We start from the raw sequence: 72089 nt of genomic DNA, 5'->3' as shown, positions 1-72089 counted from the left end.
ATACTACATGTCAAAAGGTATACCACAAACTGCTTACTAATAATTCTGTCACAGGCAAGTGCCCCTCGAGCAACCAGGGAGAGGGAACTCTTTGCCATTTTGCCTTGGTTTGCAGTGCTTCATTTCGACAAAGTGGGAAATAGCTTAAGCCATAATGCAAGCTTTTGGGCTTCAGGCAGTATGCCACTGCACTCAGAGCTTTGCATACAGACACTAAGGATGTAGTTGCCATTGCAGTATCCAGATATATACATGCAGCGTGGTACAAACGGAAATGGAGGTGAGCATTTGGATGCTGACATGGCACCCTGATTCTATCTCCGACTTATATTAATCTGTGTGTAATATGGAAGCTTAGCATTATGCATACACTATTATGGGGGCGTGTTATGGGGTTACCCTATGGAGGTTTTGCATAAAAGGATATCACCCGAGACCAGAGGCCATGATCCCTGCTCCCGCGGCTGTAACACTGCACCCCTATACGTCCGATCAGTTAAGAAAATTTTGTGGCACACAACAATGTCATCACTCTTTGGGCCCCCCCCCTTTGACCAGACTCACTGCACTCCATGCAATTTCCTCCTGAACCCAGAGAATCAGGCAGGGAAGAAATGTCCTGTAATCTCGGACTTCTAAATGAAGCTGGTAAACTTCCGCTCACTACCAAAACATTCGCTTGAAATAAGACTGCTCTTAGAAGATACCAGCCCAGATATAATGTTTCTTACTGAAACTTGGCTGACGGACTGGTCTAATTCAGCGGTTGTTCAGGCACTCCCCCCAGGTTACACTATCCAAAGACAAGATCGCTCCCTTACCAGGGGGGGAGGGCTTGCTATTATCCATAGGGATTCCTTTAGCTGCAGGATTTCTGACGGGCTCATCCGAGATTGTGAAAGCTGCTCTTTTTCTATTAAATTTACACCCACATGCACCTTCTCAGGTATGTTAATATACCGACCCCCAGGTGCGATTGGATCTTTTCTTGGAGACTTGGTGGATAATACTGCTATACTGGTTAGCTCCCTGCCAAACTTCACTGTTCTGGGAGACCTTAACCTACACCTCGAATCCCGCACGGCCACGTATGTGGAAGAAGTATCTGACGCCTTAGAAGTGCTACTCCTTTCTCAGAAAGTGACGGGTCCAACTCACGTCAAAGGTCACCTGTTGGATCCGATCTTTACCAACACCCTCATTCAGGTAGATGACCCACAGCCCCTCCCCTGGACTGACCATTATCTTATCTCATTTTCCTGGTCAGCCTCCACGAGTAGGAAAGTTGGAAACCATTCCAAAATTATGAACCGGAATTGGTCTAATATTTCTGTGGAAGAATGGGCTGCCATTCTCAAAGAAACCCGGCCCTGTCTAGACCCTGACCCTGAGAAGGCAAATTTACAATTCAATCTCTGGATTAAAAATTCACTGGACGTATTAGCCCCCATAAAACTCAGGGATATCAAAAAGGGCCCAAAAAAAGTTGCGTGGTTCACTACGGAGCTGAGAGATCTTAAACGGAATAGTAAGCATCTCGAGAGGCAGTGGAGGAAAGACTTTTCACGTGAAAAAAAGAAAGTCTATCGTGATGCACTAAAATTGTATAAAACCGAGATTAGGAAAGCACAATCTAAGTTTTATGAAGCAAAGATTTTACCAGCACCTAACTCTCCTAAAGAATTTTTTTTAATTTTTAAATCTTTGACTACCCCTCCATGCACCTCGATGACCTCTACGGATGTACAAGGTCGCTGTAACAAGTTAGCAGAATATTTCCACGATAAGGTACAGGCGATCTACTCAGCTTTTTCGACAGTCACCACTTCTGACCTTAATGCCTCGTTGCAAGAAATTAGAGATCGCCGAGACCAGATTCTGGAATCCTTTCCGCCCCTGGATTCAGATACAGTGATGTCCGTACTTAACAAACTTAAATCAGGCTCCCCTAAAGACCAGGCGCCCCCCACAGTGTTGCACAAGGTGGCCCCAGAAGTATCCCCTGTTATTGCAACCCTTATTAACTCCTCACTGTCAACAGGCAAAGTTCCTTCACTATGGAAGGAAGCGATGGTAAAGGCCCTGCTAAAAAACCTGGATCAGATCCGGAGGTAATGGCCAACTATCGCCCTATCTCCCTGCTCCCAGGAATAGCAAAAATAGCAGAGAAGTACGTTAATACTACCCTTTCCACTTATTTGGAGGAACATGACTGTTTGCACTCAACACAGACTGGCTTTAGATCTCGACAGGGCACGGAAACCGCCCTGATTGCCGTTGTAGAGGAGGCAAGGAAAATTATGGACTCAGGAGGATCAGCTGCATTAATCCTCCTTGATCTCAGTGCGGCTTTTGATACCGTCAACCATCAAATTCTCCTTACAAGATGTCACGAGATGGGGATAAACGGTACCGCACTGAGATGGATAGCCTCCTTTCTGGAAGGTCGCACATTCCAGCTCTTTGAGGAGAATGTGACTTCTAGGAATGTGCCTCTGAAGAGTGGAGTGCCTCAGGGCTCATCACTTAGCCCCACTCTTTTTAATATTTATATGTGCCCCTTGGCTAAAATAGTGGAGGCATTCGGCATACAAATTGTTATGTATGCCGACGATACTCAGTTGATTGTCTCCCTTAAAAACCCAGGACATCCAGGAAGTAATCTTTCCAGATGCCTGGAGGAGATATCCGTGTGGATGAAAGAGTCCTGTCTCCAGCTCAATGGATCAAAGACAGACCTTATGCTGCTGGGAAAACCCCTGCCTCCAGACACGCCGTTAGCATGGCCTAGTTGTATGGGAAACCCGCCCACTCCTAAAAAACACATCAAGAGCTTAGGAGTCTGGCTTGACGCAAGATTAGACATGAAGACACAGGCTAGCAAGGTAGCTGGGTGCTGCTTCGGGATTCTGAAGTCAGCACGAAAGATCTTGCCTCTTCTCCCATTTCATGCAAGAAGACTACTCCTCCAGGCACTAATACTGTCGCATCTGGACTACGCTAATGCCTTATACTTAGGAGCCGCCCAGTCTACAATATGCATATTACAGAAGGTCCAGAACTGTGCGGCAAGAATTCTCTTGCAAGTTTCGCGGCTAGACTCAGCAAAAAAGGCTATTAGACAATTGCACTGGCTCCCTGTTTTAGAAAGGATCAAATTCAAGGCCCTCTGTGTCACTCACAAGATCATGGCCGCGAATGGTCCTCCTATCCTTCAAAAGATAGTTTCTCTATACCATCCTAAAAGGCACCTTCGCTCTGAAAATAAGCGCCTTGCCATGGTACCGAGAGTTGTCAGGACCAGATGTGGAGGTCGTTGTTTCTCCTATGTCGCTTCTAAGACTTGGAACACCCTCCCAGACTCTATCCGTTTGGAGGAGGAATACCTGCCCTTTCGACGGCTTTTGAAGACGCATTTTTTTCCTAAGGTATAATTTAATCTGCCCCCCGCCGTCTGGTTCTCAGCGCTGGGAGGCCCTAGGGTAGCCATGCGCTCTATAAATGCCTCTTTCATTTCTCTTTCATCCAGTCTGTAGTTAAGCATCTACACTTTTGATTATTCAGAATGAAAATGTAATAGAACTAACATTCGTGTACCAAAGCTGCTATTTATCTCTTGTATTGCACATGAACCTTGGTGATGGTCTGCGTTTTAGCTGAGGCATTTTAAACATTGTTACTTCTCTTTTTCGTGTTTCTTTGATTGTTGTGCCAATATATCTTGGAAATGTATTGATTGTTTTGCTGTGGTTTTATGGATTTTTTATCCGAAATAAACTGATGATGATAAGAATCTTATTTCTTCTTAAAGGGCAGGAGTTGGTGAGATATTAGGGGGTCATTACGATGTCAGTCGGACTTTTGTCCAACCTTCATTGTTGCAGAAACGGGACTGCTGACAAAGAGTCAGTCCCGCTGCCATTATTACAATGCGACCACCTTCACGACGGTTGCAAAGTATATATTTTCTATTACGGCTTGTGCTGTGGTGCCTGCCACACAGTGCAGGGATGTTAAGGGGGGCCCCTATGGTACCCCCATAGTGGAGGGCCAGAGGGGAAGGGGGCCCTGATAGGGGCCCCCAAAATCACTTTCCACCTGCCTTTTCATGGCGGGCGAACCACCGTCAAAGGACAGGCGGAAAGGGACATTGTAATCCCTAAAGGGTTGCCACATCAGGAACCGCCTCTATTGTAGGGATTACTGTCCCTCCGACGGTCCTTGAAGCTCCTTAAGCCCATCAGAAAGTGTCCGGCGGCCCTTTCCCCTGCTGCATTGTAATGCAGTGATTGGACCGTAGTAGCAGATGCGGGTCGGACCGCAACCTACAAGTCGTCAGGCAATGTCGGTTGAAAAATGGGCAATTCTATGGAATTCTTGCAAGGTGCTCTCAGGATCTTTATTGGACCAAGTCATGAATACAATGCTAACTTTACTCATGAAGGTATTGTTGAAGGCCACTGGGGTAAAATGTTTCCAGTTCCACAAAGTATTTTTAACCTGATGCAGGGCTGCATCTTTTTTGTCGGCCTCAGTAAAATCAAAGATAACTAGGGAGTCATTGATCCAAAGCCGGTCTTGTGTTAGAAATTCAATGGACTTTGAAGAAGAGAATGTAAGCTCAATGACATGACCTGACTTATGTTTAGGGAGATTAAGTAATTGTGCTCGGCCAAGAGAGGTAAGGGAATTGAGGATTTTCTAGTTGATAGAATTATTTTTTGATTCAGTCCAAATACTAAAGTCCCCAAGAAAGACGTGCTTAGAAAAGAGAGTTTGGACATGAATGGTTTATTCTTCAAGCCAATGTGAAGTAGTCCACCAGAAAGAGGGTGGGTGGAGATGCAATCAAGTGGAGGGTTATAACTGAGTTCTGATAAATAACATAGTTTCAGTTCCTTGATATTCGGGGCAGGACTGGGGTGTAACATTCCGGGAACAATGGAAAAGTAAGCTCAACTCCACTGCCTTGCCTTTCTTTGTGGTCAAGTCTAATTAACTTATAATTATCAAGTACAAGGTGAACAAAGACGGGGCTACAATATTCTGTAAGCCAATTCTCTGTAAAAAAAAAAAAGGGTCAAATTTATAATAGGCACTTAGTGGATGGGCATGCAATTGTATACAGTTGAGCAAAAATTACAGAGCCCTGCATTCAGTTTGTTCTGGGATAGTTTTTAAGGCAGGCTGGGATTCTTGGAGTGTTTTTGTGGGCCAGAAGAGTGTAAAAAATACCCTTCCTTTCGACAGCCTTGATGACAGAACAATTTAAAGAGAATTGTTCTAAAATAAGCTTACTGTGACGAGCCTAATTTTTTTTAGCCCAAAGATTGCAGTTTGTATAAATGATCTTCTGGTGGATGGGAGGTGGTAGCAGAAAGTTAGTCGCATTCCAGTGAAGACAGCCGTAGATGGGCTTACTTGCCCGTCAGCTGCACACCTGCTGCACATGTGTTCGTTGTATCCGCCCCACATCTGGCAGTTTATGGCATCCAGTAAGGGGGAGCCTTGAATGGGAACAGAAAGAAGTCACGCAACCAAGAGGGCAAATATAATCAACTGACAAAGAGAATCATTAATATAATATAAAAAATAGAATATAAAACAGGCAAGACAACCATGAAATAATTACAATAAAAAGAATAAAGGAAGCTAAGTGAAAAAATAAAATGGGTCAGTTAGGGCAAGGTGCTCATCGGACTGAGATACAAGAAAATAAAAATGGCTTTGGGCACATTGCATGGTGTTAGACTTCTTTGCAATTTACTCCTCCTAGCCGGGAGTAAAGTGCCTGTGCACCCCCTTTAAACATAGTTGAATTGTCTTACTTCTGATTGGCACATTTAACTTGCCTAGTGTATAGTGTAGAATGTGCACCCAGGGCTTGGAGGTTAAATACCACCAGTGGACTGCAGCGCCTGTTGTGCCATGCACAACATTCGCAGTGCAAACATTTCTACAGGCCTACCTTGTGAAGCCTGGCTGCTGCAGTGCGGCCTATCAAAATAGCTCAATTTGACAGGTAAAAACCTTCCTTTTAAAAATTAATGTCACCCTTATGTAGGCGCTTAGCCCACAAGGCAGAGTGCATTTTATTCAGAAGCAGAAATGTAGAGTTAACATGCCCTTACAGTGACCATAACCCAAAAGCTATTTTCAGTGTAAGAAGGCTGGCTGACCCATAGATTAACAATGAGAAGAGATAGTAAATACTAATTTAGCTATGTCTGGGTAGGGACCAGAAAGAAAAACAATTAACCTACAATTTTAATGTTTATATAAAACCGAACTGAATGGTTGTGAGAAGCTGGCTTAGTGTATGGTGCACATGTATGTAAGTGGGCACCCTGCACGAATCCAGACAACTCTTATGGTGATTTTAGTCCTCTTAGACAACCTTAGAAAGCTCGCTAAGTGGTAGTTGTGGAGAGCAGCCTTCAGGCTTAGTCCAGAAGGAGTGTAAAGCAGCTTGTTTTACAAGAACAGAATTTTATTGGTATAGCTTAAGTGAAAAAGAACCACATAGTGTATTTATAAAAATATGTATTTATTATAAGACACTCACTAACACATACCGATATCTCCTTCCTGGAGATATACACAATGCCCACAATGCTTTGCAATAAAAACAGGTTAGTAGCACAGATACAAAGTGGTCGCCAGGGGGAGACAAAACCATATACTAAAATAGTGGTATGCGAACCACGACTCAAGTCAAGACTATACCTAGAAGACGTAGAAGTGACAGGAACCAACCAAGGTAAGTAACCAGGAATCCCGCAGGGACCATGTGCAGAGTGGCTCAATACAAGTCAATGGGCACATTGCAGTTGCAATTAGAGAAGAGGGACCATTCCCAGTGGACCCTCAGGACACCCCGTGGAAGACAGAAGGTTGGAGAGCTACCCCACCCGAGGATACCCTCAGAATCAGGATACCTACAGCCATTGTCGAGCACAATCAAGGACTTCAGGATGAGACCGCTGTTTGAAGAAGGATGAAATAGTCTCTTGGAACCCGGACGTGGGTTCATGTAAAAAAGTACCTGAAAGCAAAGGGGACAGAGTCTATGCCACACCAGAACATCCAGGAGGCACTGAAGACGAAGACCACACAAGTTAAGTGAAGCAGGTCAGTTGATGAAGAGGCTTCAAGTACTGATACACTGAATCAGCAGCTTAGCCCAAGCCACCATGATGCTGAAGACGACAGAGTCTGTCGTTCAACCAACCACGACAGCACGGGTCAGTTACATCAGGGACAGACTCGTCAACAGAACCTTTCCATGCGTCTGACTCTGCTGATATGAGTCGGTCGAGGTAACCGATGTGGTTACTGTGTGATAAAGCAATGCAATGACACGGTGCACAGGGCTTCAGTTGCAGGGCGTTCTACGAGGGATGCTGGCCTCAACTCGATGAGAGAACAACTCAGGCCTTGAGGGAATGCAGAACCATCACCTGGTGTTGCTGAGCCTTTAGGAATATGGAGAAGCCTAGGTTTGGCAGCCGGTCGATCTTGTTGTGGTGCCTGCGGATACAGGGGAGTGACTCCTTCACTCCAAGGGAGATTCCTTTGGATGTCTTTAGATGTTCACAGGCCCAGGATGGAATATGTATGGAGCACGGAAACCTATATCTGTCGTAAGTGGTGCTAGCACCAGCTTACTTTGGCTGCTATGGCTGGCCTGTAGTTACAGTTTGAGTGGCTTCCCCATGGGTGGCATACCACATGCTTCAGCCCAGGGTGGCCCCTGGCGTACCTATGCCCTGGGTACCTCAGTACCATATACTGACTGATAAGGGTACACCAGTATCCAATCTGGGATGTACCTAAGTATTTACCATAACCAATTTAGGGCAGAAAGCACAGAGACTGAGGTCTCGATTAGCAGGATCCCAGTCAGACTAGTCAGAAACAGCATAGCACACGCAAAACATGGGGGTAAGCATAAAAGCAGATCCTACTTTCCTACAATGGCGAGCTCAGATTTTTAATAAATATGAAAGAAAAGTAACTTTTTAGATCGATACGCTTTCCCTGCCCGTTGCTCTTGGTGGGTAAATTGAAATAGCTCTCCAGCAGTAACCCAATAAATGATTAGTCCTGATGAGGTGTGAAAACTGCTCCCAGAGCACAGACAAAGGCTTGGGTGTGGGGAGGTGTATTTGTTACTCTGGCAGAGAGTTTTGTTGGAGTGGGCCCAGAAGCATAATTACTTCAAATATTAGGTGACATCTGGTGAGTCCCAGCCTTTGTCCTCCCTGTCAGGCCAATTCCAAACCCAGTGCTTCTCTCTCCCCCCACCGGGTTTGGTGAACTGGATTTGAGTGACAACAGAAGAGGGGACTGCTCATTACCTTGGACACACCTCTGGGTGGAGCCACAGGCTCGACTCAAGGGAGAAGGGTTTCCTTGTCTTGGATTTCGAGAGTGAAGGTCACTGTGGAAATGTTTAAGGTAGGGAAAACTGGAGCACCTGCAAAATGTCAGTAGGGTTACCCCTGGGAACATTTACCCCATTAGTTAGGGAGGGGCCAGGATTCACACCCACCCACTAGCTAGTGCCAGGCATAAACATGGCTTCCAGGAACCCTCTCCAGAACTCTTTCTGAACCTGTGTATGAAGAGAAGGGGACTGGACCTGCTGTCTGTGATCTGAGAGGTACCCTGCAGTACTGGACCTCCTCTTCCCATTACCCAGAACAAAGAAATTAACTTCGAGGATCACTTGGCTTACCTCCTGTGTAGCTATAGGACCACAACAAGCTACAAGAGGAACAGGGTTGCCAGGAAGATGAACAACAATATGGCCAGGCCCAGGAGGACCAGCTAAAGGAGGACTATGATGAGTTTGTGTAGGAGCATAAGGACGAGGAGCAGCCTGAGGACAAGGAGCAGGAAGACCACAGCCAGGAGGATCAGGACCAGATTCAGTAATTCAGATCCAAGCCAAAATGATAAGGGGGGCAGTTTAAGCAAGGAAAATGAGGGGGTAAGTACCAGGAATACTAAGAGGACCAAAGATAGAAGGATTAGGACCAAAGCAATGAGGTTTAGAAGGTTCAGCACGAAGAGGACCAGGCACAGGCTCAGAAGCACCAGGTCAAATGGACAAAGGTCAAGAGGATCAGAAAAGAAAAGGAAGAGCTAGAGGAAGGGTAGCAAAAAGCACCAGGGTGGCAAGGAGGATCAGGGCCAAGTGGATTAGGCATTCAAAGGCCCAAACAAGAAGGACCTAAAACAAAAGGATCATGTCTAGTGTGCACAAAATAAGGAAAAGTACGCAGACTGTGAGGACTAAGAACAGAAGACCATTGCTAGGCAAACCAGCCGGGGACTGAGGAAGACTAGGAAAACAGGACCTGAAGAATCAAAAGGAAATGGTCAGGCAATTAGAGCAAGCATGACAAGAGCTAAGAGGGTCAGCACAAGGAGGACCAGTGGGACCACAACCAAGGATAAAGGAAGCTCAGGTCACAGAGGCCCAGGATTTGAGGACCTGGCATAGCAGGATAAGCAGGAAAGGGACAAGGAAGGCCAGGACAAGGAAAGCTAGGATGACAGGAGCTTGAATGACCAAGGCAGGTGACTACAACAGGATGGCTTGTACAGGGATGATCAGGACAAAGTGGGCAAGTTAGTACAGGAAGACAATGTGCAAGAGGACAAGGGCCAAAGGTATCATGATACATTGGAGGAAGGCATGGAAAGGTTGTCAGGTAAGGAGTAAGTGGACTAGAGCCATCAAGGCCTGGGACCAGGCGGAGAGGACGAGATAGACTATATGTATCAGAATGAGCAGGACCTGGAACAGGGCTAGGAGGATCAGCGAGGTGAGAACCAAAGACAACAGAAATGACAAATGGCGAAGGAACTATAAAATGGGGTATTAGGGCCAGGCTTGTGAGAATCAGGGGAACCAGGACAACCAGAGCCACAAGGACCAATAGGACCAAAATGACCAGGCCCAGCCCAAATGAACCTAATAAAGAGGACCATGACCAGTGGATACAGTATCATGTGTATCACAAGGGTCAGGGCAAGTAGAATCAGGATGACGGAACCAGGAAGACTAGGAGTCAGCCCTCAGAAAACCCGGACATCAGGGCTAGATGCATAAGGTTCAAGCAGCTTCAGGGTGAGGATCAGTAGTACCAGGATCAGGAAGTCCAGGAAGTGCTAACAGAAGGATGAACCAGGAGCAGGGCAAGGTAGACCAGGATCAGAAAGGAATATACCCAGGAGTACCAGATTCAGGAACTTACCTGTACAAGGGTGACCAGAACTTAGTTGGACCAGGTCCTGTATGTGGATCAGAAGGACCAAAACGATCTAGAAAAGTAGGAATTGGAAGAGGAATGGGTGAAGGACAAATGTTTAAAAGCACAGAAGGGCCTGGAAGAGAAGGAAGAAGAACAGGAGGAGGAAGACCCCTATGTGATTTCAGGCCGCATCTACTAGGGTATCCCTTTTGCAAATGGTTCTTATTTATGTTTTTTAAGCTGCCAGCCCCTACCCTCCCACCCGCACCACTACTTTAGCCCATGTACAGTACTGGCAAGTATCTGCTGAAAAATCATAACATGCAAAGTGAATAAAAAGCTGCAACAATCTGGCCTCTAAGTGATAGAAGACTCTGTCTGATGCTGGCACAGTAGTCTGAGGGTAGATCTGATGGCCTAGCGATGGCAACTTGGCAGGGGAATGATTTTGTGTGTATGTTAGGTGGATATGTAGAAAGTGTGTAGTAGTAAGACTCCTTGTGTGGGAAAAGTCAGTACTTGGACTAGTGGGATGCATTTTGTATGACATGAAGGAGAGTAGATACAGCTTCCCTACACATAGGCAGTGTATTGGTTGCATCCTTGTGGATGGATGGTGGAGACCCTGAACTGAAGTAAGTGAGAATGGATAAAAGGCTACCCAAAGAAATTGTGTGAGGTCCTTTTTAGCAAATGGATCCAGATTAGTTTTTCCTCTGTGAGGACGTAGTGTAGATGTTGAGGGATAAGTCAGAGATTTCTCTTATTAAAGATGACAACGTTTCTGAGCAGGGTGCCCTTGTGTCTGTGGCTGATGCCTGCTCAGGAAGGAGTAGGTGCCTGAGCTTGCTCCCCCTTGCTGTCACGCGCTGCCATGTGCTCTGCAGCTCTCCTGACTCTGCCAAACATTCCACTGCTGCCCACATTCAGCAGGGTCAGTCCATGCTCCTGCACTGCGCTTTTGCCCTTTCTACTTTTGCCTTGTTGTACTGTTGTCAATCTTGCCTCTATCTGCCTTGCTACTTTGCATCTGTCTTTTTGTCCTTTTTGCCTTGTTATACTGTTGTAAATCATGTCGCTATCTGCCTTGATACTTTGTATATGTTGGTCCAGCATTTGTACTTTTTATCTGTGTTCTACTGCTGTCACTCTTGCCCTGCTGCTAATATCTTCCTTGCTACTTTGCTTCTGTTGTCCTAGCTTTTTGTTTCCTTTCAGCCTTTCTGTATTGCTGTCAGCCTCGCTGCTCACTCTTTTCCTACTCAGGATCATGCTCGGACCCTTGTCCCCACCACATTCTTAACCTCAGAAGCTAGAAGACCAGCTGCGAGCTCACCTCTATTCTCAAGGCATTGATCACTACAGCCACCTTCCCCGAATAATGGAAGCCCGCAGAGGTCAGACCTGTTCCCAAGAAGCCATCCACTGACCCCCAACAAGCTCAATAATTACTGCCCCATCTACCTGCTCCCTTTATCCACTAAAGTCCCCAAACAGGCCATCAACCACCAACTCACAGAACACCTGGAGCACAACAGCCTGCTGGACACCTCCCAATCTGGATTGAACATGAACCACAGCATAGAAACAGCCCTCATCACCACCACAAATGACATTAGAACTCTCCTCAATCGATGAGAATCACCTGGCCTGATCTTTCTCAATCTCTTTGGAGCTTTGAACACCATGTCCTACCACAAGTCTCATCAAGAGGCTTCACCGCATTGAAATCCTAAGGGGATACCCTCAAGTGATTCACCTCCTTCCTCACTGGAAGAACACAGAACATCCACCTATCTCCTTTCACTTTGGAACCCAAGAGCATCATCGTCGGCATCCATCAAAGTTCATTCCCCAACCCCACTGTTTTTAACACTTACGTGACCCCCGACCAACATTGTCAGAACCCAGGGACTGAACATCATTTCTTACGCAGACGACACACAGCTCATTCTCTTGCTATCTGAGGACCCCTCCACTACCAGAGCAAACTTCCACAGGTGCATGATGAGAATCACTGATTGGATGAGGAACAACTGCTTGAAACTCAACACTGACAAGATTGATATGTTGATCTTCAAGAGCAACAACTCCCCATTGAATAACTCTTGGTGGGCCTCTGAACTAGGACCATCACCCACATCGAATGACCATGCCCGCAACCTTGGCATCATCCTTAATGGCAAACTCACCAAGAAAAGCCAGATCAACTCAGTCTTGTCCACCTGCTTCCTCACTCTTTGCATCCTCCTGAAAATCTTCAAATGGCTCACCATCAGGACCAGATGTACCGTCATCCAAGCCCTTATCGCCACCCGGTTGCACTGCAGCAACGCACTCTATGTTGGAATCACCAAGCACCTACTGAAGAGATTGCAGACTATTCAGGATACTGAAGCCAGCCTCATCCTTTATCTCCCTAAGTAGTCCCACACCATCCCCCACATCAAGAGCCTCCACTGGCTCCCCACCCAGAAGAAGTGCCAATTCAAGATGCTTATCCATGCCTACAAAGCCCTACACAATCAAGGACCTGTGTACATTCACCGTTGCCTCAACTTCCACCTACCCACCAGGCACAAGCGCTCTATCTCCCGCTTCCTCGCCTACACACCCACATCCGCCGAAGCACCAGTGGAGGATGCTCCTTCTCCTACCTCACTGTCACGGACCGGAATGGTCTTCCCCTGCACCTCAAGACCTCTCCCTCTCTCTCAGAGTTCAGGAAGGGACTCAAGACCTGGCCGTTCAACTGAAGATCCTGCAACATCAGACCTCAGAACCTGGACACCCTGGTGGTTGATTAGCCATGCTTTCTAAATCCTATTGATTGATTGACTTATTGAAGCCAGTCAGGTGCTCGGATCATATGGCTTCATTGCGCCCTTGTTTTGGATACTCCTGCATGGAGCCATCACTATTGCTACTGCTGTGGAAGCCATCTCCTAACACAAATGCTGTGACTTAGCTATATATTTTGAAGAGAATCACCCTATAGCAGTTCTGAAACCTCAATAGCGGATCAACATCCGGTCTGGAAAATCAGTATTAAAGTGGAACTGTGAAAGGATTGATCCGTAGGTCACAAGAATGGAGGTAACTAAATGCCTTCTGGATATTTAGTGTTTTTTTCTTACAATATTTGTCATGAAGTCAATGAATTAAAATCTCTATGAGTTTCATTTCGTGTGTCTTTGATGCTTATATGTCTTTTTCTAATTTACTGGGGAAATGCATTCATATTCCAATGACATTCAGTTCAATTAATTATTTGAATATGGCTCCTAGAAGGAATACTTCCTCTGATGGCCCAACATAGTAGGGACCATCAAAGGAAGGACTTTATACCATCTACCCTTTTAAAAGTAACACTTGGATGATGTGAGGGACTGGAAATAAATAACGACACATTCACCTTAGGAAAGAACTCCCAGTGTGTGGGACTATTAATTTTTTTGGTTAAAAAAAAAAAAAACTCCTGCTTTGGGGGTTAATTTTTTAAAGACAAAACATTTTTTAAAGGGCTGCTGTCCAGCTGTCATGTCTGACAGTAATGTCCTTCAAACGTTTCATGCATACACAGGAACAGACATGACAAGAGTTCCTGTCAATGCAGAGATTTGTAAACAGGGCTAGCGGACAACTCTAAATTTATTGGGATGGAGGTCCGTTAGGATGACCGAGGTATTGCTCTCTGCCATTCTTATGGAGTTAACTCCATCTTGAAACTCTAAATCAGGAACATAGTTTTATTTCCCTCTGTCATGAGATTGGAATAAAGCCTTTCATTTATATTGTGTTGGTCACTTAATAAGGGGCCCTGTGCAATTGTTTTCATTTTGATAAAATCACTCTAAATATTAGATGGCACTATGTTGTTGGAATACAACATTTCCATTTCTTGTTTTTTTCTTTTACAAATCATTGTTTTTAGGTGCTTTAGTCTGATTTGTTTAATTGAACTGAACCAGAACTCATAATTTCAGAATGCACTGATTTGCTGCAGACAAAGAGGTGTTCTTATAACGTGGAGCCTTCTGGTAATCCTATATCTGACCCTAATAAATTCCCATGGCTTTGTGAGTAAGATTAAGTACATAGCTTTAGAAGAGTAAGAAGCCTTAACTAATTTAGCAAAGGTTCTAATCATCTTTATCATTAGTCACTACTACTGGTAAACATAAAGGAATAGAAGTATTTGTGGCGCAAAAGACAACTCCATAAAGAGCCTTCCAAGTCGCTATGTCTTCACCGATGGTGTGCTGGAGTTGCATTTTGTGCCATATCTGTCAAAATACCTTAGAAACATTCAAACATTTAGGACTTTTAAACCTATAACTTAGTGCCTGCATCTAAGTTAGTTTTCGCACTAAGGGCCTCGTGTCACAAAATCACATGGTTTCGGAAAACAAAAGTGCTTATCATTATGTACAAAACCCTTTTTATGATTTGGAAAATTATTTTGACTAGTAAAGGAACATTTGCAATTGTATCTGAATTGCAAATAGGAGAGTTCATGAAAGGGGTTTCATCCCACCCCTTTCCAAATGGAAAAGGATTTTTTTTATAGTGTGTGATTGCAATTGGTGTTGCAAACCACTGATGAACTGATGATCCTCGAGTTGGGGTGGTAACTGATTTACAAAGAAGATGGGGTCTACTTAGGACCCCTTTTACTTTTGCAATCAGTTTAGCAACTTCATGCGGAAGACATTTTCCAAAACTGAAAGATAGTTAAACCAGCACTGGTTCCTTTAAGGACCACAAGCTGCTTTTGAAAAAAATACTTTTCTATTTTGGAATGCAGTTATAGAGATAGTGGCTTGCTGTGCCTTACAGGCCACACCATCTATGTATTTAAAGCCAATCCCAGAAAGTTGCAAATTGGCAACTGACTAATAATTATTAGACACGTTATTTTGCAATCCCGGTTTCGTAGATGGGCTTGTTTGCAAAATACTATTCCATTTGCAAAATGTATCTGTGGAATTTGCGACCACTTATTGAAAATTCAATAGAATTACATCAGGAACTTTCATGAGATGGATGCCAATTGTGTACACTCCTTGTTTGCTGTTAGTACCTGTTGAAATCTGCATAAAGCATAATAATAAATAAAGCTGTTTAGACAACAATCAAATAAGTAGTGAAGCTCTTCTGCTATTTGCATGGCCATTGGCAAAGTTGTGAATACTCTATACTACTTAGCCAGCCACCAGGAGAATAATAAGGGTTATTTTCAAGTTATTTGCAAGGTCACCTGCAATACAGTACATTATTTTTACTATTTAGCCAGCTGCCTGGTCAATATTGAAACTTCTTTGGTACTTGCCAGACTACTGATCAAATAATAAATAATTTCTGTCATTTAGCCAGCAGCCACATACTTACGTTTATTTGCTAGTTGCATGGCTGCTGGCCTAATTGTACATGTTTACCAGCAGCTGAGTAATAAGTGAAGTTTTTGCCCAAATAATACAAAACCTCTGCTATTTAGCCTGTAACCAGGTAAACAGTGAAGTTTCCTTGTAATTTGTGCAGCTGCCAGGCAAACACCGCAAACACAGTGCAGAATCTCTACTGTTGAGCCAGATGTTGGGTTAATAGTGATTCTTTTCTGCTATTTCTTCGGCTGCCGGCCAAATAGTAAATCATTTCTACTATTTGGCCAGCTGCCGGGTAAATAGCCACGACTAACTGAAAATGCAGGCAAATGTCTGCAGCTCTATCATGATAGGCTTTAGTGGCCCAGTGCAGAGCCAGGCACCTGTTTGCGCTTGATGTGTGTAAAGTGAATTCATATAATCTGTTATTATTTTTAGTGATTGCTCTATTTGCAGCTAGTACTGCTCGGAAATTAATTCACTGTACCCAACGCAGGCACATAAAAACAGGCGCTGAACTTTGTCCTTTGGCAGATAAGGGCCCTTGATTTCATATGGTGCACACCTTCAGTTTCTCAGGAATAGAAACCATGAATGCAATCAATTAACCTTGTGACTATGATTTCCACTACTATTGGGACACTTCTATGCAAGTGCCAACTTTGAACCACGGGGAGGAGTCAAGGGGAGGAGTCTGAGACATTCCTATACCTTCAGCAAACACATTTAACAGGTCACAGGCGATGCATCTTACTTCGGTAAAGAATAAAGCGGCTGCAAAACAAGGTAAGCTTCAAAAGTTCCTTTTTAGATAATGTTATCTTGATTATCTTTGCTTGCTTTAGGCCTCTTTCAAATTTGATACTCCACTAGTTTTAGGACTCCAAACCAAGAACGGGAATAGTCAGGAGCATTAAAATCCAGCAAGATCTGGGTAAGCAGCCCAGGCAGGCATCAGGGAATGAATCACAACACAACAAAACAAAGCTGGTATTTTACACATCCACCTTTGTTGACATATAGAGGCTTCGATCAATGTCACCTGGTAAACACCAGGGCAGTGCGAACTAAAAACTATCCATATAACATAGTTTTTCCTGATGCAAGGTCCCAGGTACACAACACAGTTGAAAAAGTGACTTTCCTACGTCTCTCTATGTCTGAATGTCAGCTGCAACATATGCAATGTGCTTTAATGTTCTTAGGAAAACAGAAAATCAGTCATGCTGAACTCCTCCAGGAGCAATCAGTTTTTTTTTTTTTATGTTTGAAAGCTTTATTAGAGAAAAATAAATATTACAATAAGGTGACATCAGCCAATATGAGAACAAAGGCATAAAATGGGATAAAGAAAATAGAAGCAGCTAATATCACAATGAAAAACAAAGCATTTTAAATAATGGGGAGGGAAGGAGGGGAGGGAAGGGAGGAGAGAAGAAAACAAAAACATGGTATTGATCGTAGAAGATGGGTAAGCAATAATAGGAAACACAGTCAATGGCAATCAAAGCGTACAGTAAAAAACCATCATATAAGTAATTGCATGGATTAAAAAGAAGTATGAAGTAGGTCAATACAAAGCTAAGTAATAACAATATTGAGACTGAAAAATATCATGAAGAACTGCAGGCAAGAGTACATGTGTTCAAGGGGGCTTGAAATTATCTGAAGATAGTGGAGAGTAACTCTTTTTGGCGGATTGATCAAGGTATAGAGTAAGAGGTAGCCAGTAAAATTCAACATTTCGGGAGGGTTTACAGGAAGAAGCAAAGGCAACATCAAGTCTGTGTGAGTGACATACAAGATTCCACCAACAATTGAGAGACAATTTGTTCAGAGATTTCCAATTAGAAACAATATGCTGTAATGCCAGAGCCAGCATAAGGTCAAAAAGACCGCAAGAATGTGGGGGGAGGTCTAAATCCACTGAAAGGCTACCAAGAAATACTAAAGAAGGAGAAAATTGAATAGAGAGGTTGAAAATGCGAGAAAGGCGAGAGAATAGCTGAGACCAGAAAATACGAGTTGAGGGGCAAAAGAAGAAGAGGTGGAAAAGATCCGCAGAAGGGGCATTACAGGTCCAACAGTTAGATACAGCATCAGGTTGAAAGCGAGAGATAGAAAGAGGAGAAAGGTATAGTCTGTGGTAAAAGAAAAATAGGGATTGAGTGAGAGAGGCAGTACGGGAAATCTTCAAGGAACGAGCCCATATTTTGTCCCAGAGAGAAGTCGGCCATGAAGAATGTAAGTCTGTCTCCCAGGACAATTCTAATTTTGATTTGAGACGATCTGGATTGGGGGCTGAAAAGTAGCGGTAAATGCTGGAGGCTTTAGGAGTTGTAGAAAGGACAGTAAGGAGAGAGGAAGATGAGGTAGGTAAAGCTACAGAGGGAAGAGAGTAATAACGATCTAGAATGGTTTCCATAAGGATAGAAAATTTCTTTACAAAAGAAGGAGGGCAGTGGAATTGAGACCGAAACGCAGGAAATGAGCAAGGGGATGACCCATCAAAAAGATGACGTATCCAAATGATACCTTTCGCTCTCCAAGAAGGCCATACAATAGGTCGATTGTTAATTAATAGAAGTGAATTGTGCCATATAGGCGATAGTAGGAAGGATTCCTGCGTTACTGAGGCAGAGGAGACTAAAGGGCGCAAAAGAGAAAGAGTATGCTTGAATAAAAGGGGATTAAGGCATGGGGCTTTAGAGGTAAAACGAATTACTTCTTGGAAAGAGTACGGAAGCAGTAATTCCTGTTCAACAGAAAGCCAGAGGGGAGAAAAAGGGGAGGGTTCCTGGGATAACCAGCGGGAAGCCTGTCGAAGGGAAAAGGACTTATGGTAGAGACGAAAGTCTGGAAAGTTGGTACCACCATTAAGTTTAGATTTACGTAAGTTGGAAAGGGATATGCGGGCTTTTTTCTGTTTCCAAAGAAATTTGGACAATGAAGAATCAATGCGACGGAAATAGGAGTTTGGGATACGAAGTGGTAGCATAGATAATAGGTAGATCAAAATAGGGGCAATCATCATTCTGATGGAGTCAAGACGGCCCCACCAGGAAAGAAATAGTGGATTCCAAGAGGTGAGCAATGAGTCTATCCTAGATATGACTGCATTCATGTTGAGTTGAATGGAGGAGGATATAGAGCTAGAAAAAAGAACGCCAAGATATTTAATTTTTGTAGAATTCCAAGCAAAGCCAGTAGCCGTGAAAAAATGGGGGAGGCAAAGTTTGGTTAAAGGAAGAATCTCCGTTTTATCCGAGTTTATTTTGTAACCGGAGACCAAGGAGAATTTCTGAAATTCGTTTAGTAACGCGGGGACTGAGGAAGGCGGGTCAGAAATAAATAAAAGAATGTCGTCAGCATATGCAGACAATTTAAGGTGACGTTTTCCGTACGGGAATCCAGAGATAGATGAATTATTGCGTATGGAGGTAAGGAAAGGTTCAAGCGCTAAAATAAATAGAAGAGGTGATAAGGGACAGCCCTGACGAACACCACGTCGAAGTGTGAATGGGGAAGTGAGTTGACCATTAACAAGAACAGACGCCTTGGGCATAGAATATATCAAAGAAATATAAGAGATGAATTTAGGGTTAAAGCCGTGCCATTTTAAGGAGGCCAGAAGAAAAGACCAGTCAACCCGGTCAAAGGCTTTCTCAGCATCTACTGAAATGGCTGCAAGGGGAATCGATAGTGAAGGGGCTTTACTTAAAACATTAAGGAAGAGTCTGGAATTATCCGAGGTCAAGCGGCCCTTGACAAAGCCGCATTGTTCTTTCCCTATAAGGTGTGGTAGGAGCGGGTCAAGGCGAAGAGCTAATAGTTTCGCAAAGATTTTATAGTCAACATTAACTAGAGATATAGGTCGATAATTTTTGCAAAACTTAGGGTCTCTACCATCTTTAGGGATAAGGCATATGGTAGCGTCTTGAAAAGAGCCTTGGGCTGATCCAGTAGAACAAAAAGACTGAAATAGAGATAGAAGGTGAGGTAAAAGAAGGTCTGAGAAATGTAGGTAGAATTCAACTGGGAAGCCGTCAGGTCCTGGAGTTTTCCCTTTAGTGAGGGAGGATAGAGCAGAGGACAGTTCCGAAATCGTAAGATCAGAGTCAACAGCCGAAATATTAAGGTGGGAAGTATCTGGTTGAGGTATGTTGTCAAAGTAGGATTGAATGAGCTCTGGGGTGGGAGGGTTTTCCGGAGTATATAAAGTTTCATAAAAAGAGTGGAATTGTTCCAAAATTTCCGCATTGGTATGAAGAAGTACATTAGATGGGGAATAAATAGAATCAATATTAGTACGTTCTTTACGAGATTTTAAATAGTTGGCTAACAGTTTACCTGATTTATTTCGACCTCCATAAAATCGCGCGCTGCTCCGGAGAAGAAAAGAGGAGGCAGAGTCTGTGGTAAGTTTGTTAAAGGCAATCTTAGCCTTAAACAATTCAGGAGACATAATCTTATCGGAGGAAGTATAGAATTGATGTTCCAGAGATTTAATATGTGCAAGGGTGACTTTACGTTTTTGAAGGAATTTTTTCTTTTTTTTTGAGACAAAATCAATAATAAAACCTCGGGCTGTGGCCTTGAAGGAATCCCAAAGAATATGAGGTGGGGTATCAGGCGTAGAGTTAAGATGAAAAAATTCAGAGGCAAAGGCACGAAAAGAGGAGGAAAAAAGAGGATCAGTAAGAAGAGAAGGATTGAAGCGCCAGCGAGAAGATTTAGGAGTAGGAGGAAGAAGGTCAAAAACAGTAATAGTAGGAGCATGGTCAGAGATAACAATCGGTTCAATAGAAGAAGAAATAAGATGTTGAGAAAGAGATGAAGAGAGAAAGATATAATCCAAGCGGGAGAAGGAAGCATGAGGAGGAGAGAAGAAGGAGAAATCCATAACGTCTGGGTGAGTGAGCCTCCATGAGTCTACAAGGTGAGTTTGGGTAATAGTGTCAAGGAATTGTTTATGTGGTTTATGAGAGGAAAAACGAACAGAGGATCTTCGGTCTAAAAATGGGTCAATGATCTGGTTACAATCTCCACCCAATAGAAAGGCATCATCTTTATGCTGAATACATTTTGCTGTAATGGAAGGCCAGAAAGAGGAGTCAAAACATGTGGGACCGTAAACATTGAATATCGTAAGTGGGATATTGTTAATTAGTAGTTTAGCTAAGACCCAGCGTCCCTCGTCATCCTTTTCTTCTAGAACTACTTTACACTGGAGTCGCTTATGAATCAAAATGGCTACTCCATTCTTTTTCTGAGAAGCAGGTGAAAATAAAACAGTTCCAACCCATAGTCGCTTTAGCTTTAAAGATTCGATGTCAGATAGGTGAGTTTCTTGGATAAGGGCGATATCTGGATTGTAAGAGGAAAGGTGGGAGAGTACTCTTTGCCTTTTGATAGGGTGATTAAATCCTTTCACATTCCATGAAACAACTTTGAAGGTGAAAGCTTACTAAGTTGATCTAAATCAAGAATTGCAAAAGCATACTGTACATGCAATAATAATTCAAACTGTATAGAAGTATTAACCGTAAAACTCTTCAAGAAGAAAGAAGGAAGAACAGGTAGAAAAGGAAGAAGAAAAAGGAAAAGGGAGGAGGAGAGGGATGGGAGAAGGGAAGGGAGATCAGTGGGGAAGGAAGAAGGAAGAAAAGAGAGAATGCATAGAAGACAGTACAAATCCAGAAGGATGACTGTATTAAACATACCTGAAAGAGAAAAAATACACATAGGGAAGGTGGGGAGGTGGTGATGCTTTACAAGACGTACGGACCAGGATCAGGAGGAAAACCACATCGAGACCGCACAAAGGAACATGGAATGGGACAAGGTGTTGAGAGGAGTATCCGATACATATCCGTCTGGGGAAGAAAAAAGGGAAAAATGTTAACCTAAATAACATGTAGACGTAAAAACAGTAGTCCAGAAAGTAGAAAAAGGAAATATAAGGATATATAGGAGATGCCAGAAACAGATAAAGGAGAGAAGAGATACAAAAAGAGAGTGTAAAAACTGAGATGGGAAGTAAGGAGAATACATGAAGTCAAAGACAAGCCATTAGGAAGACAAACAAGTTAAACGATAAAAATCCAATTCAGCCACTGGTCGAAGCAGAAGAGGAGGCGTCCATCCCTTCCTCACGGTGTAGAAGAAGAAAGTTCCTTAATTCTCCAGGTTCCTGAAATGACCAAGTCTTTTCTCGATAGGTGACTCTGAGAGTACAAGGATGAAACAAGCCATATCTTGCTCCTAAGGCGCGCAGAGAGGGACGCATAGCCAGAAATTCTTTACGTCTGGAGGCAGTGACGTTAGAGACATCCTGAGATAGATATACTCGTTGACCTTGCCAAGACACTTGTTTTTTACTCCTCGCAGCTGAGAGAATCAGTAAAAGATCTGTGTATTTCAGAAATAAAATGATGACTCCACGAGGTTTTGAAGAGGAGCCCGTTCTGGCACCTAGTCTATGGGCTCTTTGTATACTAATGGAGGTGGAAGGTGGTAGGTCCAGAAGTTTCGGCAAGAAAGTGGTGAAGAAAGTTACTGGATTATCTCCCTCAAGATTTTCCGGCAGATTGTAAATACGGAGGTTATTCCTCCTATTTCGATTTTCCAAATCCTCTGTATGCTTTTGGAGTGAGAGGACCGTTTTTTCTAAAGAGTCTATACGTTGTGTGTTGGACTGAACTTCAGGAAGGTGCTGTTCAACAGTAGAAAGACGGGCATCCATATTTTCCCATTTATCCTTTAAAAGCTGCATATCTGAACTCGTTTTTTCAATAAATGGGCGCAGCGCACGCAATTCCTCTAGAATTTGGTCAGTAGAAGAATGTGAAGGATTGTCTTCTGGGGTAGGAGAATTTTGCTTGAGGCGCTTGCCCGCCGGAGCGGGTGGGGAGGACTTACTGGTGTTAGTATGAGCCAATGATGATTTTGGGGTCGTCATTTTCGCAGATGCAGTGGCTCTATTTGTATCAGATGAAGATGCTCCTGAAGTACTCCCCGATGGTGTGAAGACAAATTTAGGTTTGCGTAAGTTGACCATAGAAGGAAATGAACGTGCGACAATATAGTCTCAATTCCCTGTGAGGCGACTAAAGGTGCATGTGAAATGTTCCATAAATATCTCCAAAGAGAGGGTGAAGCACCAAGACGTAACTCAGTGGAAAAGGCGACAGGGAATTAGATTGTGCTAAATAACGAGTACAAAAAGGGGAGGATGACTAAAAAGGAAGCACAGGAAGGAGCATCCTGAAGTAGCTGAGGCACAGGAGAAACGGGCAGAAAGTCTCAGAGAACATTGATGCCATAGCGTCATGAGGAAGAAATTTAGGCTAAAAAGTATTTCAGAGCAGTGAGCATGTTAGGGCGGGAAACATCCAGTTGTCAGGGGTGAAGCGCCGTTTGGACGTCTCCTCTAATGTGGAGGAGGAGAGAAAAAATGCAGCAAAGGCGTCTTGCGCAATATATATAAATCTCACCCCTGAAATGAAGTCGGTGTCTGAAAGTTCATTGGTGTCCAGTGACACATCGTGTAATGACAGCTCCTGTCAGCAGAGGCTCCGATGTTCGGAAGAGCTTCAAAATGGCGGCTCCGTGAGGGGCAGGGAATTCATCGCGGAGAAGGGCGAAAACGGCTCCACCAGCGGTGAAAAGCTGCTCCGCTGATTCCGTAAATGTTCCGCCAGCCAAATCCGGCGACGGTGCTCAATAGCGGTCCCGTTTACATCGGGAAAAATACGCCGTGAGGTGATCGATGCGGCGGAGCTCCGTACCTAGTCAGCCATCTTGCGCGGCATCCAAGCCACGCCCCCCAGGAGCAATCAGTTTAATAAGGAAATGTTAACTCTCGTGCAGACTTAGGCTGCACTCATACCTCACAACTAGCACCTTCATAAAACAAAGCACAAGTCAGAAGTGTGCACTTATTAGCTTCTGCTGTGCTGCCTGCAGTTCATGGATTAAGAAAGAAAATTGTCAGTTATAAGTATCACAGTTTAATTATTCTGGGATACTCTGATACAATATAGTGTTTGATATGGCTCTTGCAGTGGGGGTGGTTATAATATAGTTGTCACACGTGGAATGCATATAAAGCGCAGCAGCCAGACTCACACTCAAGCTCCAACCTTTCACACACATCATCTCAGACCTCCAAGAGCTCCACTGTCTCCTCGTCCCCAAACAAATAATTTTCACACTTTTCACCAACAGTTATAAAGTCGTGCATAATCGAGGTCTCTTTTACCTTAACAACGGCATCAATTTCCAATACCCCACTAGAAACCTATGTTCTGCTGTCCTTCTGCTCACTGACATACTCTGAATCCACAGAGGCTATACCTTCTCGTACCTCACACCCAAACAATAGCCTGGAACAACCTCCCCCTCAAGCTCCCCCTACACATCAGAGCCATCTCTCCACTCCCTAGATTCCACAAGACACAAGACACTGATGACCAGCCCAGTCCCCTCTCATCTCATGCCTGTATACCCTCAAGAGTGAGCTGTGCACTTTACAAAAAGTCAAAATATAACATGTGAAGATATAGTTCAAAACGATTTGTATGTGTCTTTTCCACCACAGACAATGTAATTGGGATAAACACCCAAAGACAAAACACATTGGCTACAGTTCATATATTGACTGAAAATCTGAAATAAAAAAAAAAACTGCTTAAACCTCTTATGGACTCACTTTGAATCAGTTATTACTAAATAATTACTTCACTGCTGTGAGAAATCAAGACCAGTTTGCAGTGCTCCCCCCCCTTTGCCCCCATTTTGAATACTAGAGGCTGATTTTGTGACTCTGGGTGTGCCCTGGGCTCTGCTAACCAGACCCAGGTCCAGTGCTCTGTGCAAAAGGTACATGGTAATTACATATAATTACAGTTGGAAATTACAACCTACCTGTAAGTCTGTAGTATATGGCAGGACGTTTAGAGGCCCAGTGGCTTTGATGAACTTAAGTGGGCACACCTGTGATGTCTACTGTCAGTTTAAAGACAGCCCTGCTTTGCAGGCTGCTTTTAAAATTAAATTATATGCAACTTCTACTTTGGAATTAAAGGTACTTCTAAAGTCTTGAACAACTTTATTTTTACATATATATTACCACTAAGGTCTCACTAGGTGCCTCATGGGTGGGGCACTCTGCAACTATAGGCAAGGACGTTTGTTAGACCTGGCACCATTGGCGGGAGTCTCCCTTCCATTTTTCGCTGTGTCTTTGCCATTCAGGGCCACAGTGCGAATGCTCCCTGTGTAAAGGCCAGAATGGGAGGTTTGGCTATTACATTCTATAGTCCTAACTGGCCCACAGAACATGGTAGAAAAACGAATTTAGTATGCCTGAGCTCAGAATATTAAAACACATCTTTTAGTGAAGTTTATTTTTATATTTTGTGTTTGAAAATACCACTTTTAGAAAGTAGGTATTTTCTTGTCTAAGCCTTCAAGTGTGCTCTGCTGTTATGTGTATTGGCTGTCTGGTTGGCTGTCTGGTTTTGGAGGGACACAGCAGGCTGAGTCAGACCTTGGTTGAATAGAGGGATCTGTATTGGAGTATGGGGAGGGGTAGCTCCTGGACCTGACTAGGGTTGTGCCTGGCAAGGTGAATGCTGGCTCCACCTCCCACTGTGCATCTGATGACAGACCCCCTCTTTCTGAGAGGAAGGATGCAGCCTGGTAAACAAAGAACTGGTTCTGGCTGGGTTCAGTGACTAGTAGCTTCTGAGAACAAAGACTTTTGGGGTATAAATATCTGTGCCCATACCCCTACAAATTGCATTGCTCCTGGACAACAAGAAGAACCTCTGTCCGTGTAACTGAAGGAATCTGCAGGAGAAGGACTGTCCCTGTGCTTGTGCTGGTTCTTGGACTGGCCTGCAGTGGTTACTACTGGACTTGGAAGAAGAGGAAAAGGACTTTGAAGGCTAGAAGAGAGCTAGCCTCCTGCAGGAGTCTCAGGCACATCAGACTCCACCACCAGCCTCCTGTTTCTTCCCAGCGAGGATTTCTAAGTGCAGGTGAGGCTCCTGTGAGTTCCAGGGCCTCTAGTTCTACTGTGGAGAAGAGAGTGCTGAAAATCGTCGCTAACTCCCGTTAGCGAGCCGCTGCAGCTGGAGAGCGTGAGGAAAATCGTCGCTTTGCTGCCGCCGAGTGCTCGCTACCGGAGATCATCACATCACCTGTCTGCGGGCCTGAAAACGCTCGCTAAGCCCGAAGATTATCGCATTGCATGTTGGTGGGCCTGAAAACGCTAGCTAACCAAAGATCATTGCATCACCTGTCTGCGGGCCTGAAAACGCTCGCTAACCCGAAGATTATCGCATCGCCTGTTAGCAGGCCTCAAAACGCTCGCTAACCAAAGATCATCGTATCGAGTTCATCGCTTCACGACATCGCAGCGCGGACGCCGAGCGTTCGCCATTTTCATCGCATCGCACCAGGATTATCGCTCCCTTGCGGAGCGCAATTTTCTTTCATCGCAACAAGATCGCACACACATCAGGCTCGGTGATTCATCCTCCCTTCGCGGCAAGGATTTTATCGCATCGCCGGCTTAGCGTGCAGAAGTTTGTCACTTTGTCCTGCCCACAGACTAGCGCATCATCCTCCCTTGCGGCAAGGATTCAACGCATCGCTGGTTAGCGGCAGGAAAATCATCGCTACAACTCCTTAGCGACATTTTTGTTGCTTTGCTACAGAATCCAGGTATCTTGTGAGTAAAAGGGTCGTAGAGACCACTGCCTTGAACTGAACACCTCTATGCAATCCTTGAACTATTTTGCAGCCTTTTTAGAGTAACCCTATTTACTAGTATTGCGGATTCTTACTGTTATTGGTCTTGTCTATATATAAAGATACATATTTTTTATAACTACCTGTGTGGCATCCCTATCGGCTCGTGCTACGTTACCACAGGGTTGAGCAGGGGTTATTAAAGGGTGTAGTCTGCTTACTCTGACTTAGGAAGAAGGGTCCCTACTTGGACAGTGGCCAGCCATTGCCAACTAGAGACCCCCATTTCTAACAACGTTATAAAGGATGTTTTATATGCTTTAGTGAGGGAAAGACTGCCAACTTCTTTCCCCCCATTGTATCACATAGGCTCCTTAGGCTAACATGTAAATACTTTAAAACGTAACTATTGATTGGCGGGAGCTCAAAACATACTTCATCTAAACAAAATGATAGTTCAAATAATTCCAAGAACTTGCCAGGGTTAAATTTGTTATAACTATCACAGAAAATAAGTGATAGAACTTGCTTTTCTGATGAGCCAAAACCCAGCCTTCCAGCACGTCTTTTCTGACTGGCCAGCCTCTGCCAGGCTGAGACAACCTGCCTTAATGAGGTGTGCAGTGGCCTGGGCTGAGACAAAGGAAGCATCTGGTGGGAGGAGAACTGCAGCTGCAGAAAAAAAGGCAAGATGGGGGTGGAGTAGCCAAACTGATGTTTAAAGTAGGGAATGACAGGTCGCTAGCTCATCCCCACAGCTTGCCACCCCAGCCAGACAGGAGCCCCAGTAATTAGCTTAACAGTGGGGCTAGAAGGGGAGTGTTAGGGAAACTTAGCCACGCCCGTGGAATGGTTTAGAGAGAGTTTCTCCATTTTGGACTTTGAAAGAATAGTGCTTACTGGGTCAACAATATGCCCCTCTGCTTGTCACCCAATAACACTGGATACAAATGGGGAGAGCTGCCCAGCAACTCAGATCCCTGCCTGAAACAAGACAAAGAAAAGAACCGCCCTGCTGCAACCCTGGCCTGCACCCCAAAGGATTGTACTCTGGTTGACTGCACCTGCTGCACACAGTGGGACAACAGCTCAAAGGAATTTGCCTTGCTTCTAAAAGTGAATGATTGGGCTCCCTGAAAGTAGCAGGTTAAAAGAGCTCCACCTGCATCATCTCCATCAAGAAGAAGCCAGCTGGAAAGCCTCCAGTGGACGTTTAAGAATTTGGCCAGACACATTGTGGTAAACATAGTCCCAACATCCTAAGGACCATCTCAGAGCATCTAGACCCTTGTATTGGTGTTTTGGACACTTTGAATACACAAATAAACCTTCTGGAAAAAGTACCAGAAGTTGGGAGAACTTTTCGGACATAGCTTCATAAGTTGAACGACTTGTCGTCAAGAGTCAATCCTCTGATGCCAAACGCAACCCAGCCTGCATTTCAGGTTTGTCCCGCTGAAAGCTCCGCAGCTCCTGTCATCAACAAGACTCCCAGGTTTTCACCAAGGCCTTACACTGAACCAAGCCACTGTTGTTGACTCAGATACTGGTCTCAGGAGGTACTTCGCTCGACCTCGAAAGAAAAAGCTCCAGAAAAAAAACTAAGTGGGAAGGTAAACACTTGACCAAGGCCTCCTGCTCAGTGCACCCGACCTGCACTCAATCACAGTAGCCCTCAAACTTTGACTTTGTCCCGATGAAGCATGACCAGATGTCCCTAGTTGGCGCTTTTCATTTTTAGGCACTAAAATCCTTTAATTAAAAAAAAATCATATCTTCATTTCCCCACATTGTATTTTTGTCATTTTGGAGTCCTTTTAGACATTAAAATATTTCCTATTTCTATAAATTGGTGTTGGATTGTTATTGTGGGTTGTTCTTATTTATTTAATGTATTGGTGTTTTTAAATGCTTTACACACCTGTCTCCTAAGTTAAACCTGCCTGCTCGTTGCCAGCTGCCAAAGGTTGAGCAAGGGAATAATTTATTGAGATCTTGACTGGACCTTATATTGTGATTCTGGCCTTATTACTACTACACCTCCTAATAAACCACCTTCCAACATTTGATTTTCAGCGGTGTGAATAGTACCCGAGTTTAAACTACACCATACAGTAATTAGTGAAGGTCTTTAAAAATCCATAAATTAACGTGAACAAAAATTGAATTTTTACATTTTTAAATTTGAACTAAACTGTTTTAAATTCATTTTACATTTTTCAAAATTGTTTTATCTCTGATTTGCAAAGTTGTTTTGTGACCCAAAATTGGGGATACCATGGAGATTGTTCTAGCTACCCTGTCTAAACTCACAGTAGCTGAGCTCAGTGTACAGTGCAGGTCCAGGGCACCACCTAATGCTAATAAGATTAGGAAGGCAGAACTGATTAGGTCCCGTAAGGCCTAGGCACATCCAGCTCCAGAGAGAGAAAGTGAAGGGGAGACTGACCCCTCCTACAACCTCCAGGAGGAGGATGATGACAACATGTCCATAACTTCCAGTACCAGGTTCAAACTTCCAGCCGGTGGAGGGAGGGAGGGAGGGCTCCCCCCAGAGGAACCACAGCTATCCTTTGAAGAGAGACGACTGCAGGCTCATTTAGCTTCTATATCTATAGAGAAGGAGAATCTGAAACTAGCTAAAAAGAAGTGGGCAAGGGAGGAAGGGAGAAGAAATAGTGGCAGCAAAAATTAGGAAGCTGCTGAGATGTCTAGGAGTGGTGGGTTTGATCCCAGGATTCCCAAGGGGATAGTTCCCAAGTATGAAGAGGGGACAACATCGACAAATGACCGACTGAATTTGAAAGGGCCCTTGGCATGAGAAGGGTTCACTCCAAATAGTGGGGTTCACTCCTGTGGGAGTCGATCTCTGTAGCTGGGCGGGATTGGCTCCTGACCCTAGAGGGGGATGAGGCAGAATCCTACTCACACATGAGGAAATGTCTAGTCAGGAAATTTGGTCTTACTTCAGAGCAGTACACGATGAAGTTCAGGGACACCCAGAAAGTAAACACACAGTCCTGGTTGGACTTTGTAGACATCTCAGTGAAGGCACTAGGTGGCTGGATTAAAGGTAACCAGGTGAGTACTTATGAGGGGCTGTACGATTTAATCCTTGAGGGTCACATTCTGATTCATTGTGTACAAGAGAAGTTACACCAGTATCTAGTGGAGTCTTTGCTGTCTGGTCCCAGGGGACTGGGGGAGACAGCTGATGAGCCTGGAAAATGAGTATTTAATTTACAGTTCAATTCGTATCTTACAATATATATCTCCAACTCCGTGCCAACTGCTTCAGGTCAACAGATATTTGCATCATTATATTCTTTATAATCTAACAAATGAGTAACTAAATGGATCTTTCTTAGTAATGTGTGTAGGTGAATTAGTAACTATCTTTGCTTTGGTCTCTGACTCTGGTTTTAAATAAAATCCTATTAGTACCATGGAAATCATTATTACTGTTATTACAAAAGTTGAACCCATAATTGATTTACACTTATTTCTAATGTAACACATTCTCTTTGCATCACACAAAGTACACTTGAATCCAGCAGCTTGTAACAGGTTTTAGTATGTAGATTCTTATGTGCAGTTACATTTTTCTTTTTGTTTCCAGCAGTTTATTTTATAGACAGACAATCCTTAACCCTACTCCATGTTCTTTCAAATAAGTTATCTCGACCCTTTTACAGCTCACTCGGGCCTAGGTTGATCTTCTGTAAAACAAAAAGCTAAAATAACAAATATTTAAGAGGCACAGTTCATCAATTTCTTCAATTTGTGGGCTTAAGGTTCCTTCATTTCTTTGTCATAATCTTTAAAATCAGTCTCAAAACTCTATTCTCAAGGAAGCTTGAATAGTTCAGGATTTATGTTGCACAAGTTTTCCAAAGTGAAATCCAAAGCTGTGTTCACGTAGTATTGCCATTCAGGTGCTGGGTATCTGTGATAGGGCACCTGTGCTCTTTCTGATATTCTGAGAGTTTGGCTATTTGGCTCTATACCACTGTCGTCACTGGACTCTGTCTCTTCAGTTATACTTTCTAGAATTCAAGCTATTGAAGAACTTCTTCTTAGACTCCCATGTACATAGCTTTGTGGCCATTCTGCTTGTCGATTTGTTCTTCTTGATCCGGTGCTGGTTCCTTCACCTGGATCCTCTTCTTGTGCCCCTCCGAAGAATTCTGCGACACCCTCCCAGACTACTTCCACAGAAAATTCACCAACATTTACAACAATTTCAACCTCCAACTTGCCATCTTCAACCCCAACAACCTCTGCCAACAAGCAAACATCAGCCAAATCATTACCACCTGGTCTCCGCTTCCCGCCCTGACCGACTCAGCCATCATGTCTTCCATCCATTCCGGGGCTCCCACCGACCCCTGCCCCCACCACCTCTACAACCTCACAACAAACCCAATCAGCACACAACTCACCAGCATCCTTAACACCTCCACCCCCACAGCAACCTTCCCAGACAGACAGAAACACGCGGACGCCAGACCCCTCCTAAAGAAAGCCTCCTCCGACCCCAGTGATCTCAAAAACTATTGCCCGATCTCCCTGCTCACCTACCCAGCCAAAGTACACGAGAAAGCCAACAACCAGCTGCTCATCGAATTCCTGGAACAAAACCACCTACCGGCTGCCTCACAATATGGGTTTCATGCCAACCACAGCACTGAGACCACACTGATTGCTGCCACCGACGACATCAGAACACTCCTCGACTGCGGAGAAACTGTGGCCCTGATCCTCCTTGACCTCTCCACGGCATTCAACACCGTCTCCCATAATACTCTCCTCAACAGACTCCACAACATAGGGATACAGCAAGACGCCCTCCAATGGATCACCTCCTTCCTTACAGGATGCACACAGAGCATCCAACTGCCTCCCTTCACCTCTGCCCCAAAAGAAATCACATGCGGCATACCACAAGGATCATCCCTCAGCCCCATCCTGTTCAACATCTACATGATCCCCCTCACTGACGTCATCTGATTCCACAGACTCAATATAATCACCTATGCAGGAAACACTCAACTGATCCTCTCACTCACTTAGGACCCCTCTAATGCCTAAACCAACTTCTGCAAAGCCATTACCCACATAGCCAAATGGATAAGAGAAAACTGCCTCCCACTCAACCCCGACAAAACTGAAGTACTTATCTTCGAGAGGAACAACTCTGCATGGGACCACAGCTGGTGGCCTGCAGAACTCAGACCTACAACGACACCGACCGGCCATTCATACAACCTCAGTATCATCCTCGACAGCCAACTGACCATGTAATGACAAATGAACTCAGTCGCCTCCTCCTGCTTCCAAACACTTTGCATGCTCCACAGAATCTTCAGATGGATTCCAATCAACACAAGAAAGATTGTCACTCATGTCATCATCACCAGCCACCACGGCAATGCCCTCAAAGCCAGCTTCTCCATTCAGCTCCTGACCAAACAGAACACTGCGGCCAGACTCATCCTGGACCTCCCTTAATGAACCCACATTGCCCCCACCTGAGAGACCTCCACTGGCTCCCCATCCAGAAGAGATGCCAGTTCAAGATCCTCACACATGCCTACAAAGCCCTTCAGGACCCAGGACCTGCCTACTTCAACCATCAACTGAACTTCCACCAACCCTTTAGAGACATGCGCTCCTCATCACTCGCCCTCGCACACAGACCCTGCATCTGTCGCCGCTGCAGCAGTGGCTGCTCCTTCTCCTATATCACTGCCAAGACTTGGAAAGACCTTCCCCCCAGCTCCGTATAGCCCCCTTGCTGTCAGACTTCAGAAAGAGACTCAGACCTGGCTCTTCAATGGAGAAGCAGTGCCCAGGTACCCCTATGGGTGACAGTGTTTTGCCTTACAAATGCTGATTGATTGATTGATTGTGCAGATACGACTTTGATTGCACTATCACTTTGTGATTCGATCTCGGCTTCTTTTTATTTAGAGATCTCACCAACACTTTGTGTAACTTCAGGTACTTGAACTTGCCTCTCTGCTTGGTGGTCTTCACCCCTCTCTTCTTCCAGCTGTTGAACTGGCAATGACGCTACTGGTCCGGATGATCTCTCCACTGGTGGTGCTGTCACCAGTGCCCTTTGTCCAGGATCATAGATCACTAGAACTTCTTCTGGATTGCTCACTCTCTTGGTGTGTGAGGCACGAATCTACTTTGGAACTCCAGCACACTTAACAGCAGTATTTGTAGTCAGGATCACCTGGAAGGGAACCTTTGCATCTAGGTTCAAGACAAGTCTTCCAAACGTGCTTCTTAATCACAACTCAATCACTAGGTGTTAGACCTGGCACCTTGGCATGAGTCTCCCTTCCACTTTTTTGTCGCTGTGCCTCATGTGTTTTGCTGGTGTTAGCTGCTCAGAGCACTGTGCCACTGCCAACCAGTGCCACAGTGCAAGTGCTCCCTATTTAAAATGTATAGGTTGGTTGGATTCCATGACTGGCTTATTTGGTTTACTGTCAGACCCCAGTAAAGTGCACCAGGAGTGCCCAGGGCTTGTAAATACAAATGCTGCTGGTGGGCTTGCAGCACTGGTTGTGCCACCCACAGAAGCGGCCTAGTAAAATGTGTCTATGGTCTGCCATTGCAGAACCTGCGTGCAGTCTGGTACTGTCATGCTGACTGGGCAAGTGCACCCACTTCCCAGTCCCTAAACCTTCCCTTAACTTCATATTAGTCACCCCTATGGTAGGCCCAACGGCAGGGTGCATTGTAAGCATAAGGTAGGACAAGCCCTGATGTGTGTGGCATGTCCTAATAGTGAATTACAGCCATTTTCGTTGTTCACTATTGTAAGGCTACCTGTTCTCCATAGGCCAGAATGGGCTGTCAGAATTGTTACATTCTATGATCCTAACAGACCCAGGGAACATGGTAGACATTCGAGTTTAGTATGCCTGAACTCAGAATAATAAAATACATCTTTTAGTAAAGTTTATTTTAATATTCTGTGTTTGCAGATACCACTTTTAGAAAGTTGGTATTTGCTTGCCTGACCATTTCAGCCCGCCTCTGCTAGGATGTGTATCTGCCTGTCTGGTTGTGTGAGTGACAGGGCTGGGGAAACCCAGAGGGGCAGGGCTAGGCAGCCTGGTGGTGAATAGGAAGATTGGCAGTCAGATGGGTGGGAGGAGTACACCTGGGCTCTGAATAGGGTTGTGCTCTGCTACCACAATGCTGGCTCCACCTCCTGCGGAGCGGCTGATGTCTCTGCCCTGCACCCTGAATAGAAAGGCAGAGTCATGTCAACAGAGTGCTCAAGAACTGGTTTGGACTGGGCAAGGGCCCCTCTACCCCAGAGGAACAAAGGAATTAGGGGTATAAGTATTGGGACCCTGCTCCCAAGAAATTAGATCCTGCTGAAACAAGAAGAACCTCTGCCAGAGGAGAAGGAACTGGAAAAGCTGTAGGAGGAGTACTGTCCCTGACCTGGGGGATTGGCCTGCAGTGGTTGCCTTGCTGCTGAAGGAGAGGAGAACGACTACTTTTGGAAGTGCCAGCTGCTGTTGTTGGGCCTTCTGAGCTGGAAGCGCGACGCAAGGAGGAGAAGCGCGCCGCCGTCGGAGCTGTTGCCGTCGCATCTCGCAGAGAGTGTCGCCGCTGCAGCATCGCATCGAGCGGAAGCGTTCCGCATCATCCGGAAGTGTCTCGCAACGCCGAAGAAGCGTGTCGCCATCGCAGCCATCGCAGCTGACCCATTGCACCGCATCAAGAGAAGAGTCTCGCATCGAGGAGGAAGCGTGTTGCCATCGCAGCCATCGTAGTTGTTTCATTGCACCGCATCCAAAAAAGCGCCTCGCATCCACAGAGAAGCGTGCCGCCGTCGGAGCCGCTGTCGTCGCATCTCGCAGAAGGGGTGTTGCCGCTGCAGCATCGCATCGAGCGGAAGCGCCTCGCAACGTCGGAGAGAGGGCCACTGCCAAGGCCGCTGTCGTCGCATCTCGTCAAAGGTGACGCCGCTGTAGCTGACGCATTGAGTCGAGTCTTCTCGCAACATCGGAGAAGCGTAACGCATCTGGAAGATCCCGTCTTTATTTCTTTTGCACCAAGAACTTCAACACATCTGCATCGCTGCAACACTTTCGTTGCCCTGCGTGTCGCTTCTAAAGTACATTGACTTAAAGTGTCGCATTTAAGAACTTAAGAGAAACTAAGCAATCTTCTACCAACTAAAGCAACCGTATTGTGTATTTTTAATCGTTTAATGGTCTTGTGATAATCCTATATAAAGAATCCTTATTTTTAATATAAAAACCTGTGTGGTTTCCATTTGTAGTGTTGTCACTTGGTTACTGTATGTGTTCACAAATGCTTAACCTATAACGCTCTGAGATAAGCCTTGTCTGCTCGCGCCAAGCTACCTAGAGGGTGAGCAGGGGTTGTTTTAGGAGTGTACCCCCTTACCCTGACTAGAGGAAAGGTTCCCTGCTTGTCACAAGTACCTACCTGTGCCAACCAGAGAACCCGGATTCTAACACTAGGATTGACGTTGTGGCACTGTTCTTGATGTGGATTTTGTGTTGCAGCTGAAATTTGATGAGAGATAAAATAAACCACCATCAGCCAATACCTTGCAGTAGGCCAAGATAATATCGTCAGCAATATTCAAAGTTGCATTTGTAGGAACTGCAGGTAATCTCATTGCCCTGCCCAACCAGTATTTCATGGGTAGACAACCTTGTTTTCCTGTCTGACTTACTTTGAATGCTCATCAACTCCAAAGGTAATACATCTGACTTTTAGAGATGTTGAAGTGTAGGATTTCGCCAAACTAGATTTAACATTAAGCTGCTCTACGATACCAGAGGCTTCTGGTCTGTAACTGCAGTGTAATCTTTGTTCAATCTGTAGGGCTGTGCAGATCTTTTTCAATCCTTCGATATTGAAGTGCATTTCTCTATCTGACGCAAGAGAAATCAACATTCTGAACTTGGGTATTAATTCTCGTAATAACAGTTTTGCTACAGTGAGACTATTGTGTCTTCTGTTGGGTAGGCCTCCACCCATCTTGATAAGATGCACACGATCACCAGGATATATCTCAGCTTGTTGTGAATAGACATTTTAATAAAATCCATCTGCATCCTATTGAAAAGACAACCTGATCTCCCTGTGTGTGTCATAGAGACGCATGTTGTCTTTCCTGCATTCAATTGTTCACATATCATACACCTACGGCAGATGTCTGCTAACATCTGGAATCTGGGGTTGTACCAACTTTGCTGTGAAAGCCTCACCATTGAATCCCTGCTTAATGTGTATATCCATGGTAATATCGTGTCATTGAAAGCAACAGATTGTCTGGTAATACTGGTCTCCAATCAGCCGACATCCAAATATAGTTTGCATTTTTCTCACAATCTGCTTTTACCCAACTGTTTTGTTCTGCTTCTGACACATTTCCCTGCACCCTTTTCAACTCGTCCCATTTATTAGTGACTTTCATCAACATCTTAAAGAAACTCTCCCCTTCTGACTCACATGTGAAAATCCCATTGAATGTGCAGGCCTGTAAAGCACAATAGCTAGCAACTGAATCTACATATCTATTACAACTCTGATGAGCTGCACATTTCACCACTGCAATCTCTCTTGACAACTGTAAAGCCTCCAACAAAGCCCCAATGTAGGCACCATTTCTGATAGGAATGCTGGAGGAGGTGAGAAATCCCCAAAATCATGGAAAACACCAAACTCATACTGGCTATCTGTAAAAATGGTGACTTTCATTTGTGCAGTTAAACTGCACGCTCTGGTAAGGGTGATAAATTTGGCAACTTGTGCTGAGGTGGCTTTCTAAAGCCTTGAAGCTTCGACAACATCTTTTACAGCGTGCATGGCATAAGCTGCTCTTTGTGTGCCATTGTTACCTCTCAAACATGATCCATCCACAAAGAATACATGGTCAGGTCAGGGTCAATCAGGGGTTCATCCTTTATATCTAGTCAGGGATTAGTGCATACATCTGTGACATCTAGGCAATCACGTTCAATTTAATCACATTAAACATGTTTACAGGCAACAGTGTTGAAGGGTTAGGAATCTTGCATCTCTATATAGCTATGCATATCTCAGTATTTTCAGAAGAGAGAATTGTTTGTTCATAGTGAGTCAGTCCTTTGTGGGTTAAACATTGTGTTTTCTTTCTTGATAACAACAACTCCACAGAGTGTGGGACCATAACAGTTCAAGGGTATCCCATCACTATGTTCTCACTCTTAGTAATGCTTACCGCAGCAACCACTTTAAGACAACCGAGAAGACCTGCAGCTACAGGGTCAAGAGCAGTACACAAGTAGCAGTTGGTAGCAGTTGGTTTTCGGGCATCTCCATGCATCTGGGTCAACACAGATAGAGCGTACCCATCTCTCTCATTGTGTGAATTCCTTTGAATAATCAGGCATTCCTAGTGCTGGGGTACGACAAAATGTTTCTTTCAACTCTAGGAACGCTTTTGCGCATTCGCTGTCTCATGGAATCAGATCAGACACATCCCTGTGTAGAGGTTTCATCATTAAGGAAAAGTTTGGTCTCCACTGTCTACAGTAGCCAACCATTACCAAAAACATCCTGACTTCCTTCTTTGTTCATAGTGGGTTCATCTGCGCGATCGCTTTGCTTTTCTGGAGACACCTTTCTAGCTCCCTTCACGATGATGTGTCCCAGATAATGAACTTCCTCTTGACAGTAATGCAGTTTCCCTTCAGCCACATGTATCAAAGTTCCATTTTGCATTCCCTAAATAGTGAATTTTAGGTAATCGCTATTTAGGGAATGCAACATGGTATGTAAGAAAAAAGCGATTCCCTAATAGCGATTCCTATCACAATTAGGGAATCACTATTAGGAATGCTACTCCATTAATTTCTAGAGGCCTAAAGGCCCATAGGTGTGAATGGTTTTGCATTAAATAATTTGTGATTACCTAATTGGTAATCACAACTTAGTAATGCAAAATGAAGGGTGCCCAGGGGCCTAAGGCCCTCCTGAAGCTCCCCCAAAAAACAATGTGTACATGTAAAGCGTACGCATGCCCAGACGTGGGCCCCGTGCTTGCTGCGCCAACAGATTCAAGCTAGTCTGGCTGATGAGAGGTGAAACCCCAAAACCGGTCCCAGGATGCTTGTTTCTGGTCCGGGGGGACCTGGCCAGGCAATTCCGGCTGGACTGTTCCCATGGGGAGCAGGGTCATGACTGATTTGCATATGACTGAGTCTAAACTGGAATGGCATGGCATGCAAAAAAACAACGAATTTAACCCAGATCTGTGACTGGGGGTGAATGTTTGATAGGTTCAGCGTTCCATCCATCATTTGTTGTTTTTGCAAATCCGCTAACCTGTCATGCACCAAAGCTGATCTTCTCGTAATCTCCTTTCACAGGTAGATTAATTCCTTCCTCTGATATCTCTGATATTGTTCTAAGTGTTCAAACTCCAATCAACCCCTTATTATTTCCTCCAATTCCACCTTCAATTTTGAAATGTTTAAAGGATTTTCTTTTTCTGCATATGGTCTCTCTAGTGTCTCTGTACCCCCTGCCTTCTAGTTCCCGCTGCTTCTTTTAACCAAGCTGGTATGTATCCTGCTTATGTCGCCAGGTGACACTGGAGCTGTAAATACTAACATTCTTCCACCTATTTGTGCTTGCACTATTTGCAGGGGCTTCCACAAAACTATCTGTGAATTTTGGGAAGTCCGGACAAATCCTGCAGTGGGTAATCCTCCAATGGCTGAATTTCTGGCCTCATCTCCACATGTGGAGGAGCACTCGCAACTACTCTTGTTACGCTATGGGCATTGACAATTGGTGCCGGGGCTATGTTAGATACTGCAGCTGTATTAGTTACAGTGGGAACCGCAATTTGTGGTTGAGCCACAACTGGTGGAACAATTTGTATTATTTGTAATGTTCCTTCAACTTCTGTCATGCCTGGATCCACAGGGGCAGTAGCCACTGTTGGACTTTTACCAGCACCTAATTCTCTCTAGTCAGTAGGAGTTGTATATGGTGGAGGTCTCGAAGTTAACATCTGCTCTAAAATCTCATTGTAGAAAGCTGGCTCTGAATATAATATACCAAAGTGAGGCACAGAGTCCAGTGGAACCCCAAACGTAGGTAGAGGTAAAATTAGATAGCACCTCACTCTCATTTTGTGGTAGTGTGGTTGAGCATTAAGGCAGTATCAGAGGACATTGTTAAGCATCTGTTGTACCCACTCAATCTGCAAATGATTTCACACACTGAAAGACTGAACTTCAGACAAAATTGGTTTCGTAGAAAAATATTATTTTAGTTATTTTATTTTCCAGAACCAAGCAAGCCTGGCACAGGTAAGTTGATAAATACTTTGCAGTACATATACAGTTTGAAATGCAATTGCAAATGTACATTGAAATGGTTACAGTTTGAATTACTGGTAATGCAATACTGTGAAATGCTGTACATATACTTTGTATCGATTTTGCAATAAGAAATACAGGTAAGTTACTTTTACGTTACTTTTGAGATTACTTTTGAGATTACTTTTTCTAGATATCACACTGGGACATTTCCTAGAGAAAAGGTAAGTAAAATCAGTTTTGCACAATTGTTATTTTTCAGATTTCCAAACAAATCAACCCCACACTTGGGACGTTTTTCAGAGGAAAACAGTCAATAGGTTACCAGGTAAGTAATCGGTCTTTGGAGTTGAGCTTCTGGGGTTAGAACAAGGGTTCCCCCAGGGTCATGGATGCACTCTCGTTACACCCTCAGCGACACTAGGGCGGCACGGTGCATTGTGCTGATGTCCAATGTTATCCAGTAGGGGAGAGGGGGCGTCCGGTTGGTGGCTGCTGGTAAGCAGGCCACTGGGTTGTGGGAGCAAAGCTCCTGGAGTTAAGCTGAGGGCAAATGTGGAAACAAAGTAGCACCAAAGGTTCACCCTCAGCGGCACTAAGGCGGCCGGGTGCAGGGTGCTGTTTTGACGTTGGGCGCCCTGTTGGTTTCAATGGGGAACCTCTAGTTTGCAAAGGCACTGCAGGCTCGGGACGAAGGTCTTCTGGGTGCGACCACCACTTCGGAAGGTAAGTTGGGAAGTTAGGGGTTGGTAGGCACCATTGGCTTGGGCACACCAGGCGGTGGGGCGTCGGGTACTGGGGTGACTTTTAGGGTCGGATCTTCTTACCGGCTCCTGGTTGCGGTTAGGGGGGCCTTCTGGATTTAGGCTGCAGCCGTCGGCTGGAGGCTTGAGTCAGGTCAGAGGTCACTGGATCTCGGGTCAGGATCACCAGGGTGACCTCCTCGTGGTTTTTGCCCACTCGAGCTCGGGCCGTGGACAGCGGGTGCAGAGTGGGGTGGATCCGCAGTGTCTAGCCGGAGCAATAGGTTGCAGATGAACAAATCTGGTGTTCATAGGAGACAAAGTCTTTTTAGTTGAAGGCAGGCAGGTCCTCCGGGGTTCTTGCAGTTGCTGGCCACAGGACACACTAGGATTTCACAGGAGCAGGTTCGAGGGGGAGACAGGCCAGTAGGGCTGGGGCCAAGTCAGTGGCCGTCTTCCTCTTGCTAGCTACTGCATGGCTATTCGTTCCTTCTTCTTCTTCTTGCAATTTCTTGTCTGAGGAAGCACGGTTCAGGGGTGCCCCTAAATACTAGATTTAGGGACGTTACAGGTAGGTAAAAGGCAGGGACCAATGGGTCCCTTCCATGGGGTGGGTACACCCCCTATTATACCACCCTCCAGTGGGAAGGGGGCAGGAGCCTGTCCCTGGTTGGCTGTGTCCCTCCATCTTCAAGATGGCGTGGACTGAGACTTGTGCTTCACCTCGCCTCCCCCACCTCTGGGATGGAGTTGGCAGAGGTAGGCACACCTCTCTTCCTCACTTGTTTTTTCCGCCGGTTCTCCCGCCCAAAGTGGGGGTCAGAACCAGTGGGGACCAGTCACTGAGAGCAGCAAGTGACCTGGGGAGGCTTCCAAAGGCGGCAAACCGTTGAAGCTTCCCCTTCGTGAACCCTGCCCATCCTCGGGGAGAAGGCTTGGCACCTCGTCCCAGGATGTGCATAATTTCAGGCCCCAGAGAGCAGCAGGCTCTCGACCCAGGGGTCCAAAAACATGTCTGGTGGTGGCAGCTGAAAGCAGCCACTCAGCCTGGACACTAGTGGTAGGTTAGTTTTCAGGGGGCATCTCTAAGATGCCCTCTGTGTGCATTTTTCAATAAATCCCACACTGGGATCAGTGTGGCTTTAATGTGCTGAGAAGTTTGATACCAAACTTCAGTGTGGCCATTATGGTGCTGTGGAGTTCGTAATGACAATCTCCCAGCACCATATACTCTTAATGGCAGCACTGCACTTACAATGTCTAAGAATGGACTTAGACACTGTAGGGGTACAGGGATCATGCACCTGTACCCTCACCACTGGTATAGTGCACCCAGCTAGAGGGGTGACTAATCTATGCCAGGGCGGTGGTTTGTAGGCATGGCACACAGGGATGTTTGCCATGTCGACTCTTCACTTTGTTCTGCACCAAGACACGCAGCCTGCAAAGGCAGTATGGGAGTGTCAGGGTACAGGACCTCTAAGGGTGGCACAATAAGTGCTGCAGCCCTTAGAGGACTTCTCTGGTCACAGTGCCCTGGGTACCTGTGGTACCATTTACCAGGGGCTGACCTGTGGCCAGAGATGGCAATTGGGTTTAGGCTTAAATGCAGTTTTAGGGAAAGAACATAGGCCCTGGGAACCTGATTAGCACTCAGTCAAAACACATCAGCAATTCAGCAAAAAGTGGAGGCAAACGTGCAGAAAGAGGGCACTTTCTCACACTCATCACCTGAATCGATTTGGATTCTCTCTCATTTCCTTTCTTTACATCTTCTGATGTAATCACTTGATAGAATCTAGTTCACTCTATGATAGCCTCTTTCCATCTATGCTGCTCTTCATCCCATTGGGCATTTGCATAACTTTGCACCGCTCTTCAAGTCCTCCTCTGGTATTTTTCCTTTTCTTTCTCCCTTGTAATATTTTGCCATACACTAAGGGCCTCATACTTACTTGGTCTTGGGGCTAGCTTCATTTCATACAATCTTCCCTTCAAATTATCCAGAATTCTGGTGTTAAATGTCCCATATCTGGAACAACTCAATGCACCTTCTTTCTCATCGATTCTGCTCCATTGACAAATCTAAAGACAGGTGCTTAAACCATGCTCGGTAGTCATAATGTATGCATGCGTACAGTAAAGAGGTGCCTCATCGCCTTTGCGTACCAGAATTGCAACATCCTCTCTCAACAAATTCATAATTTCTTTAAAACATTTCATAATTCCAAGTCAATGAAAGCAGCATGATTCAATAGAATGATATGATTCTGTTCCATATACATCAAATTCTCAATAGGCCGATTAAATTTCAGCTATTATTTTCACTGATTTTTTCAAGAAGTCCGCACACATTATTCACTTTCTGGAAATCCAATCCCAGTGCGGCACTACAATGTCACCAACCAATTGCAGTGCGAAAGCACACCATCCAACTAATCCCAGCATGAAACAGTATAACGTACAACCTCACTCCTCGCAACAATTCATCCTCCTTTACAATTTTCCTCGCATTCACACAACTTCAACAGAAAAGTCTGAAAACATCTTCTTCTTTGCTCTACTAAAAGAAATAAAAGTATTACAATCACTCAAGAGTATTTTCCTCAACCACAAGTGAAATCCCGAAAGGCGTGAAACCACCCAAATCAATGCAGTTTCCCCAGTTTGTGCAAGTAGGTTCCATTAACATCGATCAATGTTAATGAATCACACCAATGCTTTGTATCTCTATATCAATGGTATAGGTGATGATACCTCACACTGTACTCCTTAAATTCTGCAAATAAGACTTCAGTTTATTGATAATATCCCAGAATCTTTTGACTACAGCAAGTCTGAAATCTTCTGTCTCCTTCTTCAACACCTTATCAATATTTCCTCTCACTCACTCATTCAGCTCAAACACCAACATAAAAACACAATCACAACCATAAGCACATTATCCTATTGATACGCACAACTTCAAACTGCAATCGCCTTCTTATACCGCCTTGTCAGATCTTCAAGCTCTGGTATTGGATTCAGGACATCTATTCTAACTTGGGTACTATTTGACAACACCATTCAGGGCGTGAACCTATTCCTATGCTACCAGAACTGATAGTGTGGAAAATTAGTATTTAATTTACAGTTCAACCCGTGACTTACAATATGTATCTCCAACTCCACACCAACTTCTTCTTCAGGTTGGCAGATCTTTGCCACTGTTTTATAATGGAACACAAATATAAAGCATTTCAAATAGTATCAACTTTAGAATTTTTATGTTCTGTCAATGATGAGAGGTTTGATAATGGTTCAAAAACCTTTATTATATGTTAAAAGTGTAGTACTTTTATTTGTGTGCAATAGGTAAATATAAATCTATTTACAGAAATATCAAGAAAGATTACGGTTAGAGACAACAGAAAAATAACAGCGTGTTCCATAAAGGAAATAGTCCCTATTCAAATCTGAAGGATCCTAACACACCAGAACCCATAAAGAGTTCTTTGGAAAAGAGCAAGAATTTTGGAGCATAGAATTAGAATCTACAAGAAGTAAAACTCCCCATTAAGAGCAGTTCTAGAAACTCAGCCGAGTCCCATGCAGTTGCAGTGACAACCGTCTAAATCAAGTTAAAGGAAATGAGTCACAGCAGTGGCTGTGACCATCAACATAAGAGAAATAGTCACCTAATAAAGTGTCAAGCAACTGTAATCACCATCAGCAGTAACATCCAGGCAAATGAGGGGGAAGTACGGTAGAGTACTCAGGAGTATGGCACTGGGAAGAAATGAAAGAAAGGAGTATAAAGGATTGATCTCTCTAGTTAGGAACACAAACTGGGGTCACCGTCTTCCCAAATCTATCATTAAAACTGAGAATAATTTCCTTAGACAGTTATATGGCCTTCCAGAGAGCTACCCAATGATTCCACTGCGTCTGGATCTAGGGGTGAGACGGATTGCAGAGAATGTTGGTTGTAGACCACTCACATTCTGGCGGCGACTATGGGCGACCCCTGAACTGGCAGAATATAGGGCGACGTAAAGAGGTCCTGGGACTTCCTGGAATAGGCAAACTGGCATGGTTTGCGTACATCGAGGAAGGTCTCTACACTATAGGTAGGGAGAGCCTTTGGAGTAATCCAGAGGCAGCTTGCACCGCCTTATCATGTGAACAATTAGTCAGTAGCTATGTGGGGGTTAAAGTCACCCTGCTCTATGAGAACTCAGCCATTGGGACCCGCACAATCAATATTTTTCAAATAAAGGATAATTACAAATTAGAGCCATGTCTAGATGAGATACAACCAGCATTAGCCATTAAACTTTCTGTACAGTTTAGGCACTGGTCTCTTCCTCTGCGTGTATTTTCTAATAAATGGGCGGGTAACTCCACTTTACGGTGCCCAGCATGTATTAGCGAAGAGGAGACTAAACTTCATGGATTTTTTTGGGTCCCGGTTACAAAAAAATTAGGCAAAGGTGTTTGACACAATTGCGCAGCAACCTAGGTACAAGGCGTTGTGAAGAAGCATTTAAACTACTGAAACATAACACTCAAATGCCAATTGTATATGCTGTGTCACGTTTTTTAACCTCTATGTGGTGGGCGCGCAAGGCTTTTTTAGAAACTTGTTAATGGACCTAATGTTGATAGATCTTTTATAATTTTCTGCACTAATTGTTTTGTCTTTTACTGGATTTAGATTTTTAATCTGTTTTTATGTATTGTATGTTTTTGTAATGCTCTTTTATGGTCCACGGACCAAAATAAAGAACGGATTGATGGATAGATGGAACACATACTATTATAAAATATGATACCATATGTATCAAATCTCAGGCGTGTGAAATCATCCTAAACCAATGTGGAAGAATCTTTTGATGGTCTTCCACTTCTCCTCTCGATTTCCAGGGTAAATGCACAAGTCATCATAGTGTTAGCTAAATGTTGCTAAACCTTCATGCATTTGTTACATCTGAGTAAGGTTCTCAAGAGAACCTTTCCATACCTAGACAGCTAGCTATTCAGCATTCCACTGCGTGGCAATGAACTACTCTAAGGAAAGAACCATTTTCTATCTACTATGTCCTGGTTAGATCATTAGAATCAAGCTTTAAGCAAGCATTATTTATTCTAATATACTGTTCCTCTATTCAGCATTAGAAGCATGTGGCAGATGAAATTGTTTGAAATACGATGAAATCATGTTGGGAGGAAGGACAGAAATACATTTTTAAAACAGCATATTTCACAGTGATGGCAAACTATCATAAATCAGATTTTTCTAAAAGGCATTTATTTTATTAAAGAAAATAAAGAAGGAGAAATGAGGCCTAGTCTGGCCAGGCAGTGAAAGTACAATAGAAATTAGAGCTTTCTGCAAAATAATAAAGCTGCATGTTAACGTTTTTGTAAAGTCCAAGAAATCCATAACGCTTCCAGTTGGATTTAGTAACCTTTATTCCAGTAGTTGCAGATAGAAACCACCAGTCCTTACAACAGCTAACCGCCTCCACCAATACTAACTTCCACTCTGCTCTGCCAGCATTCTGTTGCCAGGCCAATGACCATTAGAACATGGAATGCAAACCAGCTGCACTGGCAAAAGAGCAGTGGAAAGGAAGCAGAGTTAGATGTATAAGTAAAGCCACAACACATCTCCCTCCCCACAATATCAAAACATTAACTTACAAAAAAGATTTAACAAATGAGCACAACCACACACAGTTTACAATTTACAAAATAAAAGCTGAAATCAAAACATTTTATAGTCTTCATGCCAAAATGGCCTAAACCTCATCCTGCGGTGATTCTTAGTGTGATGGTCAGTCTTTGGAATGCTGGTGTGATCAGCAGACCCTGAAACATGAGTAGACTCATCAGACATACCCACACCTTCAGCACCTTCAGAACTTGGCTCCCATTTAACCAGACGAGACATACTCCACACTTCTCCAGAATCCAACACCACAACATTTTTCCAGAGTTTACCATGCGTAGGTTGGACAGAGAGGAGGGCAGGGGAGGGGGTGTAGCCATTATACACAGGGAATCTTTGCAGGTGAAGACTTTTTCCCTCCAAGGCCTTACAGGAGCAGAAAACATGGGATTCTGCTGTGCTATGGATAACTCCTTTTCCTTTGCTGGAGTACTGTTATATCGGCCACCAGGCAATAGCAATACTTTTTTAGATTCCCTGGGAGAAGCTCTCAGCGAGGCAGTACTCAGATATGCGAACTTCACTCTTTTTGGGGATATTAATCTTCATTTAGAATGCGAGGACAGCCCGGGAGTGTCTTCCTTTCTTGAAACTATCTCTATGCTGGGGCTCAAACAGTTGGTCCAAGGTCCTTCTCACTGTGGAGGACATACTTTGGACATTGTATGTTCTAACCTAGAGTCCCTACAGACCGGCAAACCAGTGCCACAGGCCTGGACTGACCACAGTTTTATTCCTTTTGACTTTCCTATTCCCCAAAAAGTTAGTGCAGTTATAAACGACAGTGACCACAGCTATTCTAGTAAGCGGAAGTGGCATCTGTTGGCATCTAATCCCCTCTTGACAGCCACGGCTTTAAATACTGCTCCGGAACTTATAGGGGAACCTGAAGAGGATTCAGACAGACTGAATAATTGGATTACATCCATCGGGAATAAACTGGAACCCCATAGAAGAGCCAGTAGAAAATCTAAAAGGAAGAGCCACAATGACCCGTGGTTTTCCAGGGATCTAGCGGAGCTCCATTTACAGAGCAAGCAGCTGGAACGTAAATGGAGGAGGGGATACGAAGTATCCAGTCTGCTGATCTTCAAAGCCTTTAGGAAGAAATATAAGGCGGCCATTAATTCTGCAAAAAGGGAATATGTTTGCAATAAAATCGCTATAGCCAAGAATAATCCTAAAGAAATATTTAAAATTGTAAAATCTTTTACTGATCCCAAGGTCCTGCACACCACCATACCGTCATCTGTGGCACTTTGCAATGAAATTGCATGTTTTTTCGAGGACAAAATTAAAAACATTCAAAGAAACTTTAGGACTTGGAAAGCGGAAGATTGTAACGATATAAATGAACCAGACCTCAGTTCTAATCTGCCAGTTCTGGCATCATTTCAAGTGGCCACTTTAGCTCAAACTAAAGAGGCTATATTAGCTTGCAAATCTGGTTCACCACTGGACGTCTGCCCCCCGACTTTTTTACATCATATTATTGATGTGGTTAATCCTGTAATCAATGGCATAGTGAACTCCTCTCTTGCCTTGGGTAAAGTGCCCACAGATTGGAAATTCGCGATTGTCAAACCTCTAAAAAAGAAACAGAACGTAGATTCCTCAATATTATCCAACTACAGGCCCATTTCGCTTCTCCCCATCTTGGGTAAGATCACTGAGAAAATAGTGTGTCAACAATTGGCAAGCTTTACTGAATGTGCGTCCATCCTCCATCCTCGACAATCGGGTTTTCGTCCCAGACACTCGACGGAGTCAGCGCTACTCGAGATCACGGACACCCTTAAATTCATCTTGGACAGTGGCAGGAAGGCAGTCTTGATTTTGTTAGACTTGTCTGCCGCGTTCGATACCATTTCCCATGACATCCTGTTAGCCAGATTAAGAGCATGCGGCATTACAAACTTGGCCCTGGCATGGATATCATCATTTCTGTCTAACAGGAAACAAGTCATCTCCTTGGGATCTTGCGTATCATCTGAACGCACTGTCTCTACGGGTGTTCCTCAGGGGGCCTCCATCAGTCCCCTGCTGTTTAACATATACATGGCCCCTCTGATCTCTTTGATCTCTTCCTTTGGAATTGAGACCACATCCTACGCTGACGACACTCAACTCATTTTGTCTCTGGAGGATAAAACAACATCAGCAGAGGAGAATTTTAAAACCTGTTTCTCAGAGATCATTAAATGGATGACTAACAACCACCTCTGTTGTAACACTGATAAAACAGAGATCCTTCCCATTGGCAAAAACAGCACATTCCAACCCAAGGATTGGTGGCCAGAGGATACGGCAGCACCTCCATCCATTGTGGAGGTTGCCAGAAATCTGGGAGTTTTGTTTGACACCTCACTTTCATTTAAGCCGCATGTATCAAAACTAACAGGGATTTGTTTTAGCCACATTCGAACTTTGAAAAAGTTCTTCAATGTTATTCCAGCAACAGCAAGAAAAACAGTTACAGTAGCTCTGATTTTGTCACGGTTGGACTACTGCAACAGCCTTCTCGTTGGGACCAATAAATCGTCCTTAAGACGGCTTCAGGTTGTCCAACATGCAGCTGCCAGACTGGCCCTGGGCCTTCCTCGTAAATCATCGGCCTCAGCTGCATTGAAGACTTTACATTGGCTATCAATTCCTAAAAGAATTCTTTTTAAACTCCTCCTGACAACCTTTAGAGCTGTTCGAGGAGTCAGCCCGGCCTATCTTTCTGCCAGGTTTAAACCATATACCACTGCCAGAACTTTACGATCTAGCTCAGCTAATCTTTTGGCAGTGGGTAGGTTCAAACTGTCAACTAGGGGAGGAAAATCTGCCTCAATACTTGGAGCTAAGGCATGGAATCAATTACCTAGGGAACTGAGGGCAATACAACAGCAAGATCCATTTAAACGTGCCCTTAAGACCTGGATATTTGGTCTATCTGATGCCTGCTCTCTTGCTCTAATTTAGCCTGCTTTGTATTAGTATGCTTGGTTATCTGCAGCGCCAGGAGGCTCCAGTCGGAGTGACAGTTGCGCTATATAAACATACCCCTCATTTCATTTCATTTCATTTCATTTCATCGTGAACTCCTTAAGCATCTCCAAATCACTGTCATCGTGAGAAATCAAAGACCACTCTTCTTGATTAACAGCAGACTCATGTACCCATCCAACCAATGATCCATCAACCTCAGCACCAGACTGATCGACAGGTAACCTTGATAGGCAGTCCGCAACAACATTCATAGCCCCAGGGACATACTCAACAATGAAATTAAAATCAGCAAGACCCTCAACCCAACGCTTGATCATTGGTGAAACATTTTCAACATCCCTACAAGTAAAAACTTGACATACCGGACGATGATCTGACCTGACAGTCACCGATAGTCCCCAAAGATAAAACTTGAAATGATGCATAGCCCAAAATACCGCCAATGCCTCCCGCTCAATCACAGAATACCGTTCCTCAGCACCCTTAAGTGAACTGGACGCAAAAGCAACAATCTTCAATTCTCCATCAGCAGTTTGTGAAAGTACAGCTCCCAACCCAAACATACTCGCATCCGTAGACAAGATCGTTTTTTTTCTAGTATCAAAATGTCCTAAAGTGGGCATAAGACTGATAGTCTTTTTGATAGAATCAAAGGCAGAAGAACACTCATTCGACCACAAAAATTGATTACCCTTTTTTAGCAACTCTCGTAAAGGAGAGGAAACTTCAGCAAAACTAGGTATGAATTTGGAGCAAAACTCAGCCAAACCCAAAAATGAACGAACTTGATCCTTACTGACAGGAACCGGGGCCTTAACTATACTCTCAACCAAGTTAAGCTTAGGACTGATATCCTCAGAAGAAATGGTGTGTCCTAAATAATCCACAGACGACACACGAAACTTACATTTCTCCTTTTTTATAACCAAACCAGCTTCTTGTAACCGTTGCAAAACACTCCAAAGTACATTGTCATGGTCATGCACGTCCTTACCATAAATCAGAATGTCGTCCTGGAAAACCAAAACTTTTGGTAAACCGGCCAACACTTTGTTCATCACCCTCTGAAAGCAAGCCGCAGCAGAAGCTAACCCAAAGGGCATTCGGATAAACCTGAAAGCTCCTAAAGGTGTAACAAAAGAAGTCAAATGCCTAGAATCAGGATGCAATAGAACCTGATGGTAGGCAGAGGAGAGATCCATCACACTGAACCATTTGGCATCTTTGATCAAAGCAAGTGTTTGGGAGATATTGGGCAAAGGTTGACGATCAACCCAAATGTGTTTGTTCAATCCGCGTAAGTCCACACACATCCTGATCCCCTTCCCACCATCCTTGGACGCTAAAACAATGGGAGCCAACCACTCAGAACACTCGATCTCCTCAATCACCCCAGCTGACAACAACTTTTTAAGTTCTAAATCCAAAGGCTCCATCAACATATGTGGAACTTTCCTAACCTTGCTGACAAAAGGCTGTGCATTATTTTTTAGAATCATTTTATGCTCAAAATTCTTTAATAAACCCAACCCATCACGAAAAACTTTGGGAAATTGCGAACATATATCAGTAGGCATAGAAGAGGGAGACATAAGCAGAACTTTTTCTGGGGAGTTCGGATCTAGTTTAATTCCCATATCTCTTTGATGTCTCCACCCCAAAAGATTATCCCCTCTTTTTGCCACATACACTTTTCCAAAAGTCTCTCTATCCTTGAACTGAATTTTCCTTACAACAAAACCTAACGCATCAATTTTAACTCCCCCATATCCAACAGGACTAATGTCCGGGGGAAACAATTCAGTCTTCTCCAGACCAAAAACAGCATCCCAATTCGCATCCCCAACCATAGTGTAAGGCGATCCAGAATCTGCCAACACTGAAAACCGTTCACCACCAATCAACACGTCACACTCAGGCATTTCTAGAGCATCACCATCAACAACACCATCTTGTCTGATGCAGCAAACAATTTTTTTTCTTGCTCAACACACTGTACAGTTTGATTCCTACTATTCCGACACACTCGTGCATAGTGACCTCTTTTCCCACATTTGTTGCAAACCACAGATCTCGCAAAGCAATTGGGACTGTTGGGTGAATGATTTTCACTCCCACACCTAAAGCATTTAAAACCACCCCTGTTATTTCTGAATCCAAACTGTTCAGAATCAGAAGACCTGTTTCTGAAGCTAGGTTGTTCCAAACCATGAAACTTCTTGTCCTTCTCATGACTATCCTTGACTCCACCCTTAACGTCTGCTTTCACAACTTCTTCTTTCTTTATCTCATTAACTGTCTTCTCATCAACTGATACCCCTGAATTTTTCTCCACCTTCATTTCACGTACCCACATGTTAGTCTTTTCCATACTCTCTACAATGGACAACGTATCTTTGAGATCTGGATTTTTAGCTAGAAGCTTCTGCTGTACTTTTTGATCATTAGTACACCTGACAATTTGATCTCTAATGAGGGAGTCCGTGAGTTGTTCAAACTCACAAGTGCGTGCTAGGGTTTTTAAAGTAGCTACATAACTTCTGATTTTCTCTTGTTTACCTTGAATTCTGGAGAAAAACTTATGACGTTCCAAAACAACATTAATCTTGGAACCAAAATGATTTTCGAGCATCAATACAGTCATGTCAAAAATATTCTCAGGTTCACCCGTTCCTCGTCCCAAAGGAATTTCATCAAGACTATCATACACATGCCTACCTTCAACCCCCAAATTATGCAACAGTGTAGCTTGTTTTCGCACCGCTGAGAACTTTTCTCCACCTATAGCCAGTAAATACGAATCGAAAAGAGTCTTCCACTAGGGTCACCCACATCACTTAAAAATTGAGGGGGTTGAGACATGCTAGACGCGGCCATTATGAAATGAAAGCACTAAAATTACAACAAGCTGACATACACATAAAGAGAGCGATTTAACCTCTCACAATACTTTCTCATAAATACTAACTTCTAAACCATGTAATTAGCATTTGTACAGTAGCAACTGCATGTAAATCGTAAAAATAAATAGAAAAAATAAACCAAAACGTTGTTCAAAATCCCCTTGTGCAATTTCTCTGCATCATTTCCCCAAAGCGTGCATCACCGATACACACCACAAATTCTTCACCAGCTGCGCGTCACGACAATGAAACGTTCAAAATGTGTGCATCACAAATGCCCACATGAGACCTTGAAGATGCGCCTTACAATAACGAAGCGTTCAAAGTGCGTATATCAGTGATACACCCGAGAAGTCAGCAGTGACGTCAACCTCGACGCTGATGCAACGTGAGCCGGGTGGTTCTAGGCGACGCTGCCGCTCACTCTCCGTTCGATACACCCGAGAAGTCAGCAGTGACGTCAACCTCGACGCTGATGCAACGTGAGCCGGGTGGTCCTAGGCGACGCTGCCGCTCACTCTCCGTTCCAACGCTGCCGCTCACTCTCCGTTCTACAAGAAACAATCCACAGGAGTACACGCGCTGCAGAGGTGAGTCTAGCACGTGAAATTATTAGTTTTCAAAATGACCGTTGACGATAGGCAAAACTGCAACACCAATTCCAAGAACTTGACGTTCCGTTTTCTTCCATCTGTTCAATACGAAAACTCGTCACAAGTTCACAATGGGATGGCAGTATCGTACAGCAAAATCACAGCGCAACACAACAAAAAAAAAAACTCAGCCGTTAACATCCGCTTACTGAGGAAATCCTTTAGACTTGACATCCAGTGGTATATAGTCGAAGGTCTCCTCTTGTCCACAGGCAATCCAGGCTCAATACTCGAATGAATAGCACAGATACAGTCTTGTTGTCATCATCAGCAACTTGATCTTGTTGAGATGGTCGACAAAAAAAAACGTTTGGCCGTAGGTTCGATATGGGGAGACTGGTGGTATCAATTCCTGTCCCCAAGCAGGTCACTCGTCGCCAGTGTAAAGTCCAAGAAATCCATAACGCTTCCAGTTGGATTTAGTAACCTTTATTCCAGTAGTTGCAGATAGAAACCACCAGTCCTTACAACAGCTAACCGCCTCCACCAATACTAACTTCCACTCTGCTCTGCCAGCATTCTGTTGCCAGGCCAATGACCATTAGAACATGGAATGCAAACCAGCTGCACTGGCAAAAGAGCAGTGGAAAGGAAGCTGAGTTAGATGTATAAGTAAAGCCACAACAGTTTTCCATGCTTAAAATAAGGCACATTTTTCCTATGTTTACTTTGATATGTATTTTTACATCTAGACAAATGTCAGCTATAATGTGAGGTTTAGGAGGGGACACTTCAAGAAGGGTGGGGGATGTACACTCAAAAAAGCCAAAGGAGGAAGGTTGTAAGCCCACCATACAGACTCCCTCAGAACCCCAGAACTCTAAGGAGTAGCTCTCACCCCCACTCTGATGAGCAGAGGCAGGAGGACCCAGGGCTAAAAGATACTTGGACAACAGGGTGTGCTTTGACTGTCAGCAGTCAGGTCACTTCAGGGATAACCCAGCCTGTTCCAAGAAGGTGGTTAGCACAGGGCTGTCTAGTGTAGCCATAGAGGAGGGGTCCTCAAATGAGGAGCTCCTCATAGCATTGTGCTGGGAGACAGGTCCAGATGGTAAGCTAATGATCTCTCCGGGTGGAAGTAGGCACTTCCACTCCATTCATGTGTTTGGGATCCCTACCATTGGCCTGAGAGACATGTGCCAGTCACTCCTTAGTGAGTGACGGGTTGGTGTCCACAGATCTGTATGTGCCAGGAGAGACAAAGAGAGTCAGGGTAGCCACAGGTGACGTCACAGCAAAATCTGTAGTCCCTAGAGAGAGAGGGTAGTTTTGACTGGTGTATGGTGGTAGTCTGTTCTGACCTCCCCTTAGATTATCTCCTGTGCAATGGCTTCCCAGATGTTGGTCTGATCCCAAGCGGGGCTGCTTTTAAAATTAAATGATATGCAAATGAGACTTTGGAATTGAACTGACTTATTTTTTTACATATATGTCACCCCTACGGTCTCCCTAGGTGACCCAAGGTTAGGGTGCCTTGTAACTATAAGCAGGGACATTATAAAAAAAATTACTCATATGCCCTTGAGAGGGAAAGAGTACCAACTTCTTTTCCCTGTTTGTATCACATTGGCTCCATAGGCTAACATCGGATTTCTTTAATAAAATTTAACTATTGATGCGAAGGAGCATAACACACACTAGAATGAATCAAATAATTTGTTATAACTATCACAGAAAGTAAGTGATAGAACTTGCTTTTCTGATGAGCCAAAATCCTGCCTTATAGTAGCACTTTTTTGATTGGCCAGCCTCTGCCAGGCTGAGCCATGATGCCTTAATGAGGTGTGTAGTGGCTTGGGCTGAGACAAAGGAAGCATCTGATAGGAGCAGAAGTGCAGCTGCAGAATAATAGGCAGGATATGGGTGGAATAGCCAAGCTGGTCATCAAAAAGGGAATGACAGGTAGGACAGCATTCAGGCTCACCCCCCACATCCTGCCACCCCAGCCAGGCAAGGAGCCTCAGTAATTATATTAGCAGAGAGGCTGGAAGGGGAGTGTTAGGGGAATTTAGCCACACCAGTGGGAGGGCTTAGCCAGATCTTAACCACCAGGAGAGAGTTTTGCCATTTTGGATTTAGAAAGAATAATGCGTTCTGGGTCATAAATATGCAACACTTTGGAGGAAGTGGTCATGCCTGAGGGTGACATCCTGCACCCCGTTGGTCAGGGATGTCCCCATGCTTGTCACCCAAGAACACTGGTTAAAAATGGGAGAACTGCCCAGCAACTTAGATCCCTGCTTGAAACAAGAAGAAGAAGAAGGACTGCCCTGCTGGAACCCTAGCCTGCGACAAAGGATTGCACTCTGGATGGCTGCACCTGCTGCACACCGTGGAACTACAGCCCTAAGGACTTTGCCTTGCTTCTAAATGTGAAGAAGCGAACTTCCCTGAAAGCAACAGGTTGAATAGAGCTCCACCTTCATCATCTCCACCAAGAAGAACCCAGCTGGACAGCCTACAGAGGACGTTTGAGGATTTGGCCAGGTGCATTGTGGGAAGAATAGTCCCAACATCTCAAGGACCATCTCAGAGCCTCTAGACCCATAGATTGGAGTTTTAGACACTTGGAACCCACGAAGGAACCTTTTGGAAGAAGTTCCAGAAGTTCAGAGAACTTTTTAGAAAAGGCTCCATAGGTTGACCGAGCCATCTGCGAGAGTCAAGCCACTGAGGTCAGACTGCAATCTGGCCTAGATTTCAGGTTCATCCAGCTGAAAGCTCCAGAGCCTCTGTTGTCGATGAAAGTTTCAGGATTTCACCGAGGCCTCATGCTGAACCAAGCCAACATCATGTAGTCAGATCCCAGCCGGAAGAGGTGCTTCGCTCAAAGCAGAGAGAAAAAGCTCCAGAAAAACAGCCAAGTGCAAAGGTAAAAACTATACTGAGGCCTCCCGCTCAGTGTATCCAACCCACGCTCCTTTGCGGTAGGCCTCAAACTTTGACTTTGTCCTGGTCAAGCGCGGCCAGATGTCCCAAGTTGGTGCTTTTTGTTTAAAAAATCATATTTGAGGTACCATACATTGGATTTTGTTATTTCGTATTTCTATAAATCAGTGTTAAATTTGTATTGTGTCTTACTTATTTAATGTATTGGTGTTTTTAAATGCTTTACACACCTGTCTCCTAAGTTAGGGCTGCCTGCGCAGTGCCAACTACCCAAGGTTGAGCAAAGGAATAATTTATTGGGACCTTGAATTTACCTTACATTGTGATTTTGGTCTTATTACTAGTGGTAGGTCCCTACGAATATACCACCTTCCCACAACTACTAGATTTAGTGTGCAAACAATTGTTTGAATATGCAATGGAACTTTAGTGTTCCAACTCAGAGACCATTGAGCTAGATGCTTTCTCTATAAGTTTAGCACCCATTTTCAACATATACATTAATGTGTGCTGTTACAAATTAATATTTTCTGCATAAACCTGTGTTAGGTGTTCACCACTAACTCCTCTTGGTATAAAAAAAATATATATTGTGAAATATTTCACTCCACCAATGCCACTCTATTCTGACCCATCAAATGTTTGAACTCTGTAAGTATTTAGGGAAATTGTCTGCCACAGACTAGAAGATATCTAAATAGGTGGGAGAAACCTGACTACCATGACGGTCACACTGTGAAGATAGTTCTTTTCTCTAACCTGTGCTCCTCAACCTAGCTTAAAAAAACATTGCCCTCTTCAACGCTTTATGTTGTTTATTGTTTTTTGTACAGTACATTCTCTGTAGTTAATACAAGATTGAAATGGTTGAAGATTTTTCTGGTTCCCACACTTTTCAGCCCTCCTTTTGCCCTGCCTCACTGTATATGTTTAAATGGGTGCTAAACTTATAGAGAAAGCATCTACCTCAATGGTCTCTGAGTTGGAACACTAAAGTTCCATAGCATATTCAAACAATTGCTTGCACAATAAATCTAGTAGCTGTGGGAAGGTGGTATATTCGTAGGTGTAGGTAGGGACCTACCACACTCTCCCAGTGACCCTTACTTTCTCAATATCGCAACCTCACCTCCCTCTTCCATTGCTTGAGCCCGTCATTAAGCCTCTGCATGAACCTTCTTCTGGATAACGATCTAGCTCTACCCATTTTACCTGTGCCACCCCTCTGCCCTCCCCATCCCTATTCTCAGATTGTGCTCTCTCCAAACAAACTCTAAATTCCCCACCACTTTCTACTGCCCTATTGATATTCTTTCCTGACTTCCTGGCCTATTACTCTATCCTTCTCTGCATGTATGTATGTAGGTATGTATATGTAACAACAGCAGCAACACATGAAACGATTCCTGGTTTCTGGTGTGGTTAGAGGGAGCAGGTGTGGAGAAGCTTCAGTGTCACTTCACCTGGAGTCTTGAGGAGCAAGACAAAATTGATCTAGAACACGTGAAACAAGCTCTCAACCTGTCCTTTCTCAATTTTTCCTCACTCCTACTCCAACAAACCTGTCAGATTAGCTGTACCCTACCTCACCCTTTATCTCACAGGTTACCCTCCTCCCTCCACAGCATTTATGACTCACCATCCTCCTATCCCTAGCATCTTACATCCTGCTTACCTTAAGCATCTTTGTGTTGATTGAACTTTCGCAGCACCAGGGATACTCCACACTCCTATTCTGACAGAACCTAAAGAAAAACAGTCAGGAATTTGGAACAGTGGAGGAAGAGACACATGATGGGCTCTGAGACAGTGGAAGGTGGAGGTTCTATGTCAGAGTTGTGGCTGCATTGTACTGTAAATGAGCCAAACAACTTTTGCTATGGTCTGCAGCCGGGTTAAACACCTTCCGGCTGCATTCTACACATAGATGAAAACCTTTTTCTGTGTCCCGACCCAATGAAAACACCTTCTTCTATCTATTTACTATTGTCCTTTACTTACCTTTATGGCAGGTTGGTTGTGTCTGCTCCATTTTCGCTCTCTATATGCCACGTTGGCTGTCTGAGTTGTCAAGAAACACTAAATTGCTATTGCTCTATGAGTAATCCCTCTAGTTTCAATCTCAGCACAAGCATAATGGCTGAGACGGAGGTGCAGAGTGGGAGGAAATGTGGAAATGTGTCAGAGTAGTAAAAATCTCTGATGAACCAATTTTAGGACATTTTTATGGCTTGCCTGGGTTCTAAATCAGACCCCAAGTGTGAAGTGATTAGGATGCTACTAAGGGGTCACTTCTAATTCCCTTATTCTGAAGTTTGAGTTAACTCCAATTAGGGTAGAAACTTTCCAGAATGGAACCTGATGTATGCAAATTAGCATTATTTATGTTCCAATAGGAACAGTTCCATTCTAACTGCCATCCCATGTCCATTATGAACAACAGCATAAGCAACATTACACCAGTTTTGACCTACTTGCACCTCATCCGCGAGTTATAGTTTGAGTCCAGTGGCACAAAGAGCATAGGGCTCGTGTCCAGACATAGCTGTAAACCTTAGTATATCGCAGTAAACACAAAGGTGATGGTGGAATGCTTGCAAATATCCATTGTTAGCCCCTCGGGTTGTGTTCCTGTTCATCATTTTCCACCCACTATGCCACACCAGACTGTAGGAAGATGGCCAAGACTGCTAATGGTCATGAGGGGTCTCGCACCATTACTCGCCTTTATGAGAGGTGTCTTTTGAATATAAAATGTTGAAAGCTAATCAGTGTCCCTGTAGGGACCAAAATTAGGAACCAAAATACAAATAGGTGTTCAGAGGGGCTAGAAAGTTAAAAATGGCACTAGTGTATCCACATTTTCCACTGAGCAAGAACCATCTTCATTAAACAATGAGCTAGTTGGCATACATGTAGCTTGTCAGGAATCAAACTTTTACAAAAAGGGAAATTGGTGATTACAATTTCTGTCATATCATGTGTACGAATAGCACTGTAGACATATATTGCTTGCTTGCTACTTGAGTGCTAGATGCCTGAACCTCTAAAAATGTCTAACCAGAGAGATACTGTTAGTTTAAATCCTGTATTTGTATACTCTGTGTAACTTCATTATGCTACTTGAGTGCTAAGTGCCAGAGCCTCTAAAAAATGTCTAATCCAGGGGATACTATTATGTATAAACCCTGTAATACTATGCTCTGTGTATCTTCATTTTTCCATCTTTCCCCTTTCAAGTAGAGTATTATTCATATAATCACCCAATGGGAAGTCATAAGCCAGTTAGATGTCTTGCATTAACTCCCCTTCTTTGCCTGCAATCTGCATTAAGATAAAGCCTTAAACAAAGACAAGACACATGTATGCCTGCAGTGGGGTGATCTGGGGCTTACATCAACTAGTCGCCCCTTACTGCCAGATGTCACCACCACACAACTATTTTTTCTCCTCAGCATAATTGTTTCACAAACAATTACCACTTTATAAGTTAATTTTAACACCCTCAATAGAGGGCAATAGCACTTAACTATGTGACTGGTGATGTTCAAGGGTTAGACAGGGGAGGAAACAAGGATGTATGAGGTTGCATGTTCCTGCAAGATGCTTAGCGTGAAGACACCTCCTTCCTGAAGTAGGTGCTTTATATGTGCGCTGAATATAAATTCCATTCTGTTTATTCAGTCATTCATTCTTCATAAATTTAAAGAATTGGCAAAGACAGATTGTATTTTGGTCACTGTGTTTGGGATATCATGCAGAGAAAGGCACTAACTGGCCCAAATATTTTGCTCTCCCATAGAGGGAAACCTCCAAACACCCCAAGACAGGATTGCATTTGCTTGATGCTTTGGAATATTCCATTAATGTTCTATTGTTACTGCCTGGAAAACGCATTGATTGTTAATCAATTTATTAGTGTAGGTATGAAATAAATGCACAATTTGGCTCCTATTTATCTTTCTTTTATTGTTTTCTCAGTCACAGTGGCCCCTAGAACACCCCCACCCCGACCTTAGATTCCCTTTAACGCATATCCGCACCGGCTGCATGCAATCGTGTTAGGTGTTTGCTCCCTCTCCCCCATCTGTTTCAAAGTTCACCACCTGCCACTGCCCCCAAGCAACTGAACCCAGCCTCCTTCTCAAAACCCACTCTCATACACACAATCACAAGTAAATACTTGCTGGCAAAATTAATGCCACACAGGTTGTGAAAAACAAATGAAGCAATGCATTGCTGACAAGTCCAGCTGACTGTCCCCAAGAAGTGAGAGATGTATAAAATGTCCTATCTGACCCTCTTTTCATTGCAGTATCATGTCTTTAAAGGAAAGACTGGAGAAGCTTCAGTGTCACTTCACCTGGAGTCTTGAGGAGCAAGACAAAATTGATCTAGAACACGTGAAACAAGCTCTCAACCTCAGAATTCAACACACACCTTACAACAACCATTCCACCTTTTACGCTCTGCAGGCCTATATACACCAGCGGGAAGAAAGATACCAGAAGGCCCTTGAAAGTCTTAGGACAGCTGAAGAGTTTTCGGAAGAAGGTCAACAAACCAACTTGATAGGGTCTAAGTTGGTCATCTCTGGTAACTATGCCTGGATCTACTATTATTTGTGCGACTATGAAATGGTAGAGCAATACCTCAACAAATATGACACAATCAGTCAGTTCCTTTCTCAGCCCTCTCAATTTACACCAACTATTCCTGAGCTTAGTGGAATCATTGGTTGGTCCCTAATGGCAATTGGTTTTCGATACGGAGAGAGGGCAGCAAGCTGTTTCCAGGCAGCATTGTCAGGAAACCCCAAAAATGTGGAATTATGTGCTGGGCTGGCTATAGCACTTTATGCAGTGGCCACACGCTACGGTGCAGGCAGAGAACTGAAAGAAGAAGAAGCTATTTCCAAATTTAAGGAAATCATCCACCAAGAGCCAATCAATTATGAGTGTAAGGCCTACCTGGCTCAGCTGCTTAAGTATTCGGACTTCAATCAAGCACAAGAACTTGCAGAAGATGTGGTGCAGAACAGTCGCGATCCTGAGGTCCTGAGGAATGTGGCACACGTCTTTCTACCAAAAAACTTTAAAAGATTCTGTGACATTCTAGTGCAAGCCATTTCCATGGATGGAGATTATTATCTTCTTCATAGAGACCTGGGCTACTTCTGCCAGAAACAACTCACAAAGAATATAAAACAAAATATGTTGCCATCAGAAGATGTTATAGCAGCAGGGATCCAGGCTTACAAGCGTGCCATTCAATTGGCTCCATTTTGTATCTTTGCAAAAATTGGCTTAGCAGAAATGTATGGAGAGTCAAACCAACAGACCTACCAGCAGGAGATATATGATAATCTAGAGAGGGAGATCCCGAATGCCAGTGAAAAATGTCAACAAGTTTTTTATGTCAGCTTCGGGCGATTTCTACTCTATAAGAAACATTTGCTAAATGATGCAGCCAACCTATTTGTAAAGGGGTTCAAAATCACTAGTGAAACAAAGAGCAGAAATGCATGCAAATATGAGCTGTCAAAGATAGTCCGTTGGTTTGAGCGAGATGGCAGATCAGAAGAAGCCAGGGATCTCTCACAACTTCTCCAAGGGATCTAGAAAGGAAGAGATATTTTGTAGTAACAACAAACCAATACCTTGGATAAATAGATCAGAAGAAATGTTTTCTGGAATGCTAGACCAATTAGAATTGGCCTGATTGGGAAAGTGTTCTAGTTTGAGCTAATAGCGCAGGGCCCAATACACAATATATTTGTCCCCCTAAATTGTACTTTGGTGCGCTAACAGATTAATTTATGAGTGCAAATCCTCAGTACAGGTTCACAGTATGTGATTTCCCACTAGTAATTACATTTGCTAATGCAGAATATTCTGACAGCAAGCCAGTGTGCTGGAATATCTGCATGAGCAAATCCGCTTAGAGGGGCGCTAGTCTGCAAGGACACATCTGCATAATGTGGTGAACATCTAAAAAAGAATGGGTTTCTGCTATTCACAACTCTTTACAAATGCTTTACTGATAGGTTCCCTCCCTGAATATTGAGGGCAGGAGTGAATTGGTTTCCAGGGTAGAAAGGGGAGGGATTAACCCAAAATTGGTGGGGTTGTACAAGAAATCCTATCTCATCTCCACAGGAAAATTACTTTCCCTGTGGAGAAACATAAAGAAATAAAAGTGGAATTTTTTCGGAATTACAAATCTATATGTGAAAAGTCGCAGGTTACCAGACGTACTCTTGGAATTCTATGAAAATAGGCACAAAAAGCCAGAAATGCAATCACTACATCAGCTTAATCCAATGTGAATGAATTTCCAGGTTCCTTCATAAATGGGACCCACTGATACAACATAAAAGATACAGCAATTCTATCATATTTAAAATATTAATGGTTTGTAGGAGGAAGACAACAATAGTTGGAATTGATCTGCCGCATGTCTGATATTATATAAGGGGCTGCATACATACATTATACTCGTGGAAATTAAACTCAAATTAATTCCCACTGAATGTCTGAGGACAAAGAAGCTGAACTGAGACATTGGAAGTTTAGAAACTCTACAGCTATGGAAGAATGTATTTGTATGTTGTATGTTGTGTATTTTCATAAGATGTGGTTTGTAATTCTATATATACACAATGTTTTAGTACAGTACTCTGATGGGGTTAACATGACGGATGTAAAATTGCATAAACAAAATAATTTTTTGTAAAGTTTAAGTTAATGTGACTGGTATTAGGACGTACATTTTAACTGACATAAAAAGTTAATCCATAATTTTAGAATGTTACATTAATAAACTGTACACCACTTAACTATTTAAATATTAAAGTTATTTATGAAAAACGATTAAAAATAAATATCCGTAGACATCTCCAGATTTAGTAAAAAACTACAAAAGGAAGTTTCACGACAATAGTCAACTTATTTCAAAGCATGTTAAAACAGCAAATATTTTCTGTTACTTTCCTGTTTGACAGTTTCATTTCTCCCCAGAGTGCTGTAATCCCCTAGGAGGCCGGATGCCCTCTTAGTACAACCTCACACGGTAGTTCAGCGAGGTGAGGAGTGATGTGAGCACTTCTGGGGACGTCTAGGATGAGTTTGGCTGTTGTGTTTTGGATGGTCTAGTTTCTTAGCCTGAGTTGGTTTTAGACGCCGATGTAGAGTGTGTTGCAGTAGTCTAGTCTGCTGGTGATGAGGGCTTGGTGACTGTGCATCTTGTGTGCATGGAGAGACATTTGAAAATCTTGCAAAGCATTCTGATGATGTCGTAGGAGGATGTGATTAAAGCATTGACCTGTTTATTCATTGTGAGTTTGTCGTCAAGGAAGATCATGAGGTTTCTGGCATAGTCTTTGGGGGTGGACCGAGGACCATGTCGGGTGACCACCAGGAGAAGTCCCAGGGTGACCTCTTCCTTCCAAAGATCAGGATCTCATTATGTTTGTGTTGAGTTTGAGGCAGTTCTCTGGCATCCATTTGGCCACGATGGACATGCTTGCGCTGAAGTTGGTCCTGGTAGTGTTGTTTGTGTTGGTGAGAGAGAGGATGAGCTAAGTGTCATTGGCGTTGAATGCAAGGTTGATGCAGTGGGTTTTGATGATGTGAGCGAGAGGTGCAATGCAAATGTTGAACAAGGTTGGGCTGAGGGTAGAGCCCTGGGGTACTGTGCAGACAAGCTTCTTGCATTCGAAGGTGAAAGTAAAGAGTCTGACTCATTGTATCCTGTTGGAGAGGAAGGAGGTGATAAAGCTCAGGGAGAGCCCTTGTATTCCTGAGCCCTGGTGTCTGGCGATGAGGGTGTCATGGGAGATGGCGTTGAACGCTGGTGAGAGATCAAGCTGGATGAGAGTAGCAGTTTCTCCTTTGTCCATAATGGACCGGATGTCCTCTGTTGCTGTCTGGAGGGCAGTTTCCATGCTGTGGTTGCTGTGGCACCCTGACTGGGTGGAGTGCAGGAGCTAGTGCTGTTCAAAATGGGCAGAGAGCTGCTTGTTCAATTCTTTTTCCAGGAGTTTGGCTGGAAAGAACAGCAGCGAGATGGGCCTATAGTATCTGAGATCTTTTGGGTTGGCCAAAGGTTTCTTCAGGAGGGCTGTGACCTCTGCATGTTTCCACTCACAGTGGAGGACTTAATGATGGTGATGAGGTTGGTGCTGATCAATATGCTTCTCAGGTTGTACATGTGGTAGGGGAAGAGGGCTGTGCGGGACCCTGAATGAATAGTCTGCATGATTCTGAGGTGTCAACTGTGGTGAGGGGTTTCCAGTTCATAAGGAGGTAGATGCTCCTGGTGGTGGTGGGAGGTTGCATGGTGATTTCCACTACGATGGGGTGGGGTGCAAATTTGGTGTAGATCTTGATTATTTCATTGTGAAAAAAGTCAGAAAGGCTGTGACGGGATGAGGGTATTCAAGGCTGCTGCTGAGTTGGTGAATTCTTTGACTGTGTTGAAGAGTTCTTTGCCAGTGTTGGAGCAGGATTTGAGTCGGAGCACAAGGGCAACTTTACTGGCTTCTATGATCTGTGCATTGTACCTTTAAGTGCAAATTTGTAAGTGTCTCTGGAGGTGATGTCTCGGCTGGTACTCCATTTTCTTTCCAGCTGTTTGCAATAGCTCTTGGAGTCCCATAGGTTTTCCTTCTGCCAGCATACTTGAGCGCGAGTTCTTGTATGTCTGATCTTCTTCATGGGGCCAGGGTGTTGCGCAGTTTGAGATCCAATTGTTGAATGTGGATAGGTTGTTTTGTTGGTCTCCTGTTAGGAAAGGCTGGTTGGATCTGAGGGTGTGGTTCCAGTAGCTTCTGTTATGTGCTGCCAGTTGCAACTAAAGTTGATGGGTGTCTTCGGTTTGCTGGGGTAGGATGCATTGGCGTAGAAGTATACGATTAAGTGGTCTGTTTGTGTGAGTGGAGTGAGGTGGCTGAAGGTAATCTTGGCATTGGCTGAGAAGCTGGGTCCACTGTGTGTCCGGTGATGTGTGTCAGACCATGTATGAGCTGTGTGAGTCTGATATTGTCTAGGCTCTCTAGGAGGTCGGTAGTGTTGCAGTCTGTTGGGTCATCAAGATGAATGTTGAGGCCACCGAGCGGGAGGAAGTCATTGGATCTTATAGTGATGGGAGTGAGGAGGTTGCTGAAGGTTGTGCGTGGTCCTAGCGGTCGGTAAGCAAGGGTGCCTGAGATGGTCGTCGAGTGGCTGAGATGTTGTTCAAAGTGCAAGTGTTCCATGAGCATGGTTTGTTCATTTGTTGAAATAGTGCAGTTGAGAGTGTGTTTGTGGATGATTGTGAGGCCTCCTCTAAGGTTTGTGGATCCTGTTGCGGCAGACGGTCTTGCAGCCAGAGGGATGACCTATTGCTGCAAACAACCTTTGTAGGAAAGTAGGATATGCTTTCATGGTCTCCCCCACTTTTTGTTGGTGTCATTATGTTTTTTTGACTAGTCTGCCTGGGATCCTGCTAATCAGGACACCAGTCTTAGTGCTTCCTCCCTAAATTGGACATGGTGAGTACTTAGGTTGCCTCCAAATTGTCTACTGGTGTACCCTGATAAGTCCTTAGTATATGGTACCAAGGTACCCAGGGCTTAGGTACACCACGGGTCTCCCATGGGCTGAATCATGTATTATGCTTCAAGCGGTTGTGTTCCCACTCTGCACACGACCTCCGTGGGGTTCCTAGATACTCACCTTGGGTGGTTCCTTAGGTTGCCGGCTCTTCTACTTCTTCTGGGTCCATTCATGACTTGAGTCATGGTTGTATTCCACTATTTTAGTATATGGCTTGGTCTCTCCCTGGAGACCACTGTGTATTTGTGCTACTTATGTGCTCTATTTACTGAATATTGTGTGTATTGCATTGGTATCTCCGGGTAGGAGATAATACATTGTGTTAGTGAGTGTCTGTAATAAAATACCTATTTTTATAACTACACTGTGTGATTCTTTTCCACTTAATCTTTACCATAAGATTATGAACTGGTAAAACAGCTGCTTTACACCCCTTCTGGACTAAGTTCTCCACAGCTACCACTTAGAGAGCTTTCCAAGGTTCTCTAAGACCACTAAAGTCACCAGAAGGTCATCTGGATCGGTGCAGGATGCTACACTTACGTAAGTGACCACCATATACCAAGCCAGCTTCACTCAACCTTGTAGCCAGGAGGAATGGCCACTGTGATGACGGGGATGGATGACAGGCTAAACCATGTTTTGGTGAGAAAGAGGATGCCCAGGAGTATGTGCTGAAGAGGCCCCAAACCCAGCCGCGGCCCGTGGAGGGAGTTCCGTGGGGCGGAAAGGCGGGGCGGGGGAGGGGCAGGGTGGAGGGTTCTAAAAACCGGAATATGGATAATTGCAGGTAAGTAAACAATAAAATAAATAAAACGAATTTTGTTGCGTGCCCTGCATCGCAAAATGCGATGCAGCGCGCGCTACGATATTCGTTTTATTTATTTTATTGTTTACTTACCTGCAATTATCCATATTCCGGTTTTTAGAACCCCCCACCCTGCCCCTCCCCCGCCCCGCCTTTCCACCCCACGGAACTCCCTCCACAGGCCGCGGCTGCCCAAACCACGGTGGCGTATTTGCAGAGAGATTTCGTGTTGAGGAGCATGCAATTGATGCGGGGTGAGATGTGTGCAGAGAATAGCCTGGGGTGATGCTGCAAGAGAAACAGCATTGATCGCATGAAAAAGGTTGTGCAATAAGATGCTGAGCAGGGGCAGCAATGATGATGGCATCCGGTGTTGAGTGCTAGGAAGTCATTGAGCCACTGGTAGGATAGCGAAGACAGTTATATGGACCAGGGTCCGTGGCACTGGGTACGGGCCAGGTGCCGTTGGCCATATCTTTGGCGTGACTTTGTCATAGGAGGGGGAAAAGTGTGAGGGATTGGGAGGGGCGGGAAACCACAGCAGGAGAAGGCACTCTGGAGACCAGTTAAGAAGAGGAGGAAGTGAGAGACCTGTGGGTGGGAGGCAGCGGGGCCCTTGAAGTGAGGGCAGAAGTGGGGGAGACAGGTGGGGTGAAAATGGGTGCATACATTGGGCAGAAAATACTGGAAAAGAGCATACATTTGGGCACAGAAGACTGAGCTATGAAACGGGCAGAAAGACAAGCGTGCACAAAAGACAAATGGGCACAAGAAATGGGCACTAAAGCAAAAAAGGCACAAAAGAGATAAGAGCCATACAGTTAGACAACCAGGCACTGAAGACAACTGAGCATTAAATACAAAAGGGCGCTAAACATAAGGGCACAAAGATCACAAGAGCTAGAGAAGGCAAACGGGCACAGAAGACAAAACATGCACAGGCACAAAGCACAAAATGCAGAGTGCACAAGCGAGATTGTGAAGGAGTGAGTGAGAGCAGGGTCAAAGCAGAAGGAAAGGGGTAGAGGAAAAATCCAGCAATTCAGGGTCTAGCGGCAGACAACCTGCACCGAAAGGGCCTTACACGGTCAGAGGACAGGTCCAAGGTAAGTGGGAGCTTGGTCTTGGGCACAAAGGCAGCAAAAAAGTTGGGCACAAGAAAAGAAGAGTTAAGGAAGTTGAACTTGAAATTATGCACTGTGCGAATATAATTTGACTCCTATCATTGATGGAGGACACATTGGATGAACAAAGAGGAGAGGGTCTGGCTGTGGCAGCATATGCACAGAAAGGATTATGGGAGAAGGCTTTCAACCTGCAATACTTGTTTGCAATACTGGCAGAGAAAGAGCTTGATTAAATGAAAACAGAAAATGGGGACGCAGGGGTGGACCCAGAGAAGAGGCTACAGAGTAAAAATGTGTAGGCCTGCGAATGCAACAACTCACATCTTGTGGCCACATTTGGCATTAAGGCTTCAGAAATATGAGAAAGATGACCAGAAATTGTGCTATGATGGGAATATGTTTTAACTTGTTTTATCAAAACTAAGCTAAACAACACCCTTCAAGTGTCAAAGTAAGTAGCACAGATTTCTTATTATATGCTGCCGGTTCTACATCTAATTTAACTTGACCGTCTAGGTCCAATAAGTACCAGACGGTTCCAATTGGAACCATCAGCTCTGCTTCCAGATCTGTCAGTGTGCAAAGCTGTATCTCATTTACTTTCAGGTGCCCCAATTGCTTGGTCTGGGAGTGGTAAAGTCCCAAACGGACTTAGGTTCTCCCCATTGGACCCGTCGCTTCTTGGTAAAATGCATGCATTTGGATTAGGTGTAAACATTTGCAATAAGAATGAGCGACCAGGACTAAAGTTGAAAGTTTTACTTCAAGAGTATTAATAAAGATATACATATGCTAAACTATCATTAGTATAGAAGCAAATATCATAAGGTACGGGAAGAACTCAAGAAAGTTACACAGCAAATCTAGCAAAGATGCACCTTCTAATAAAAGAAAAAGGAGAACCCCAAACAGAGGAAAAGCATGTCCTTTTATTGGACTTTGGACAAAGTATTTCATATATCTACTACACAAATACATGGTTCACAGGTCATTGTTGGGCCATCTTTACAGTCATGAACCAAATGAGAACAAACAAGAAGAAACATTTTACTGCAGAATACATTCACAGATTCTCACACCATTCTACTACTGTTGCTTTGTTTTAGACAGTTAAAATGTCCTTGAACAGGTACATCTGACTCTATAGGTCTGGGAAAGTTTAGTATTTTCATTTTAAAGTGAACAATTCTTTATAACAGTGGAAATAATAACACAATCAACAGTGTTCATCTGATATGCTATAATGTCACATCCAAGATGGAAGCTAGATAAATATTAAATTCTGCACCTTATGAAAAATAGATCCCACAAAGTGAATTCATATAATACGACATTTCTTTGAGTTATTGCTTTATTTGCAGCCGGTACAGTTTGAAAAGTAATTCACTTATATATACACGGGAAGCTTGGTTTCATATGGTGATAACGTTGTGTCTCAGGAATTGGAACCATGAACTTCACTGTGTGATTTCCACTACCTTCGAGACAATTCTATGCAAGTCTCAACAATCAACCAATGAGAGGAGTCTGAGCCATTCCTACACCACCAGCAAACAAATATAACGGATTACAGGTGATATACCCGCCTTCTGTAAAGAATAAAACGGCTGCAAAAACAGGTAAGCCTCAATAGTTCTTTTTTTATAAAATGTTATTTTGATTTTCCTTGCTTGCTTTGGCTCTGTTTCAAATGTGATACTGCTCCAATTTCAGGACTCCAAAACAACAGCAGAGCTAGTCTGGAAAATTAAAATCCGGCAGCAAGGGCTTCAGGGAACCGATCAAAATGCAGCAAGGCAAAGTTGGTATTTTAAATACCTACCTTTGCTGATATCTGGAGGATTCCATCGCTGTCACCGTGTAAACCACAGTCAGTGTGGAATAAAAACTATCCATATAACAGAGTTTTTCCACATGCAAGGTCCACAGTACACAGCTCTGTTGAATAAATGGCTTTCATACGCATGGCCGGCTTTAGCAGTGGTGGCGCCCGGTGCGCCAATCATTTTTGACGCCCCCACCCCCATGACCTCCTCCTCGGATTCTCTCACTACCACTGGGAAAAAGAACCCCTCAATCTCTCCAATCATAGGTTATAGCTAAACATAGCGCATCCCCTGAGTACAGCGTCCCCCTCCACAGGTCAGCACCCAGTGTGGCTGCCCCAGTCGCACTGCCCTAAAGCCGGCCCTGTTCCTACGTCTCCCTGTGTGAATGCCATCTGCACCATATGCCATGTGCATTTACGTTCTTAGTTAAGCAGAACATTGAAATCAATCCAGCTTCACTCCTCATGTAGGAATCAGTTTACTAAGGAAAGCTTATATCTCATGTAGGATCAGGATACACTCATGCTTCACAACTAACACTATCATGAAACAAAGCACAAGTCGCAGGAAGTCAGCAGTGTTTGCCTCCCGCTGTTTCCGAGCTGTGCTGCCTGATGTTCATGGACTAACTCTGACAAATTCTGAGATATAAGTATCACATTTGAATGCATGTGAGATACTCTGATACAATATAGTGTCTGATATGGCTCTTGCACTGGTGGTGGTTACAATATACTTGCCACACATGGGATGCAAAAAAAACACAGCAGTCAGGCTCACACTCAGGCTCATAACCAGCATGCACATTACCTCAGACCTCAAAGAGCTCCACTGGCTTCCTGTCCCCAAACACACTATCTTCACGCTCTTCACACACAGTTATAAAGTCTTCACAATCTAGATCTCTCATACCTTAACAGCTGCATCAATTTCCAATCCCAACCACAAACCTATCATCGGCCGGCCTTCTGCTCACTGACATGCTCTGCATGCACAGAGCGAGAGCCAGAGGATACACCTTCTTGTACTTCACTCTCAAACAATTGCCTGTAACAACCTCCCCCTGCACACCAGAGCCACCTCCCCACTTCCTGGAATCTGCAAGAAACTGAGGACATGGCTCTTTACCTGCTTCAACTTGGAGATCATTGGGGTAGCTGATTTCTGTGTAAGCTTAGCACCCATATAAACATACATTTATGTGTTCCCTTACACATTCATATTTTTTGTGCAAACTTGTATTAGGTGTGCACCACTAATTCCTCTTGGTACCTAAAGCATGTATAATGTTATATATATATATCAATTTACCAGTGACACTCTATTCTGACACATCAAATGTTTGGACTCTGGAAGAATTTTGAGGAATTGGCTACCCCAGATTAGAAGATATCTGAAATGGTGGAACCTAACTACCATGGCAGTCACACTGTGAAGATATTCCCTTAAGCTCTTTTCTCTAACATGTGCTTCTCTACCCATCTCCATAAAAGCATTGACCTCTTCAACGCTTTATGTTATTAGCATTTGTGTAGTGCACATGTTGCCGTTGGTACAACATTGAAGTGGCTTAAGCTTTTTCGGGTTCTTACCCTTCTCAGTCCTCCTCTTGCGTGCCACACTCTCCAAGTGACCCTTACTTTCTCAATATCCCAACCTCGCCTCCACCTTTCATTGCTTGCACCCTTAATTATGCCTGTCTGAACGTTCTTCTGCCTGAACATTTAGCTCTACCCATTTCACCTGTGTCATCCATCTGCCCTCATCATCCCTATTCTGTCTGTGCTCTCTCCAAAAAACATCTTAATCCCCCACCATTTACTGCTACCCTATTGATCTTCTTTCCTGACTTCCTGGTTTGTTGCTCAACTCTCCTCATCCTGTGTGTAGGTATGTATATGTATGTGGCATCTGGAACTTGGCTGAAAGAGAAAATGAGAAAAAATATTTCTCTACCTCCCTATTACTTGCATACCCTCCCCACATCTACTGAAGAAAAAGTGGAGTACTCTCTTTCTCCCACATTGCAGCAAAGACCTAGAACAGGCTCCACATGCAACTCCTGACCATCACCTCAGGCCCAGAATTCCGAAGGGCCCTCAAGACCTGGCTGTTCCTGATTGATTTATTGAAAGGGAGCTGAGTGGTGCTTTACTAGGTCCACAAGTCACCGGAGGGGTTGGTGGGTTCGGAGAGCAGAAGTGGATTCCTATTGCATTGTGATGTAGTCAAAAGGTAACTGAACAGTAGTGTGGGCTATATGGGCTGCACCAGTAAATAAGTCCTAAAAATCTGATATAGCACAAAGGTGCTCACACTTGACTTGACCCCACTACTGAGCAGTCAAATTACAGAGAAAACTAATTTCTCTTCTAATAGCATCGATAGTATCAAGGAGCACACTAATATCTAAAGCAATTCAAATGTCAAGTACAACATAATATTTTAAATCATGGCAATAATGAAACATATGTAGACAGGCGTCTTGATAGCTCTTGAACAGTTATGTTGCTTTTATTTTCACAATTAGAAGAATTAATACATGGCAACCAGTTTCCTATAAATGTCACCTTTGAAGCTAAAAAGAAGATAGGTCAATCATGTGTGTTATCATCTACATCTTATTTCCACGTTTCTCCAATCCCCATAAACATATGTTTTAGTCTTCTGAAAATCAGTTAGTAATCTCCACAGCATAAGTTTTAAGGATAAACAAAATTAATAAGCACTGAACCATCACTATAATACGTTGTAAGGTCTTTATATTTTCATTTTTCGCTGAATAATATTCATAGCTAAACGCAAGTAACTCACTTAAAATATGACGTGGTATCAATACCAATGTAGCAGGCCTTCCGATGGAGAATAGTTATATTTTGTGTTGTGAATTCCTGGTAGCGTGCTATCAATCACCCAAATTAAAGCCTTGGTTTCTACAAAATATCATAGTTTTTCTCAATCAAATCTGGACACTTAATTTCACTGATCTCTTTTTCTAGGTCAACAATCTGGGTCTTAAGTTTCAAAACTTTTCTTTCTGAATTCTTTATTAATATATTCTCCATACAAAATGACGCGGAATAGAGGTTGTCCTCCCACTCTTTCAGATGATCGTCCTCCAGATCATCGAAGGTTGGGAAAATCAAAATCCTCAAGCCCCTAGGGTCACGTTTATTGTCCATATAGTTCTAAAGTGGTACACCATCCCACCACTTAGAGAGTTCAGATTTTTTTAATCTCTCAAGTCTTAAAAATGTACTTTTAAGACTTTAGTGGCATTTTTGGTGTTATGCTTAACTAAATTCTTGCTATGTTTGAAAAGGTCATCTCCTCTTTTTCACGATCGTCTTCCATAGTATTATTGAGCAATGTCAACAAGCACAAAAAATATTAATAGGATATACTGTGCTTAGCCAGCCCCAAATTGTATACAAAAGGTAACGGAACAGTAGTGTGGGCAATATGGGCTTCACCAGTAAAGAAGTCCTCAAAATCTGATATAGCACAAAGGTGCTCACACTTGACTCCACTACTGAGTTGTCAAATTTCAGAGAAAACAAATTTCTCTTCTAATAGCAAAGATAATAACAACGAGCACACTAATATCTAAAGCAATTCAAATGTCAAGTACAATATAATCTTTTAAATCATGGCATTAATGAAACATATGTAGACGGGAGTCTTGATAGTCCTTGAATTCAGTTATGTTGCTTTTATTTTCACAATTAGAAGAATGAATATATGCATCAGCCCAGCCAACGCGTTTCGTCCGCAAAAGGACTTCATCACGGCTGTAAAAACAATTATATAAAAAAAAATTTGTATCAACTAAATAACTTCAAAATTAAAGCACAAAACTCAAATAAAGACTCAAGATAGACAAGACAATCTGCATTCTGTCCCTAATTCTGAGACCAAAAGAGCATCCGTTAATCATTACATAGTCAAAATTGCATAAGAGACCCCCTGCCTATATACACTCTAATTTACAATAATGATAACAGTTATTTTCACAATAAATTTATACTCATTTTATAA

The 72089-nt window shown here is 43.8% G+C and overlaps 1 protein-coding gene across 1 annotated transcript; it reads left to right on the top strand.

The window, feature by feature from the left end:
• The first annotated feature begins 16367 nt into the window (after positions 1-16367).
• On the top strand, positions 16368-64649 carry LOC146854125 (interferon-induced protein with tetratricopeptide repeats 5-like). The gene is made up of 2 exons (XM_085651897.1): positions 16368-16435; positions 59007-64649. Exon 2 carries the CDS (start codon positions 59011-59013, stop codon positions 60310-60312), a length of 1302 nt encoding a protein of 433 aa, XP_085508023.1. The 5' UTR covers positions 16368-16435; positions 59007-59010; the 3' UTR covers positions 60313-64649.
• The last annotated feature ends 7440 nt before the right edge of the window (positions 64650-72089 follow it).

The sequence above is a fragment of the Triturus cristatus genome, chromosome 4_1, assembly GCF_964204655.1.
Source record: "Triturus cristatus chromosome 4_1, aTriCri1.1, whole genome shotgun sequence".
Taxonomy (NCBI): Eukaryota; Metazoa; Chordata; class Amphibia; order Caudata; family Salamandridae; genus Triturus; species Triturus cristatus.
This window is presented reverse-complemented; position numbering and strand designations above follow the sequence as displayed.

Excerpts from the sequence above, each read along its gene's own strand:
- LOC146854125 (XM_085651897.1), top strand. The coding sequence starts at position 59,011 with ATGTCTTTAAAGGAAAGACTGGAGAAGCTTCAGTGTCACTTCACCTGG.